Consider the following 71,637-nt stretch of genomic DNA (forward strand, 5'->3'; position numbering starts at 1 on the left):
GGGCTTTCCTAGGCGATCCGCACCGACCAAAGTTTCCTTTGTCAAACAAGGGACCACGTGGCTCTACGGCGGTCACCAGCCGCGACCCCGCCAGACCGCCGGGAGCCGACCCGGGGCGCGGCCGCCCCCCTGAGCCGCCCTGGGGAGCCCTGGAGACGGGGAGCGGCGGGAAAGCCCCAGAGCGCCCAGCACGCGAGAGAGGGGCGCGGACGGCGGGCGCCGGGGCGGGCGGGCCCGGGGAGGGGCGGGGCTCCGGGCGGGGGCGGGGCTCTGGGGCGGGGCGGGGCTCCCGGACGGGGCGGGGCTCCGGGGAGGGGCGGGGCTCCGGGCGGGGGCGGGGCTCTGGGGAGGGGCGGGGCTCCCGGACGGGGCGGGGCTCCGGGAGGGGGCGGGCCCGGGGGAGGGGCTCCGGGGGAGGGGCTCCAGGAGGGCGCGGTACCGGGGTGAGGGCCGCGGCGCTCCCGGGGGTGCCGGCGCGAAGGGCGAGACCCGGGGCCGTGGGGCGCGGGGTTCCCGGGACTAACGGGCGCGGGGGCGGGGCTGGGGGCGGAAGGGCGGCGCGCCCGGGGGCGTGGCGTGGCGGGGGCGTGGCGGGGGCGTGGCTCCGGGCTGCGGGGGCGGCGCGGCGCGGGGCGGGGCGCGGGCGGGCGGGGGCAGCGGCGGGCAGGCCGGGCATGGCGTCGATGGCGGCGGCTATCGCGGCCTCGCGCTCGGCGGTCATGAGCGGGAACCGGCCTCTGGACGACCGGGAGCGGAAGCGCTTCACCTACTTCTCGTCGCTGAGCCCCATGGCCAGGAAGATCATGCAGGACAAGGAGAAGATCCGCGAGAAGTACGGGCCCGAGTGGGCGCGGCTGCCGCCCGCGCAGCAGGACGAGATCATCGACCGGTGCCTGGTGGGGCCGGGCGCCCCCGCGCCGCGCGACCCCGGGGGCCCGGGGGACTCCGAGGAGCTGGCGCGCTTCCCCGGCCTGCGCGGGCCGACGGGCCAGAAGGTGGTGCGCTTCGGGGACGAGGTGGGTGCGGGCGCGGCCGGGCCCTCTGGGCTCCGGAGGGGCTGCGGAGGAGAAGGCGCGGGGCGGACGTGGGCTGGGGGACGTGCGTCCCGGGGCGGGGCGGGGGGGCGGGGGCCCCCGGAGGGACGGGACAGCCGCGGCGGGAGGCCTCTCAGGAGCCGGCACCGACAGCGCTCGGCGGGGCCGCGCGGGGCCGGGCAGTTCCCCGCAGCCGGAGGCGAGGCGAGGCGGGGCGGGGCGGGCCCCGGGAACTGCAGGGGATTTAGGCCAGCCAAGCCGAGTTCTGATCCACTCTGCCCCGTAGCTCTATGGCCATGGGTGACTTTTCTTTTTTCTTAAAGATTTTGTTTATTTATTCATGAGACGCAGAGAGAGAGGCAGACATCAGGCAGACGGAGAAGCGGGCTCCCCGCGGGGCGCCTGACGCGGGACTCGATCCCGGACCGCGGGGTCACGCCCTGAGCCCGGGCAGACGCTCCTCCGCGGAGCCCCCGGGCGTCCCGCGACTTGACCTCTCGGATCCTCAGTGTCTCGCCCCGCCCCGCCCCCGTCCTGCTGTAGACTGGCCCCCTGCCCGTCAGGGAAGGCACTCAGGAAATTACACATGTTAATAATGGTATTTGTGATGAGCTGCTTGGGGCGAGTGAAGTTGTCAAGGTCAAGAGAAGGGAGAGGCGCCTCCCCGGGTTAGGAGGCCAGACGTAAGAGGTTTCCCAGGTGAGCACGATGTGATGTGCTCACCTGGTGTGGAGGTGAGCACGGAGACCTGTTGTTCTATCAAAACACGAAGGGGTTTCAAGGGGCGCCATCAAGCCTTTGCTACATGTAAGGACATCCCTGGGTCTCTGGTCTAGACGCCGAGCCCACACTTCTAGAGGACAGAAAAGCTAGAGCTATACAAGAAAAAACTCTGGGATGCCCTCTTCTAAGTCACAAAGGACTGAGTGTTCACTGCTGCTCAGAAACTTGATCTTTTTCTTTCTGTTTTTTTGTTTCCCTAAAACCCATTTGGTGCCATTAGAATCTGGCCTTTCACACTAAACTTTTACCATGAAGGGCAAAGTGGAAAGGAGCAAGAAGTATAAAAATGAAGTATACCCATGAAACCCGCACTCTGAAGGCTGGGAGCCTGCAGGAGGGGAGCTGGAGCTTGGCGGATTTTTTTCCCAGGGCATTGTGGATTGTGAAAGGGATTCTAGTTAATTCTGGATTTTAAAGCTCATTTTCAGGCTTGGGTGTGTTGGGACATTTATCAATACAAAATGTTTGTGGTCGTAAACCCACTTAAATATAATGGGTGTGTGAAGGAGAGAAGTATGCTGCCAGCATTGCCTTATTCTGACAGAACTCAAAGAAAAGTCTCCACTCCATTGGACTTGAAACTCTGAAGGCTTTGCCAGGAAAAACAAGGGTGTGGTAAGCCGGAGGGATGAAAATATAGGTTCAGAATGTATTTTAGAGCCCAAACATTTTCAGTGTGAAAAAAATGCATATCTGTATAAAGACATTTGTAGTGTTTGTGCTCAGATTTGGGGATGAAAAAGCAAGCGGCCCCTCTTTGGAAAAGTCATGAGTAAGTAAATAGGAGAGGAAGTAAACCTGTAAGTACTTACAGATGTTGGAGAGTGACTGTCATTTTTCCTTAGCTTGTGTCCAGCTAAGAATATCCACATGCCTGCTCAGCATCAAAAAGCTCTTGCCATATAAGGGCTCAGTATCACTGATAAGGAAAGATGCGGCCAAGTGAATTTTGTACTCAAATTCCGTAACTGGGTGCCAGACTGAGCTGTTTCTGAATTTGTAAACCCCGTGTGATTTAAAAGCAAATGGAACTCCTCACTGTGGTAACGGCATGCCCTTCCAGGAGCCAACCCTCCCGTTTTTTGGAATCAAACTCGGTTTTACAAAACGGCCGAGAAGGTGCCCTGGAATGCCTCTGACCAACTTGAGCAGAGATGGTGGACAGCTAGGGGGCAGCTGAATTTCAGGAGAGGTACTTAGGAACATTGCCTGGGGTCTGTTTTTGCTTACAGTGGCCGTGTGCTTCAATGGCGCTAGGGAGGGTTGTTTTGTTTTGTTTTTTAAAGATTTTATTTATTCATGAGAGACACACAGAGAGAAGCAGAGACATAGGCAGAGGGAAAAGCAGGCTATCTGCGGATAGCCTGATGCAGGACTCGATCCCAGGACCTCGGGATCTCCACCTGAGCCAAAGGCAGATGCTCAACCACTGAGCCACCCAGGTGCCCCAGCACTAGGGAGTTTAAAACGCATTTCCCCAAACCTCCAAGAGGTTGGCACCAGCATAGTTGGTTGTGTCATGCCCAGGGCTGTTCATGGGGGATGGCTGGCTCCTGGACACAGGAGGCGATGGATAAGGGGAGGACTGGTCTACCCGGCTACACTGCTGGACAAAGAGGCCCAGATAGGTGACTCAGGTTTGTCCAAAAGCGCCCTAAACCAGATTGAGTAGGGCACCCTATCCCTTTCCACTTGATCTGGCTCCTGATGTCCCAGGTCCTCCATAGCCTTGTGGAAGAGAGAATGTTCCCCCCGGGGCCCTCCAGCTGCCCCCCCCCCCCCCCCCCCCCGCCCAGCAGCTATAGACAGACCTCCTCTGGCGGGTGCTTTGAGTGAATGGGCTCTCTCTAGAGCCACTGTCTGACTCTAGATGATGAGCAGGCACCAGCCTCTTTGTACTTCCAGGAAAGGCCACCCCGTATACTGGGTTCTGAGGGCCTTTCTTAACAGGAGGAGCCTGGGCTCTGTTGGCAGGCTTCGGTTTGAGTTTCGGCTCCCCCATCTCCTGGCTTTTTGACAGAGACTAAATCACAGGCCTCTCTGAGCTGCGGTTTTCTGGCCTCTGTGATGGGAATGGCATTAACGGGATGCTAGGAGAGGTCACGTCCACGAAAGGCCTGTTGTAGCCGCTTCAGGTCAAGAATGCCATTGACCCTTGCACGACACAGGTTTGAAGTGCATGGGTCCACTTATATGCAGATTTTTGGGGTGAAATACAGTACTGGAAATGTATTTTCCTTACGATTTTCTCTATAACATTTTCTCTTTTTCTCACTTTATTGTAAGAATACAGTAAATACACATACAAAATATGTGTTAATTGATTGCTTTTCTTATTGATAAGGCTTCTGGTTGACAGTAATCTCAGTAAATTTTTTGGGAAGTCAGAAGTTACGTGTGGATTTTCAAGTATGCAGGTGTCCCTAACCCCTGTGTCGTTTAGGTGTCAAGTGCGTTATTAGCTAGTCTATCCGTTTCCACTTGCAGAAATCATTATCATGAAATAAAGCCTTTTCTGCTGTTGCATGGAATAAATACATTTCTGCTGTTCTGCTGAGCCTGGAGTCAGCCCGTCAGAGTTGTCCACATGAGAAGGGACTCTGTCCTGGTGGGCTCTGGTGATGTGCCTTGGGGCTCGTGTTTGAAGCTTCACTTTGCTCTGTTCCCAGTGTGACCGTAATGGGGCCTGTTTCCGGATCAGCAGTCACATCAGCCTCCGATTGTGTCCCCTCCCCTTTCAGCTACCCTGAAGAACAAGGACATCATCCTCTCCCCCATCAATAGTAACATTTTTGTATCCCATGTTTTAAGTCAGATCGTGAAATACAGGCTCCAAGTATGACCAACCTCTAGTCATTCTTACATATCCAGGAAAAAAATAAGTAGAAAGCTGATTACATATTGGTGGTCATTGATCTTGGTGGCCCTGAGTACGGTCAGGGCTCGGTTCACACATCACCATTGCCTCCGTGGTGGGACTGCTCTGCCTAGGCCAGCATCATGGCATCTGTGTCATTTGTACCCTTGCTGTCTTCTATACAGCAAAAAAAGATCAGGGCTCAGATGCCCCCTCACTGGGATGACCAGCCTGGTACAGAGGGAGATTGGCTGCTTCTGTGCCTTGAAGCCATGAGGGGACCTGTCAGTTTCCAGATTTTTCCTTGGGAATCAATTCAGCAAATATTTCTCAAAGCCTATTCCATTGGAAACCAGAGGCATTCTAGCTTTAGAGCTGCTTAGGCTGTCCGTAATCTTCACCAGTTTCTTTAAAATCCCCCCCCACACACACATGAACATGTGATCTTATTAAAATTTAAACACAAGGTGACCAACCCCTCCTGCCCTCCGTCATGTCCCCAAGCAACTTGTGTGCAGAGAATTCAGACTAGCTGCTGGTGGACTACTACTCTGCTAGTGAAAGAAGAGGAGCACCTGGAGTCCCCAGACCTGGCTTCCATTCCTGGCCATGCCACCAGCAAGGTGCCACCTGCTTAGGGCGTAGGTCTCCCTCTGTGAACTGAGTGGCCCATGAGGTTCCTCTGGTATTTGGTAATGAACATGAAGGCATGTTTGCAAACAGATGCCCTCAGCAGGCTGACTTTCCTGCATTCTTCCTTGAGCAATAAAGTTTAGGGAATTTGGCTTACTCTGGGAGATGAGAGGTTTTCATTTTAGAAGGTTTTAGAGATCACTCAGTCTGCCTCTGCTGCTTCCTGTTATCAAATAGGAAAAAAAAAAAAAAAAACCCAGCCTCAAAACTGAATTTTTAGGGATGTGTTGCGGGCCATAAGCAGGTAACCCCAGAAATTTGGCGTGTTTACTTTTCATGGACCTAGTTGTCTCTCTTTCACCTCCTGTAGAGTAGGTGAAGCTGGCCAGGAAGGGGGTTGCCACGTGCCATATGCCAGCCCCCAGGGACCCTGATGATCTGGATTTTGCATGCCACAGAACACAGAGTTTTCAGGCCTTGGAGCCAGACAGCTCCGCCTCCTCTTCAACAGCTTTGCATGACCAGCTGCTGTGGGAAGGAAGTGTGTCTCCTCAGATGCCTGCATCACTCCCCCTCCTGCAGGGATCTAGGGGCTGGGCTGCCCCCATGCTCCTATCTGCCTTCACCTCCTCCTCTGGGGCCAAGCCTTGGCCTCCTTGACTCCCTGATACCCTCCGCATGGCTTGAGGTCAGAACTTCCTTCTGCAGGCCTCCAAGGGCCCCTGCCTTGGCCCAGCCCCACTGCCCCATCTGGCCCTTGCTCCCAGCTGGCTGAAGTGCCTTTCCCTGAAGTGATCTGAGGGGGCTACACCCAACATGGAGCTCAAACTCAATGGCTCTGATCCATGGAGTCACATGCTCTTCTGAATGAGCCAACCAGACACCCCTAGATGTTTGTTTTTTTAAAAATAAACTAAATTGCTGTAAGGTATGTAAGATGATGTATATGTATGTTACTGTTAAAAGATCCAGACAATGCAGAAGCAGCATTGTGAAGCAGTTGGTGGTATCTTTATAGAACTTTCCTCAAGTATTCAGTTTTTATCAGATTTGGGTTTGGTTGGATATATGATATCCTGACACAGGACCTGTCACATGTGAGGTCACCTCTTCCCCTTCTGTTTGAGCAGTTTGGCTTTTCCTTTTTTTGGATTTTGGCAAAAAAAAACAAAAAACCCCATAATGAGGGAATTTGAGAGTTACTTTCTCAGTCTTTTGGGTTTGTTTTTTTAAGGAAAGTGGTATGTATAATTATGATTCCCACCTTCTGTCTGGTAGAGCCATGCAGTTTTTAGAAAAGATGACTGGGTTCACGTGGCTTTTCATGTCCTTGCATCTGGGGTTCTATGCCCTGGCTCTGGACAGGAGTTGAGAAGGTGGTGGCCACGAGTCCAGATCTGTTTCCATGGGCCTCAAGGGGGAGGCTGTTGGGCCTCTCCCACAGGCTTCCCCTTCCTGACCGATGGTTCTTTGCCCAGAGAGCACCTGGCCTGCTACCCCATGTAGGGGAAGAAGGGTGTTGAACAGGTGAGCCCTGGTGGGTTAAGGCAGCCACACAGGCCGTCTCCCTAGCTCCTGTGGGAGGGTGACCCAGGGGCTGCCACAGAACGGAGTTTGGAAAAGAAATTTAATGATTTATTCACTGTCACACAGGGAGAGACAAGGCAGAGCTGAGAAGCATGTTGGCAATCTAGAACCCTTTCATTGACAGGAGTCCCTTTCACACTCATAAGCAAGAGATTCCCTTAATACTGGAGGAAAAAAAAATCCATTTTTCTGAAAGGCAAAGGAGGGCCTGGTCTGTTTAAACATCCCACTCATTTTCTGTTTTTTTTGTTGTTTTGTTTATTTTTTCCCGCAAAACTATCATCTGCCCCCCTGCTCCCATTACCATGATGGCACCGAGCTTTCGTTTCTGCCCTTGTCTTGGGGGCCAGGGCCCCTGAATTTGTATTCATGGTGGAAGCTGCTTGCTAGATCAGTCCTAGCTGCCTTTGTCTTGTTGGGCTGCAGTTTTGTCCTTGCATTTATGGAAACCCTCTTATCTCAGTGGAGTTAAATATATTACAAGTCAGGAGGAGAAGCATCGATTCCATAAATACATAAATAAAAGTCCCTAAAAAGAAGCAGTTGGTAAAAAAAGGGGGGGCATATCTTAATCGTTCTTCCTCCCCCACTTTTTAAAAAAGCAAACTTTGTTTTTTAGAGCAGTTTTAGGTTAACAGCAAAACAGAGCAGAAAGTACAGAGATTTCTTCTATACTCCCTGTCCCCAGACGGGCACAACCTCCCAGGCTCCGACACCCCTCGGGGCGGGGTATCTGCTACAGTGGATGAAGCCCCACGCTGCATGAGCCTCGCCCGGAGTCCGTGGGCTACATCAGGGTTCCCTCGTGGTGTGTGCATCCAGTGGGTCCAGACAAAGACGTATCCACCATCAGAGCATCGAGCGGAAGAGTTCACTGCCCTCAGAGCCCTCCATGCTCTGCCCCTCATCCCTCCCATCCCTCACCCCTGGCAGCCACCCATCTTTGTTTGTTTTTATTATTTTGTTTTTTATTTTTAAGATTTTATTTATTCATAGAGACACAGAGAGAGAGAGAGAGAGAGAGAGACAGGCAGAGACCCAGGCAGAGGGAGAAGCAGGCTCCATGCAGGGATCCTGATGTGGGACCCGATCCCGGGTCTCCAGGATCACACCCTGGGCCGAACGTGGCGCTAAGCTGCTGAGCCACCCGGGCTGCCCGGCCACCCATCTTTGTACTGTCTCCGGACTGGGCCTTTTCCGGGATGCCATACAGTTGGAGCCACAGAGTACGTAGCCTTTTCGGGTTGCCTTGTCAGGTAGCAATATGCGCTGGAGGCCCTTCCGTGTCTTTCCAGGGCCTGGAGCTCAGTTCTTGTTAGCGCTGAGTAACGTTCCATTGTCTGTGTGTACGGTAGTTCGGCCGTTCACCTGCTGAGGCCATCAGGGTTGCTTCCAGGTCTTGGTCACCGTGAGTGAAGCTGCTGTGAACATCAGCAGGTGTTTGGGAGGATGTAATGTTTGAACGTGTTTGATTAAATATCACAGTGTGGGCTTGTCTCACCTGTTTTAACCATGCGACCATCTCTCTGAGGTCCAGACTGGCACCAAGCAGCTCACTGGGAGGGGAGTTCCTTTCCTGTCTCCTTCCCAGGCTCTGCTGTCTCAGCCCGATTTCTCTGACCTCCAGTATTCACAGGTGAAATTTACCCTTGACTCAAGATGCCACCGTACCTGTCAACTAGAAACTCCTCTACTTTATGGGCTTCAGGAGCGCAGGGAGGATTTAGGGTTTGAGGGATCCCGGCACCGCTTGTGAATTGCTCAGATCTATCCATGGAACGCTCAGGGGTTGGGATTCCAACTTTTGTAAGCCCTGAAACTGAGCGAACCGGGCACCATATTCCGACATTCTGGGGCCGTTGTGATCCTAGCAGACAGGAGTGTTTACTGTTGGCGGTCGCACACCTACTGTAGCTCTGCAGCGCTGGCACCGGACGTGCAATGCAGTTGTTTTGTCTGTAATCTTTGAATGCCGGGGAAGAATAAAGAAATACATGTTTTTAAATGGGATTCTTCTTGCAGCCTGTTAGGAGACTGGGATTTGCCTCGGTGGATTATACTAAGGCACAGAGCCATGATCTTGCCCGCTCCAAAGTAGAGAGGGAGACAGCTGGCCCAGAAAACCTGGGGCTTGTGAGAGCTGCACGAACCCTGGGTTGCTTTAGTAGGAGTCACTGTTTGGGGATGATGAGAGCCACCTAGCAGTATTGATGGAGGGTACCCCTGCTAGTGGGGTGGACCCCCGAGCCCTGGAGGCCCACGGGCACCAGCAGCCTGCTGTGGCTGTGTGGCCACATGCTCACGATGGGCAGAGCTGCTGGCCCTCAATGGACTGGCTGCCTGAGAGTTACCTGTGGAGTTGTTAGCATTGTCAAATCACGCCAGGTGAGAGCTACGGATTCTGCCTATTATCATAGCACCCTAGGTGATGCCGATTCACAGCCAGGTCTGGGGACAGTGAACAGCTAGGGTAGGGGGCCCTCTCGAGAGAGCCTTGAGTCCGGTGTCCATGAATAGTGCCTGTGTGAAACCTGGGCCAGTGAGCACCCAGGAAGGGACCATTCCCATCAACTGCCTCAGACAGGTGTGCCACAGAGAGGGCATCCACGAGAAGGTGTGGTTTGTTCAGGCCCAGGTGGCAGACGGGCCCGCAGCCTTCAGGGAAGCCCAGAGGGTAGGCTCGACTTCCCACATGCTGCAGGGTCTCCGAAGTCAGCTCTTTCCATGTTCCAGGGAAGGTGCTACTTCCTGTCTGCTGGCTGCTAGTGGCCTGGCTTTGTGCAGTGGTGGCGGTGGGCAGGAAATGCTCAGAGGTCACCTCAGAAAGCCCATGCCTCTGGGTTGGCTTCCTTCATCGGGCAGATCTGTGAGCGACCTCAGGGACAGCCAGCGCAGGCCGTGCTGTCCACAGATGCTATCGGTCCCATCCTTGAGATGCAACAATACAAATTCACTGGCCTGGCCTTGGAAGTGGAAAAACAGTTATGAAGAGTAAGTGCTCAGTACTCTCTAATCCAGTTCATTAAGAGGGAAAGTTAATAATTGTAATATTTCCCCATGTTTGAAATCAACTTTAAGTCCAGAGTTTCTCATTTTAGAATAATTTTGGAATAGTTATGACTTATACAGAGGAATTGTACCCAATTATAGAGGAGTTGCTCATAACGAAGCAATTTTAAAAGCAAAATTACCAAAATCACTTTATTTATTTTTTATTTTTTATTTTTTTTACCAAAATCACTTTAAAGTTGAATTGCAGAATTTGCACTTCATGTCAAATATGGTGAATTTCAGTGTGTTCGATATCGGTGGCAGCCTTGAATGTATTAGTCACTGTTTAACATCTGGTTCCAGTGAGTGGGGGTGGGGTGGGGTCGGGGGGTGCAGCTCTGACGTGTAGCATTTGCTGATTGTTTGGGGCCCATGGAGGAGCAGAGCATGTTGCAAGTGGTTTTTTAGGTTCTCAGAAAAGCCCAGTAGTAAACCCCTACCTCCACAGGCAGCATCAGCCTTCAGAGTGGGACATTGCTACAGTGGATTAACCCTACGCTGACACATGGTTATTGTGTAAAGTCCAACGCACTGGGGCTTGCTCTTGCAGTACATTCTGTGGGTTTTGAGAAGAATGTTCATCACTACAGTATGGTGCAGAGTGTTTTCACTGCCTTAAAATCTTCTTTATTCTGCCCTCCCTTTAACTCTGGCAACCGCTGATCTTTGTACTGCCTATGATTTTGCCTTTTCCAGAATGTCGTACAGTTGGACTCATCCAGTGTTGCCTTTTCAGATTCCTTTATTGTGGGAATATCTACATAATAGAAAATGTACTGTTCTAACCATTCTTAAGTAGACGTTTAGTACATTCCCACTGCTCTGCAGCCATTACCACTGTCCATTTCTAGAACTTTTCCATCACCTCAGCCAGAAACTCTGAATGCATTAAACAATAATAACTTCCCATTCCTCCCTCCCCTGGTAAGCTCTATTCTGCTTCCCATCTCCATGAATTTGCCTGGTCTAGGTACCTCAAATAAGTGGAATCATGTAATATTTGCCCTTTAGTGACTGGCATAATCATTTAGCACAATGTCCTCAAGGATTGCTTGTAGCTGGTGTCAGAATTTCCTTCCTTTTGAAGGCTGAGTAGGATTCCATTGTATGGATTTGCCACCTTTTGTTTATTCATCTGTTGATGGACATCTGTGTTCTCTTCACATGTTGGCTACTACTAAAGCTGCAGCTAGCTCTGTGTACAAGTGTCTGTTCAAGTGCCTCCTTTCAGTTCTCTTGGCTGTATCTCTAGGAGTAGAATTTCTAGATCTAATGGTAACTCTGTGTTTAATTTTTGTGTATGTGTGTGTGTGTTTAATTTTTTTGAGGAACTGCTACACTGTTTTCCACAGTGGCTACACCATTTCACTTTCCCAGCAGTGGTGCATGAGGGCTCCAAGGGCTCTAGTTTCTCCACATCCCTGCCAACACTTGTGATTTTTCATCCTTGTGGGTATGGAGTATATTACTTTTGTTTATAAGACAGTATGTGTGTGTGTCTTGAAGACTTTATTTACTCATTTGGGTGGGGGGCGGGGCAAAGGGAGAGAGAGAGAGGGAATCTCAAGCAGATTCCATGCTCAGCACAGAGCCCGATGTGGGGCTCGATCTCACGACCCTGAGGACCCTGAGATCACGACCTGAGCTGAAACCAAGAGACTCAACCAACTTAGCCACCCAGGCGACCCTAATACAATGTGTTTTAATTGTGCTTATGTAACTTAATTTCTACCAATGGCTATATTTAACAGCAGGTTCAAAAAATTCCTGAACATTTCACGGACCACTTTCTGGAGTTGGTGCAGCCTCACTCCAGCACACTGCTAGCTGCAGCCAGTACAAATGTCTGGGGCCCACAGAGATCTTAAAAACACTCAGGCATCCATCTTTTACTGAATAGTAAAGCAAATGCTGGAGATTTTGTGTGAGTATGCATTCTGGTACTTTGAGCAGAGAAATAGCTATTCTTTTCTTTTCTTTTCTTTCCTTTTTTTAAGATTTTATTTACTCATTCATGAGAGACAGAGAGAGAGGCAGAGACATAGGCAGAGGGAGAAGCAGGCTCCCCGCAGGGAACCTGATGTGGGACTCAATCCCCAGGACTCCAGGATCATGACCTGAGCTGAAGGCAGGTGCTCAACCACTGAGCCACCCAGGTGTCCCTGTTTGTTTGTTTTTTAAAGATTTTATTTATTTATTCATGAGAGACACACACAGAGAGAGAGGCAGAGACACAGGTAGAGGGAGAAGCAGGCTCCATGCAGGGAGCCTGACATGGGACTCGATCCCGGGTCTCCAGGATCAGGCCCTGGACCAAAGATGGTGCTAAACCTCTGAGCCACCAGGCTGCCCCCCCCCCCCCCGCCCCTTTTTATTAAGCACCTTTCCTGTTAGGTGAACAATGTGTTGAGTGAACATTTTCCAGTAAGAGGGAGCCTGGGCCTCTCGGATGTCAGAGGAGAGAAGACTTGGTATATGTCCATCCTGCAGTCCTTGGAGCCACACGAGCCTGAGCAGAGCCTCCCACATGTTGTGTTGGCCTCTGATATTTCCAGGGACCGTATGTCCTATGGCTCTTGGTGGCATCCCCTCTGCTTTTTGTGCTGCTCTTTTGGGATCTAGTGACTTCTAGGCTTCTTTCTGTGCTAAGCTCCAGAGAAGAAATAATTTCTAGAGAGGTGCAGCATTGTCTGTGGCACAAACGTCCCTTATGGGGAGGAATTTGTGAGGACTCTTGGCCAAATTAGAACCCCACTCCATGACATCTCGTGGTCTAAGTGGCAGATGTGTTTTGATGCCTTGGTAGTTTCAGATCTTGAGCACCAGGGCAGCAGGTGGGGACCCTTCAAGCCACCCTACATACAGCATGTGTGAGCATCCAAACCATGTGCCTGGCTACATTTTGGTTGCCTGCTGGTCATCGTGGGAGAGAAGAAAGAGAACACCGTGTGTGCATGTACTGCCACCAGGCAATTCTGATGCCATTTTGCATCCAGCTGCCTGGAGAGCCTGTTCCCAATGCTGCAGTGTGCAACCACGGCTGACATCAGAGCTGCAATAACATTTTTGCTTGGCATGTTTATTTTTGTTAAGCGTTTTATTATTTTTTATGAGCTCAGAATTGCAGAAATCTAAGGAATTTGCCCCTTGACTGAGTTTCTTGCTGGAGCAAACAAAAAACTATTGACTTGACACCAAGTTGGGAGAAATCACAGTGTGACCCTCTCTCTGTCTGCGACCCCTTTGGAATGTCAGCTAATATGCAGGCTGCAACCACTGGTGAGTGCATGCTCCAGGCTCAATCTCTGGTCCTCTGAGTCTTACACTCATTTTCCTGGCAAAGCCAAAAGCCTTATTTTAATTTTTGCCGATTTCAGCTGTATATCTAATATATAAGGACAGATCATACCACACGATAAGGGGATCCAGCGCCAAGGTTCCTGTGACCACTGGGTCTGCCCCCTTGCCTCCCTTTGCCTCCTCACTCTCCTGACCCTTCCTCTGTCCACTGAGGTGGCCACTGGGCTGTCCCATGTCTGGGTAGAAGGAGCACAGAGGGACCTGGGTGGCTCAGTTGGTTAGCATCTGCCTTTGGTTCAGGTCATGAAACTAGTGTTGAGCACCCTGTGACAGGGTGCATTGAGCACCCTGTCAATGGGAGTACTTCTCCGCCTGCCCCTCCCCCTGCTTGTGCTGTCTCTCTCTCATAAAGAAATAAAATCTTTAAAAAAAAAGAGCACATTTGCCAATTGATTTCCCTTTACCTACCCCCCCCCCCCCGCCCCCAGACCCAGAGCCGGGACACCCGAGGCTGGGCTGCAGGCCTCCCTCCCAGCACAAGGGCTCATTTGCTCACATTCCTCCAGGCAGCCCACTTCCATTTTTGGAGGGACAGAGTTTGTAAGTTGAGGAGTAACTTGGGTTTAGCTGGAATTCCGATGGAGGGGCAGTGGCCCATGTTCCCTCTCATTGGTTGTGTTTCCCACCGCCAGGAACATCAGGGCTGAGGCTGAGGGAGGGGGGTTCAGAGGCTGAGGTGGGGACGGCATGGGCTACTGTGGACCCCATTTGCCTCACAGAGGAGGGTAGAGCCTCATCTACCTCTGGGGGCAGGGAGCACCTCTGCGGGGAGGATCTCACTTCCTGGGAGTGCTCTATGGAAGGAACATGTCAATTTAAAATCCCTTATCCCATGTTGTCTCTGCATCGCCCAGTATGTCCCAACTTTCAGTTCAGAGGAGATCCCTAGGAGAAGTGAGGCACGGATGAGAGACATTTGCTGGCACAGGGAGGTGGCTAGGGACCTGGAGGGCCAGCCAAGAGAAGGCAGTCTTTGCCATCACTTGTTTATTAGGCCAGGGAGCAGAACATAGCAAAGCCACGGCCAGATTCTTGGTTACTGCTCCAAAGGGCTCTTTCCGTCGTGTTCTGTTGGTGATGGTGAGAGTGTCACAGCTCTCACTCTTAAATGGGCACCTGCATTAAATTGGCATGTTCTTCATTGACCTTGGTGGGCAGTGCCTCTCAGGTCTCTGGGGGCCCGAGGGGATGGCGGGGGCTCAGCTGCGTTGGTACTGCCCAGAGGATTACTGCCTGATGTTCTGATCGTTGGTTACTTCATTTGATCATCACAACCACCCTGCAAGGGAAGCTTGATTCTCCTCTTACAGATCAGAGAAACAGGCTCAGAGGGCTGCGTCCTCTTCCCATCATGGCCTCGTGTGCAGTCACTGGTAGAGGCCTGAGCCTGTAAAGCCCCTTGCCCTTTCTGCTCACATCCCCATCATCAAGTCCCCAAGGGGCCTCCCAGACAGTCATTGAGCAACCTTTTGACTGGGATGCCCTGGGGTGTGCCTGGCCGCCTCCACTGGAAAGGTGAGGGCAAAGCCAAACTGAGGAGGTCAGCACATGCTATGCAGACGAGCCAAACATCAGGCTTGCTCCAAGCTGGGAGCTGGGATGAGTCCTAAGGTCTGTTTTCCCTGTGGCCTTGGGTGGATGTTTGCATGGTGTATGTTTGGGTTTGGGTTTCATATTTATTCTTGAATTTTTATTTTAGGACATAACTTGGCAAGATGAGCACTCAGCCCCTTTCTCCTGGGAAACGAGGGTAAGTTGGATTAAATTTAGATTTGTTTGTCCTTTTAAGAAAGAATTGTATAGTCCTCTGTTTTTCTTGTAGCACTGAATGGACTCAGAAGGCAGGGGCCCCGCTGCCTGGCTGCAGGTGATGCACTTCTGCTAGTGGAAGAAGACAGGAGGGGAGAGGGCTGGGATGGTTAGAATGGTGTCGGGCTGTGATGGAATTAAAGTGGTCGTCAGTACCAGCAGCCAGGGCCCCCCAGTGCCCTTTGACTAGGGTCCCAGCCGTCCTGGGAAAGAGGGTCAGCCCTGTTGGTGGTTTTCTCTGCTCTTCCTTTTGCCCCCCAGGACTCAGCACTTTGGGAGGGGCACTCTGCAAGACAGAGCTTGTGGAGGGAAGCTTTTGGGGTGTGGGATGGGGGGGCAGCTGCTTTTATTAAAATGAACTCAATAGGGCCAGGAAGTTGGGTAGGTGTGGGGGCAGGAGAGACCCCTGTGGCAGGGACAAGGCTGCAGATCCATCAAGATTGCCTGGAGGAGGAGTCAGCTCAAAGGTGCTGGAACCTGAGGGTGCAAGAAGAAAGGGAAAGACCTCTTTGCGCCCTATGGAGTTGAAGGGGCAGTGGGACCACATGGACAGGTGTTAGCGAATACAGCCCAACCTGGAACTCCTAGTCACTTATTTACTATCATTATTATTTTGGATGTTGATTATTTATTGCTATTTATTGCCAGAGTTGCCTAGCAGTGTCTAGCTTAACTGATTTTAATGCATTTCCCTGAGCCTCCCTAGTTGCCCCAGTAGAAGTGCATTAATAAGGAGCAAAAGGACCAAAAAACAAGTGTCTGTAACCCACAGGAAAGAAGGGAAAAGACCAGGATTCTAGGATTCTAGAACATTTAGTGCTGTGTTGGAGAGCTCTTCCTATAATAGGAGTAACAAAGACAGCAGTGTGCCTTAGTTCACCTTGAGGTCACACCAGGACTTTGAGGTGCCAAGACTTGCAGGCACTTGTCTTGGTTTTCTGCTAGGCTCACATCACTTGTCCCAGAAGAAGTGGGCATCCAGGGAGCATGCGGAGGGTTGAGTCAGAGTGGGGGCAAAGCAGTAAGGAGGTCTACAAGACACCTGAGAGGTCCTCATGTGGGGTCTGTGTCTTAAAAATCAAAGATCTGACAACGTTCTTATGGATGAGGACAGCACTTGGTGAGTGACTGTTGGTGCCAAGTGACCCGAGCTGTCCTGGGGATGGGAAAGAGCATGAAATGGTCCTCACAGGAGAGCTGGGAGATGGTTTTGAGAGTATGTGGTATTAATGCAGATGCACATGTTCATCTGGCGGGCACAGATTCCTTCCGCCTTCAGAGTACCTTCCCCTGGGGTCCTGAGCATTGTGCAGTAAAGATGCAAACACCTGCGTCACACACGTGTCCTTTTTTACCTAGATCTGTGCAGAGGGCAAACTGAGTGAAGCTGGGGTCTCCCTAGGGATCTGGATGCTGCTTGAAGGATATCAAGGAGCAGCCTGGAAATACAGGAGCCCCTAAAACCAGTGAGGAACCCTCGTCTAGTCACACTGGGAGGGAAGCTGTGGGTGGGTAGAGAGTACATGAGCACACTGGCAGTCAGCCAGGACCCTCGGTCTTCCTAGAGGGGCTCCTCAGTGAGGAACTGGGAAACCCTGCAGGTGATCCCTAGTGATAAGAAGCAAATAGACCCTCTGCCAGTTGGGAACGAACAGCCTGGGATTCAGTGTCCCAGAAAGCAGCATAGAGTATCCTGGACTGGGTCCTCTGTTTGATGATATCACAGTGATAAAGGCACGGAGGTCAAAAGAGTTATAACATCCTAAGCCCTAAATCCATCTTGTGCCCCATGGGAATATCTGCTCTATTAAGAATTTACCTTGTGAAATGTTCCTGAATCTGCTATTTGTGAGATGGGACATTCCATCTATTATTAACTTGTCGCAGATGACATTCTGGGACAAGGATGGGCAGTGGCAGGGGCGGGTGCAGAGATGAGGCTCAGCCACTTGGGGCCAGCCTGCGGCACAAGTGTCTCCAGAACAAGGACAGCAAATAGGATCAAGGATTACACCCATGCTGGCACCCATGCTGGCACTCTGCAGTTGCCAGCCACGTCTCTTAGGAATCCGGTCAGTTGAGAAGCCTCCAGAAGTTAATAGGTGTTGCCCACTTAGCCCAGACTCAGCTTACTGGCGGGCTCACTTGGGGTCCTCAGCTTTTAGTTTGATCTCTTGAGATTGGACTTAAATAGCTGAGTGTTAGAACCTTACAGAGGCAAATAGCAATCCAGAGAACAAAGAGGCTCGTCGCTACCCTGTCTTCACAAGTGAAGGTCGAGTTCTAGAAGGATCCACCACTCACCTCCCCAGCCCAATTCAGAGTGTTCCAGCTCTGTCACACTGCCTGAGGACTTCTAGACTGGTGAGAACCTCTTTGCAGAGCTGCGAACAGGAGGTGGCTTCAGGCAGGGCACGGCGGCTCCGATCTCCCGGTGCAGGATTTGGAGCTCAGATGTGGGTTCTTGCTCTCCCTCGTTTGACACCGCCTTCTCTCCATCAGTTATCTGTTGATGCATAACAAACCACCCCACAGCTTCATGGACCAAAGCAGATATTTCTTTGCCCATGATTCTGGGGCTTAGCAGCGTGGGCCGGGCTCAGCCGGCTGTTGTTCTGTTGGCCTTGACTGGGATGGCTCACCTGTCATCCGACAGCCGTCTCGTGGAAGCTGGCTGCTCCAGGATAACCTTCCTTCTGTGTCCAGCTGGTGCTGGCTGTCAGCTGGGCCCTGGGTTCCCAGTGAGCCAGCCTGGGCTTCTTCACGTGGTGGTGGAAGAGTCCCCCAGGGCCGAGCGCAGAAGCCTCCAGGGCCTCATGAGGCTCAGGCTGGCAAATCGCCCTGTGTCGCTTCTGCTTTGTTCTGCTCATATTGAGGCACAGTCCAGCCTGGATTCAAGGTGTGAGGAAATAGACCACAGCTCTTGGTGGCGAGTAGCCGAGAATTTGTAGCAGTTTGTTTATTTAAAAAAATGTTTAATTTGAGTGTAGTTGACATGTAGTCGTCTTTAAGCCAGGATTTTATGCCCTGGCAGCCGTGACACTGAGTCCTTTCATTCAATTGTTTATCCATTATCTATTTTAAATTAATTTTCATTTTTAATTTAAAAATACACATAACAAAAAACTGACCATCTCAGCCATTTCTCGGTGGACAGTTAATGGCATTGAGTACTCGGCATTGTGGGGCAGCTATCACCAGCCTCTATCCACAGAACTCTTTGTCCTGCAAAACTGAAACTCTGTCCCCTTTTAAACAGCTCTGCTTTCCTCCCCTAGCACCTGGCAGCCACCCTTCTACAGTCTGTCTCTGTGACATCATCCAGCGACTTGCAGAAATTCAGTGGACATTTATTATACATCCACTCCTTGTCAGACATTCTACTTAAGGCTCAGAGATGAGTAAACACTTCTGCACTTGAAAAATAGTCCAGAGAGTGAATGGCTTCATTTGGTGGCAAAACTCATGCGGGAGAAAAGCTTTAGCAGCATATTCCCTCTGTCATTTTTACCCATTCCCATGACACATATTTACACATGTGATACACGTACAAGCTCCTGCTTCCCTCCATGTATTCAGTTCAACAGACTTTTTTGTTCCTTCTCTTTTTCTTCCTTCCTTCCTTCCTTCCTTCCTTCTCCCTTTCCCTTTCCCTTTCCCTTTCCCTTTCCGGATTTATATATTTATTTTAGAGGGAAGAGAGCGCATGCACACAAGTGGAGGGAGGGGCATAGGTGGAAGCAGACTCCACTGAGCACGGAGTCCAAACGTGGGGCTCAATCCCACGACTCTGAGATCATGACCTGAGCTGAAATCAAGAGTTAGATGCTTAACCCGGTGAGCTACCCAGGTGCTCCCAGTTGATCAGATGTTTAATGAGTGCTGGCTAAGTACCCAGCTCTTTCTCTGCTCTGACTTCATAGCCCTTGATAGATCAGCTGAGGCCGGGGTAGGCCTGACCCAAGGTCACAATGCTTGGCAGAACTGAGAATGTCAGGGATTTGGGGGTTCTTGGCTGATTGTTCTGGGCTCCTTGCTTTAGGCCAGCCCATGGTGGTCCCACCTGCAGAGAATGAGCTGGCACTGTGCTTGGGACCTGGGGTCCCTGCCCCAGCACAATGCAGCTCTGATCAAGAGAGCCTGGTGCCCCCGTTTCTCTGCCTTCTCCCATCATGGAAGGGAGGCTCAGAGGGAGAACTGCCTTTCACTCCCTGTCCCCGCTAGGGGTGAGTGGCAGTCATCTTCCTCACTCATCTACCAGCTTGGTGGGTGAGCTGGTGGAGGGGGTGCCCCTGGGCCCCCACAGTGGATTCCTCTCTTATGCTACTGATATTTCAAGAGGAAAAAACTCAGCACTTGGAACGCTCCAGAGAGGGAGGCAGGGAGCAGAGAGGATTCTTGGCATTCCCCAGTGGGTCTGGGCTGGGGAATTTAGAGGAGATGCCTGCAGAGGCAGGTCAGGCCCTGGCGCTGGGTCACTGGGCTCTAGGGACACTCCCCCGCCACCATCACTGTGCTGCCCCTTTCCCTGCTCCCTCCTGGCTGTCTGGCTTTCTTCTGTCCATCTTGGCGTCTTGGTCCCCGTCCCACGGTGCACTGCCTGTTGGGAATGATAAGTCGGCTGGTGGGGATTGGTTCCTTGATTCCTTTCATATCAAAAGGTCTCTGAGGGCCAATATAGACCATTCCCAGAGTAGGGTGGCCTTCCAGCCCCTTCTAGCGCCTTCTTGGGAAGAATAGTAAGCACTTATGAGCCTTTGTGCTGAATATTTGAAAAATCAGTGAGTGATGTCATGGCCTCTATGTGCTGTGCCCTGAGTCAGATGCTTGCACACACATTGAATTCTTTCAGGCCTGGGAGGTCAGTGTCACTGTTCCTGCTGTGGGTCAGGATTTCGGCAGGGGCTCAGAGAGGATGGTGACCAGCCGGCAGCTCGAACTGATGGGGAGAGTTGGAGCTCGGGTCTGCCTGGCTTGCAGGTGGCTCCTGCCCCTGGGGGACAGAAGAACATTCCATCAGGATGTTCTGTGCATAGGGGAGGGCCTGGCTTCTAGCCAGTGGCTCTGTGTGGCTGTACCTCCTCACTGCCAGCAGGACTTTGAGGAGCACGGTAACATAGAGCCCCACTGTGCTGCCATCACAGCCTAACTCCTGTGCGGCTTGTGATCTCTTGGTCTTCCTCACCGAACCACCCCCCCCCCCCCCCCCCCGTCTCTGCCCAGCTGTCAGATCTCCCTCCTCCTTGCCCTCCGACTGCCTGTGCTGTCCCGTGCTCACCTTCCTGAGACCCAGAGTGGACCCTGTGACACCTTGACCTTTCCTGGGTCTCTGTGTATGGAGTAATGTGTCCCTTCCCTCAGCCCAGCGGCCTCAACCCTGTGCCTCTGACGCCTGGGGTCTTTCCTGCTCATATGTCCTATGCCCCTCAGCCCTGTCCCCCAGGCACTGTGCTCTCCTGCCCCAGCGGCCATGCTCTTTCCTGCCTCAGTGCCTTTGCTCAGCCCCCACCTCAACCATTTGTGAAGGTCCAACCTGTCCTCCATACCCGCTACAAGCTCAGGTTCTTATGATTCTCCCCATCATGGTGTTGAGTGGCTCCTGCACCCCCCCCATCTGTGCTGAGCACCTTTGGTGCCTTCTCTCATGTGAGCCTCACAACAACCCCATTTTACAGGCAAGGAAATCAAGGCATAAAGCGAGGGATGTGGACTAGACATCCAAGCCTGTGTGCATAACCTGCGTGGTAGCTCCTATGTTGCCTCTTAGATGAAGACATGGCATTCCTGTCGTCTGCATGAGAGGGTGAGCCGTTGGAGGGCAGAGGCTGTGATTTGTCCCCAAACCTTATAATCCCAGGACCTGGGACCCCTGTGCTCTCAGCACTTGTTGGTCCTCAGTTGGGTTTCCCCAGGTTCCTTCTGCCCGACATACGGACACCGTGGACCGGAGCAGGATTAATCCATGCATCTGGAAGTCCCCTTGCTCCCTAGGAAGAGTATAGGAGGATATTATCTAGTCCCTGGTCCGAGCCTGTGCCCTGAGATTTGGGGCAGGGAGTCTACCAGGATGGAAGGTCTTGCTTGGAGGGCCTGACATTCCCAGTGTCCAGTGGCCAAGTCATGCTGTGCCTTCCCTATCAGGCTGTCACTTACTAGTTTTGTGATTCCGAAAGTTTTTCATATCTTCCCCAACTCTTCCTTCTTTGAAGGAGGAGGTGGAGAGATTAGATGCTAAACGGTTTGTGGATTTATTCAGATTTGCTCCAGTAAACTATTATATTTCCTGACAACGTTTCTGCAGGCTTTGTCTTAACAATTTAGATCTGTCGGAGGCTGCCAAGCCAAACAGTTAGTTTTGGCTGCATGCACTCCCCTTTTACTGAAATATTACACATTCCTCTCCAGTGAGTGGGGTGTAAAAATAGATACTGGGCTCAGTTGTGGTCTTTCTGTTTTTAGAACGGACATGGCCAGCTGAGACCCAGTTCCCCACATGGGGTGACTGACGCCCAGTCCTGGCTTGGCTGGACAAAGCCCTCCCGCGCATCCTCCCTAGGGCTTCAGCTGGTGCCAGGGATGTTGGGGGTGGGCTGTCACCACGACTCCCCCATGTCCTGTCTCAAAGATTGCGTGCAACCGCAGAGTTGGGTCCTTCCCCCCAACCCCCGCCCCGACTTCCTGTCTGTACCCAGGGCAGGCAAGCAGGAGCTCTGACTCCTCAGCTGTGTCCTCCTGCGAGGCCCTTGCTGAGTGTTCCTTGGTGCTGGGGGACGGGATGGGCATCACCTCCCTTTCCAAGGGCACTCTCTCTTAGAAAAACAGCCCTTTTTTCCAGAAATAAGGAAATGGCACCTGGAATATCCTTGTCTTTCCACTTCGAGGTGCTCATCACAGGGTCTAGAGGGCACCTCCCCCCCCAACTATACCTGTCAGTTTCAACGAGGCAGGGCTGTCCCCATCCCGCTCACTGATTTGTTGCAGTGTCAGGCCCCATCTCTCAGAACCTCCAGTATGGCATGACCTTCGAAGGCATGGCAGGAGGTGAGGGGGACGGAGTCCCCACCAGTCCCAGAACTGCAGGCTCTGGGAGAGTCCACAGGACAGGACAGTGGCTCGGCTGTAGTACTTGTGGGGAGCCTTGCAGCCCAGACTCCAGGGCCGGACACTGGGCACTCAAAATAGGGGTCCCAGACTAGCATTCACTCTGGCTCTGCTCTCCTGGCAGAGACACTCCCTACATGTCTCAGCCGTGGACAACAGGTACCATACGCTATGCCCCTGGTGACCAGAGGGAGGTGTGGGAGGAGCCAGGGCCCAGAGGGGACCCCCTGGGAATATTGCTGGCACCCATGTAGAACTGAGAAGAGCAAAGAGCTTGTGTTCACCGAGCGCTTACTACACACCAGGCACTGGTCTCAGATGCGAACCCCGAGGGGCATCTGCTATCCTCCTCGGCAGTCTAGCAAGGCAAGAATGGTTATTTTTCCCTTTTTACCAAAAAAAAAAAGAAAAAAAGCCCAGGTTCAGGGTTAGGTAGCTGGTGGGTGTCTTTGCCTTCCCTGAGGCAGAGCAGGTTTGAGGGCAGGTGACTGGTTTGGTCCTGGTGGGTGGGCAGTGCCTGTAAGCATTGTGGTTGGACGGCTGTCAGCGGGGGAAGCACGGTGGGCAGAGCGGCCCTGGGAGCCCTGGTCTGGGAGAGTGGGGGTGGCCAGCCGTGGGGAAGCCAGTAGGGTGAAAGCACAGGAGAGAAAGGCAGTCACACCTTTGAAATGGCACGTGGAGCTGAGACGATGGGTGCCACTTGCATATGACCTGCGCGACTGCATGTCTTCGAAGATGAGCCCGAGGCACTTTTCACTGTCTTAGAGCTGCGTGAGTAGCCACCTTTGCAGATCACCCCCAGGGTAGGATAAGCGATCCCGGAAGGGGGCCCCCAGTCCTGGGAGGACCAGCCTTGTTCTCCCCCAGACCCTGCTCCACTCCAGTTGTGCTAGAGTTCCTGGAGTTTTGGAGCTGAGTGAGATGGATCTAGATGAGGCGGGAGGAGACCTGCTCCTTTGATCTTTCCCACCCTGCTCGTCCCCAACAGGTGTGTGTTTAAAATACACGTAATGAACATGTTTCCTCCGGGTTAAGACCCAGCACCGGCGCTGTTGATCAGGGAGGACTGTTTTTTAAGGAGAGCATAGTTCTATTTTCTTTGCAAAATTACAAACAGCGCACACCCAGGGAAAAAGGCTTTGAAGCAGATATGCTAAAAAAATTTTCTTCTGTACGTTGTTTTCCCCATTTTCACCCCCAAAGCCCCCAAACCAAGTAGCCTCTAATGTCAGCATAGCTATCTCTTGTAACCAGATGACACTGTCCCCTGAGGAATGCCACATGGCCTGCAATAACCCGAGGAGCCATGGGTACAGCCTCCGTTGTTTTACTCTGTTCAAGGTTGTTTCCAGCCAGTGCTGCTTGGGTGCCCTACAGTCTGGGAACCACTGTGACCCCCTCCTCTGCGCAGCATCCCTGGCTCAGTCCATGGCTGCCCTCCACATAGGCAAGTGCTCAGCCTAGCCTTCCAGAGGTTTCTGAGCAGAGATCCCACTGGAGAAATTGCTGATCCTAAAAAAGCCTGGGACTTGATGAAGTGCTCAGTTTTAAGTGCCTTCCTTACATTGCAATTTCCAGATCAAACTCAACTCTGTTCTAAGCCTTGGTCTCCACTTCCGAGGTATCTTTAGCAACTTGCTTATTTAAAGAAATCGTCATCTCTATGCCCACAGCCTCCCTGTATTCTGTTGTGGAATTTGGAAATATACAGAGTACTGAGAGTGGTTCATTCAGAAACAGTCCTTTAAAAATCAAATTAGATCATTAACGTGCTTACAAAAATCCTGCTATGGACAAGGCTTTCTGGTATTTATGTGAATGTCGTCCCTGGTGGCCACTGGCTTTTATACATGGCGTGATGCCCAGCACAGCTTTAGGCCTGGAATCGCTGGATCCAGGTGGAGATCCAGCTACACCTAATGGATTAGTGACCTAGGACAGTTTGCTCAATTGCTCCAAATCTCCATTTGCTCGTTTGTAGAGTGAAAAATTTTTTTAAAAACGCAGCCCAATGACAAGGAAAAGTGCGTGATGCGTTAGATGGACTCAGGACCCCACGGTTGGCAGATTCAGAGCTCTTATGTCTTCTCCTTGGGGTTCTCTTACAACAGTGAGCTTCGGGGCAGCCTGTGCTCGAGATTTGAACTTAGTTTCTCCTAGTCTCATCACCTTTTGTCTTTTGAGCCTTGAGGAGAGACCTCTGGCCATCAGGGTCCAGGCTTTAGGAGAAGTCAGACTGAGTACATGTGCTGCTGTCTGGGTTCAGAGCCTACAGTTTACACGGGAAAAGCAATGTTTTCATCCTTCCTTAACAAACATGTCTGTGCCCATTGGGGTGAGTCTGGGCAAGTGCTCTTTATAAAACCAAGTGAAGGGATATACGTTAAAGTCATAAAGAACCATGTTTTGTGTATTAAGTTAGCACAGTTTTTATTTATTTTTTAAAAGGTTTTATTTATTTATTCATGAGAGATGCACAGAGAGAGGCAGAGACAAAGGCAGAGGGAGAAGCAGGCTCCCTGTGGGGAGCCCGATGTGGGACTTGATCCTAGGACCCTGGGATCATGACCTGAGCCAAAGGCAGATGCTCAACCACTAGCCACCCAGGTGCCCCAACTTAGTTTTTAAATTATGCTGTTTCCTCACGGAATCAGTAACTGAGAATATACTCTGATATATCACTGCCGGCATTAGAACCTGGGGCAGCTCTGGAAAACAGATAAGCAAGTGTGCATCTAGAACCATAAAAGAGGAAAGGTTTAAACCTTTTGCATTTTGATATTTACTTCTGGGAAGGAATCTGAAGAAATTAGTGCCACACGAGGAAGAGCTGTATGCATGACGATGGTTGTGGCAGCCTTAATTAGAACAGTGCAAAGTAGAAGTAGCCAGTTGTCTATTAGAAAGACAATGGCTAAGGACCTGGTAGGGCAGCTCCATGATGAAATTCCTTGTGCCCGGGACAGATTATGGTTCTAAAGACCATGTAACACCATGGATGGTGCTTATGATTAAGTATAAAAAACAATATCCCAAGTTATTTATTTATTTATTTATTTATTTATTTATTTATTTTTAAAGGTTTTATTTATTTATTCATGAGAGAGAGGCAGAGACACAGGCAGAGGGAGAAGCAGGCTCCATGCAGGGAAATGGGACTCGATCCCAGGTTTCCAGGATCACGCCCTGGGCTGAAGGTGGCACTAAACCACTGAGCCACCCGGGCTGCCCTTTATTTTGTTTTTTAGAGAGAAAGAGAAAGGGGATGGGTGGGGCAGAGGGAGAGGGAGAGAAAGCATCTCAAGCAGGCTTCATGCCCAGCATGGAGCCCGATGTAGGGCTGGGTCTCATGACCCTCAGATCATGACCTGAGCTGAAATCAGGGGTTGGGTGCTCAACTGACTGTGCCACCCAGGTGCCCCAACAATACCCCAAATTACATGCATAACAGAATCACAACCTCCTAAAATGTGTGTATGAAAACAGTGATATAAAATACGAAAGTTAGCAGTTATGGGAGAAGGAAAGCTTATGAATGACTTCTTCTTTTCTAATTCCCAAACTCTCTGTATTGTAGTTTTATTATGTTTATTTTAAAAAGCTGAAGGGGATCTGAGGGAGAAGTAGGGAGGAAGACAGGAACATTCAAGATGGATCATAGGAATGGTTGTTGAGGCCACACATCGCTTACTGTGCAGAACCCGGGAGACTGCACCCTCCAGTGTGTTCTGCGTGAGCCAGGGCCTCGGTGTCCTTCTGTCTCATGATGTGTCCTCCCGCACAGCACAGCACTGGCCTTGTGAGAGGTTGCTGTGCTCAGCAGCCTTGAATCGAGGAGAGCATTTCTGGGACACTCAGGCACAGCATGGGCCCTGCGCTGGCCTTGGGGGTTTGTGGTTTCCAGTGGGCGACAGCATCCTGGCTTATGGGACTGGGAACAAGGTCAGAGATGCAGAGTACTGATGAGTGAGAGCATCTCCACCGAGGCCCCCTCTGCGGGACACACTGTATTGCTCAGCTTGTGCTGCCATAACAAATACCACAGGGAGGAGGGGATTTAAACAGCAGACGCTCATTTCTCACGGTTCTGGAGGCTGGAAGGTCCTAGTGCCTGTGTGACAGGGTTCTGGTGAGAACTCGCTTCCCGGCTTGCAGACAGCCGCCTCCTGTGTACCTGGATGGCGGGAGAGCTCATTGCTCTGGAGTCTCTTTTTAGAAGGACACTGATCCCATCGTGGGGGCCCCACTCTCATGACATGCTCACCTCACAAAGGCCCCACCTCCTCATACATCACTTCGGGAGTTAGGGCTTCCACTTAAGAATTTGAACATGTAGTCTCCAGCAGCTGTGAAGACAGTGTCAGGCAAGGGGGCAAGGGTCGGGTCCCCATGGCCGCCCTTAAGCCCACCCTTGACTTTCTTGCTTTAGTACAGGAAAGCAGGGTCTGGCTCTGTTGCTGTCTTGTCCACCACCCACCCCCATGGGTGGGGAGCGATGGGCCTGGGTGCTAGGGCTGGGTGCTGACCCTCACTGCTGTGAGGTGTGCTGAGCCTCACACCTTCTTCATCACCTTCCCGGGGTGGGTGGTCACTGCCAGACAGCCCCTCCTCTAGAAGGTGTTGGAATCCCTCTTGGGACAAGCAGGTACTCTGTTCACCAGGCAGAGAAGCCCGAGTCCTCAGTGAGTGGGAATCTCCGCGCTGCTGGTGGCATGCAGTGGGGCAGGGCCGGGGTGTCAGGGTTTCTGCTGTGGTAGGTGTGCACACGGCAGCCCTGGAGATAAGCCCTCAAGACAGAAACTTTCAGCAGCTGGGTTCAGGTGGTCGGGTGGGCGAGGTGTGGGGGGCACACCCATCGTGGTGGATTGTAAGGCTTACTCTTTCCTCCTCTCTGTCCCGGCTCTAGAGTCAGATGGAGTTCAGTGTCTGTTCCCTTTCCATCCAAGAGTCGGGCAGTGGCACGGCCAGCGAGCCGAGACAGCTGTCGAAAGCCTGCCAGGGCTCCCAGGCCCTCCGGCCCTCTCAGGGCAGCAAGTCCTCCAGCCTGGATGCCCTGGGTCCTGCCCGGAAGGAGGAGGAAGCTTCCTTCTGGAAGATTAATGCAGAGCGGTCCCGGGGAGAGGGGCCCGAGGCTGAGTTCCAGTCGCTGACCCCCAGCCAGATCAAGTCCATGGAGAAAGGTGAAAAGGTCCTGCCTGCCTGTTACCGGCAGGATCCCACCCTGAAGGACAGGGAGGCCAAGGGGGAAAGGCCCAGCAACCTTCGCCAGGAGCAGCGTGTCCTTCCTTGCACCAGCATCGAGCCCGAGAGGGCCCAGCCTGTCCCGGCCTGCACCAGCACCGTGAAAGAAGCCACCCCGTCCGAGCCCGGGGGGAAGCTGCCCTCTCCTGAGGACCGCCGGGAGGACCTGGAGGATGTAGAGGACGCGCTGTTCTCGGAACCCATGCCTACACAGGTGGGTGGCTCCTCCCTCCAGGAGTGACCCAGGGGGGCCTCCCACAGGATGGGTGGGCCACCAGTGCCCGTGCTTTCTTCTTCCCCTTCCCCTTCTTTCTCCTGCTCATTCCTTGGGACGATTTTGGGGATCAGGAGAGCTGGGTTATTAACTCAGCTCAGCGACTGATAAACATGCAGGGAGATGTGTTTCTTGGGTCTGTCTTGGTGCCATGACTTGTTTGTCTGTTACACGTAGATGTTGCAGATGCCCGCTGCCCTTCCCTGGGTGTGTGAGGGCAGGGCAGGGAGGGCCTGCAGCGGGGCAGTGAGCACAGGAGCTCCCAGGGAGAAGGCGGTCAGCGTGGGAGCGATTTGGATGCCCACCAGCTGAGATGTCTGTAAAGTCGGGTGGGGGTGTTGGGGAGGAAGAGACCAGCAGATGCCCCAAAGGGGACATGGAGGAAGCAGGCAGGACCCCTGAGCTTCCACCAAGAGTGGTCGTGCTTGTTCTCAGGGACCACAGGAGACTCTTGCTTCAAGGAGTGATTAGCAGCTACTCATTGCCAAATAGGACAGTGTTGTGTGTCCCGGGAGGAATCCTAAGAAAGGAGTTCTTTTGGGGGGAAAGCAAAAGAAGCATCTGAGAAGTTTGCGGGTGAGGAGGAATGTGTCATGAAGAAAGGGACAGACCAGAAGAGTGGGGTGAATGGCTTCGGAGTGCTTGCCAGTTTCTTTGTGGGAGCCTTGACCATTGTCTTTACCAGTTGGTCTGCATTGCTTAAGAGATTGAGACAGTGAAGAGCACAGTGTGTTTGGTTATGACTTTAAATGGCTTCAGTGTTGGAGGATTGCACAAATCAAACAAAAAATACAAACGCAACCCAAAGTCATTATATTTCACGACGCAGAATACTAACCACTATCTGATCATGGCCCAAAGTCGTTATATTTCAGAGGGAGGCCTTGGTTTTGAGATATTGCTTTGTGATGAACAAAGCAGTGGTTTGGTTATAGGCATGTCTGAACTGTTGCTGGGAGAACATCGTGGATTGCTTTTGCACCTGAGTGAGAACACAAACAAGGTCTGTGTCCCATCCATCTTGGAGATGACAGCGCTTCCTGGAGCACTGATGCTTCCTAACTTTCAGACACTTTCTGCATGCGTGGGAGTGTGTGCGGAGTCCTGAGACAGGGAGGGAAGTGGGGATGGGATGGAGCCACCTGCTCACAAATGAGGGGGGCCAGAGGGAGGAAGAGAGGAGTTTGTAGGATTTTGGAGCCTGGGGAAGTTACCTATTGACAAGGCAGGCGGTCGCACTTGAGGGACACCCCCCCCCCTTCCTGTGTGTGCCTTGTTGGTTTTCTCCACATTTCCAGCATCTGGACTCTATGGCTCTCCTTTTTTTTCCCTTCTTCTAACACATAGTTTTGAAAATGTTTGCTGTGGTTAAATACACATAACATAAAATAAGCTGTATTGAGTATACAGCCCTGTGGTATCAGATACGTTCACAGCGGTACGTACCACCACCAGCCAGCCACAGAAATCCTTCATCTTGAAAAATGAAACTCTGTCCCCATTAAACAACTCCCTGTTCCCTCCTCCCCCCAGCCCCTGGCAGCCACTGTTCTACTTGATATTTCTGTGAATTTGATACTCTTGGTACCTCCTCTAAGTGGAATCATACAGTTTCCATCATTCTGTGTCTGGCTTATCTCACTCAGTGTGGTGTCCTCAAGGTCCATCCACATTGTAGCCTGTGACAGAATTTCTTTCCTCTTTGAGGCTGAATAATATTCCACTGTATGGATTTACCACATTTCGTGTATCCATCATCTGTGGATGGCCACTGGGTGGCTTCTGCCTCTTGGCTACCGTGAACAAGGCTGCCATGGACACAGCTGTACAAACATCTGTTCGAGACCCTGTTTTCCGTTCTTTGGGATATATAGCTGGGAGAGGAACGGATGGATCACGTGGTGATTCTGTGTGGAACTTTTTGAGGAACCACCATATTGTTTCCACAGTGGCGGCGCCATTTTACATTCCCTCAACAGTGCGGGAGAGGGCCAGTTTCTCCACATCCCTGCCAACACTTGTTTTCTTTCTTCTTTCATCACAGCTGTCCTGATGGTGGGGAGATGGTACCAACAGGCCATCGTGGTCTCAGTTGGCATGTCTCCAGGGGTTAGTGATGTTGGCTGTCTTTTCGTGTTGCTTATCGGCCACTTGTATATCTTTTCTGGAGAAGTGTCTGTTCCGATCCCTTGTCCGGTTTTAACAGTTGAGTTTTGTGGTGTTGAGCTGTGGTCCTGTCTGGGTGTCTCCTGGAATGGGGTTCCAGGTGCTTCCACTCCTCTCTCAGCAGATGACCTCGTGAGTTGCCCTCCTGAAGAAGGGGAGCCCTGTGACAGGAGCTCCGTCTCCCCTCCATCAGCGGCACCTCAGCTTTCCGGCCTGTCCTCCTCGGTGTCCTCACCATCTTAAGCCAGCGTTTTCGGCACCTCCCTATCCTGCCTGCTATGGTACCCTGCCCGGTGGCTTTGCCCTCTCCTGTGTCTCTGACCTTCGCACCCAGCTGCTCCTTCTTCCAGATATGCCAGACTCTCCTCCGTGCCTCCCTAGTGATCTTTCTCTGGTACTTGGCACCTGGGTCTCCCTCTGAAGGAAGCTTTTATGTAAAATATGTGAGAGTCCTAATGGTAAAGCGACGCAGAAAAATGTGTGTACGGGGTGTGGGCAAAGACAACACATGGAATCCTCTGAAAGAACAGATTTCTGGGTGCAGAGCAGAGAGAGATACTAACCTCATTGAAGAAACAGGTAGGAAAGCAGAGAGAGGACAATTTGCCTGAGTTCTTTTGGGTTTTCACATTTTGGCACACTTTGTATCAGTGTCAGATGCAGCCAGACCGGCCTGAGACAAGCTTCAAGGGAACCGGCTTATTAGTTCATTGGTGCCATTGTCTCCATGGAAGCATTTTGCCATATGCCAGCTCCATGGAGGGCAGAGCAACAATGCGTCCTTGCCCATGAAGGCTGCACCCCGCCGAGTGGATATGCACGCTTGTGTTAAAGAGCATCCGAAAGACCATGGTTTGTTCTCTGATTCCACAATGACTACATTTCAACATGCCTGTCCATGCACAAATAGAAAAGATACATTTTTTTCCTTTTCTCTATAAGTTGCTTGACTTGCCTGGGGACAGAGGGAAGAAAGTGCTGGATCCTGGCAGAGTGTGGCTCACATTGAAATTTATTTCATTTTCTGGTTCCAAGCACTGAGGCAAAATGAGGTCGGGGAGCCTCTGACATGGAAGCAAGCTATTTCATTTGGGTCAATTTAAATGAGATGCTGTTTTTAGATTATGTATAACTAAAAAAAAAAAAAAAAAAACCAAAAAAAAAAAAAAAAACCAAGCCGTGTCTTACTTTGGTGTTTATGTCCCTTCTACAGGTCACCTCAAGTAATGTCGTCTTGAAGACAGGATTTGATTTTCTGGACAACTGGTAAAATGTATTAGACCAAATAATAATAATAAAACCAAGAACCCCTAAGTGTTTTCCAAAGTGGTGTGGTGGAGGAGGATAAAACAGGCAATATTTCCCTGTGTATTTTCCTGGTTCTGTACACTTTTCTTAATCATTTGGAAACTGGTATATATTGCCTTGTCCAGATTTCCAGTTTTTTCTCTTTTTGGTAAGGCCAGATATATATGCTATTTTCAATGATTTGATAACAGAAGTTTTGCATTTGGAATTTTTAAAGACTGTAGATCTTCTACATAAAGCTTCTGTTCCCAGTTCTACCAAATTTCCCCCCACTCAGAGCAAGAGTTTTCTCATTGTGTCACAAAAGTTGTAAAAGTAATTTCCGTCTCTTTCTCCTTTAGCCTCTCCCCTTTTTATTGATCAGGTGAACTCTGTTGGGGGGTTGTTGGTGATGTCCTCAGCAGTAGTGGCTCCAGCACTCTGGCTGGCTGTAACCATGGAAAGATGACACCACCACCTCCCCCGACCCCCCCAGTGCCCCTAGTTCCTACCCAGCGTTCCCAGCTGTCCAGGGCTTCCTGAAGCCACCCTTCTTGCCTTGTGTGCCACCCTCCACCCTCAACATTTCCAGGAAACAGACTGTTGGCACATAGCAGAAATGGTCCTAAGCTGCCCTGATAATGTATTCAAATTATTCATCATTGTTTAAGAAGAGTTGCATGTTTGAAAGTTTTATATTAACTTCTCATTATTTTGTATCTAGGTTTAGAGGTTGTAGGGCTACCACTTTTCTTGGGTGTGTACTTGTTTCTTTTTGGAAGTTCTTTGCTACCTAGTGGCCTGGTGGATGTTCCCTGTCCTGAGCATCTGCAGGAATAAGGGCAGATGGCAGGTGTCAGAAGACAGGACTCTCCTGATTAGTTGGGTTAGAACCTTCCAGCATGAGTCTGGCAGGGACAATGGACATCCTTCATCCTGAGGACTGATCAGACTCTCCTGATGGATCTCCCTCTGCATCCCTGGCCATCAGCAGAAGTGGAAGAGTCAAGTTTCTGTATCGCCCTGCAGCGTACCTTGGAGACCTTGGCAGTCGTTCCAAAGGCATCTCTTAGAGTGAGACTTTGCTACCCACTGCTGCTTGGTGGAGGCAGCTCTGAGGCCGCCGGGGGAGCAGGGTGGCCCGTGGCCCAGAGTGGGTGGGGCAGGGCGAGGAGGAGCGTGGGCCTCACCCCGGGAAGCCTGTGCCCTGACCAGTGGCTCTGAGCTGCGTGAGCCTGCCGGACGTGCCCGAGTGTGATCTACACATTGTCTCTCACTGTGTTCTCCTCACCCGAAGCCTTAATCCACCCCTAAGAGTCCTGCCAGTGAGCACCCAGTTTCAGTATCAAAGTGTGTCTTTTTAAAAATGCATTCCTGTTTTATACAACCTTCTTAAGTGATTTCAAGACTATCTTATCTGGCTCTGAGGTAAAGCACGTGGCAACTTTTTTTCCAGGAACATTTCTGCCAAAGCTGTGCCCTGGCCAACTTTTGGGTTGGTTTCTGCCAATCGCATTATGTCCCTAAGCCTCATTTGGTCTCTTAAGGTGGTGGGTTTGACCTTCCTGCTTTGGTGACTGGCTCTATTATGGCAAATATAGGTCCTTATTCTACCATTTAAAGATAGTTGAAACGTGCCAGGAAAAAAGGGGTTCTAGCCTGGTGGAGAGGGAAAGAGGGACCTAGGCTAGCTGGCCCAGCAGCTAGTGCTCGCCCCCAGGTCAGCCCCCGGGCCTCGGAGCTGGGCCGCGCTCCTTCAGAACCCAGGCTCGCAAACACAGTTCCTTAAAAGAGAGAGAGGGATGTACGGGTGTGAGTTTGTATTCGTTGGTGCTGATGTAGCAGGGAGGAATGAACTACATCCGGGAAGTTAGCCCAAGGTGATCTGTCTCCTCCTGGGAGATGATTCTCATTTCCTGCCAACCTTCTCATAAAGCCCAGTTTATTCCTTTCATGTTCTCCTGGGAGCTGAGGGGCCGCAGGGTTGGCTGGAAGCCTCTGCTCCCCTAGTGCCACCGGGAGTCCTCCACTCAGAGGTGCTTAGTCATCTCTTACCACAGCGTTTCAAGTTTCGTAATGGCCAGTCTCCTGAGATTAAATGTAACGTCAAAGCTTAGGGAATCCTAGAGTCTGTTGCTTTGCCCTGCTTTCAGAAGTAAGGGACTGCGAGAGGGAGAAGTGGAGGCCCAGAGGGCCATCCCCCACCCCGCACATCTCCTCACCCCGGGCAGTCTGCAGGGACGGTCCTGCCCCGCCCTCCTGGGGACCTATGTTCCGTGTGTCCACATAAGGACAGATTAAGCTCTTAGGTGTGCCACCCACCTCCCCCCCACCCCTGCCCATGTATCAGGGTGGAGTTTCTAGAAGCAGAAATTTATATTTATTATTTTAAAAATACACACTTTTCGACTGAAGCCTGTATTTGGTTTGGGTGCCCACCCCACACCCTCATCCTGTGCACTTGGAATTCAGCTCAAGGATTTAGTGTTTTGCTTTGGGTGACTGTTGTGCAAACTCTCCCCCAGGAAGTCAGAAACCAATTTCAGTTCTTTGACTTGGGGGTCCCTACCCCGCTCTCTGGGTTTGGGAGTGCTGCCCACATGGGGACTGCTGGGGCCTGTCACCCGGCCCTCGCCACATACGGCCCCCACGTGGATGTCAGAGCCACCTCCCTTTCTTTGCTCCTCCCTTTCTTTGATACACGTTTTCAAGAAAATGAAAGATTCTTACTGACAACTTGTAACTTGGTTGTATTTTATATTAATAGCCTTTAATAAAGCCATTTAAAATATGCTAGGTGTGTCTCTTTGGGGCCTCTACTGAAGTCTGGAAGCCAATCAGGATGATTGCTGTTGAGCACAGAGGAGGAGGATTTGTACTCCTTAAGCAGCGTGAAACCTCTTCTGGAAACCCACTGTGCACAGGCCTGACTCGTTCTCCCTGCAGGTTGGCAGGATGTGGTGACCGAGGTGCCCAGGCCCCTAGGAATCAGGGCGGGCTGGATCCTTGAGGGCTCCTGTCTAGCCAGCAGGTGACGTGGAACCCATGTCTTCTCAGAGACAAGCTTATCGAATCTAGTGACTAACTCAGAAGAGCAGATGGGATCTCCCTGAAAGCTCCCACCTTGAATCTGGTTGAAGTGGATTTTTTTGGGAAGAAATACAAGCTTAAGTATAGCCAGCAGTCCTATTCCAGCCATTCAGGTGCAGGTGGTAAATTACCGACTACTACAGATGGAAGGGAATTTTTATTTTTTATTTTATTTTTTTAAGATTATTTATTTATTTATTTATTCATGAGAGACACAGAGAGGCAGAGACACAGGCAGAGGGAGAAGCGGGCTCCATGCAGGGAGCCCGATGTGGGACTCGATCCCAGGACCCCCGATCACGCCCTGAGCAAATGCTCAACCACTGAGCCACCCAGGTGCCCCTGTAAGGGAATTTTTAGATTCAATTTTCTGTATTAAAAAAGCTTTTAAAACTAGTACTTCTCAGGAATATGGTGATTCAGGCTGACAGACTTCTAATCCTGACAGACTTACCATCCTGCCCACTGGGGCCTTGCTGCCTCGGGCACTGGGTTCCTGGGTGAGCAAGTGATTGCACTTGCTGACTTGTTGGTGTGCGGTGGTTGTGATGACGGTTCGGAGACCACAGGCATCTGGATTATTGTATCGATCCATTATGAGAGGAATCAGAATTGCTCCCAAGCTTATAGGTCTGACAGCTTACGGTAGCTCAATATGTGGTACAAATACATATATTTGTATTCATAAACTTTCTATGCAAGAAGAAGCCATCAACATAGAGGCAACATCTACCTGGGTGCATACTGCAGCCAGGAAGGAAGATGTTGAATCTGGGGCCTCAAGAACACCCTCTTGTGGGGTAGGGGAATATTCATAGTGCTTTTCTAGCATTTTCTTTGGTCTGAGCCTCTGCTCATATGTAGTTTTCTAATGAACTTATCAGCCTTCTGGGTGCCTTAATCCCAACAGGGAAACACCTTAGGAGGGTATCGTGATTCTGAATCCCCCCTGAAGTCAGGGGGAAAACAAGTGAGCAGGTCTGGATATAAGATCACCTTAAACAGCTAGAGCAGCAGCACCAACTAGAAACTTAAATAGAAAGATAGAAAAATAAATGGTATCTACAAGAAATGCACTTTAATACAAAGTCACAGATTAAAAGAAGCCAACTCCTAACGGCAATCAAAGAAAGAAGAAAAGTATCCAGGAATCAACATCAACAGGTATATAAAAACTTCTTCAAAGAAAACTACAAAAAGAAAATAGAAGATGTGAATAACCCTGGGTGGGATAATGTAATTTTATAAAATCATCTTATAAAGTTAGTGCAGTGTTAACAAAAATCACAATGGATATTTGGAAAAATTTGACAAATTTACACTAAACTGTAGATGGAAAAATAATAGTTCACTGAAATGTAAGGGGGTTTGCTCTACCAATTATCACTCAAAGATGTTAGAAGGCCATAGAAAGGCAATGTGGGTATTGATGTGGGGATAGTTGATTAGATGATTGAAACAGGGGGAGGGCCTCAGGGACAAAGCCATGAATACATGGGAACTCCATTTACAATCAGGGCGGGACCACAAGCTGGCAGGGGGGAGAGGGATTCACCTGTGGAGAGGCGGAAGCATGGGTTCCTACCCGATGCTACATAGAATATGAGCTTTTGATTCGAGACCAAATGATTAAATGTAAAAGCGTAAGGGTAACAGAGCGAAATATCTTGTGATCCAGAGCAAGGAAGGACTTCCTGAATAAAAGTTTTAAAAGTCCAAACCATAAAGCAAAATATTGATGAATCTGATACATGAAAATGTAAGATTTCTGTCAGTAAAGCACACCATGGAGAGAGTTAACAAGCTGAAAGGATGGGAGAAGATCACTGCTCAGTCAGTTCCAATAAAGTATCAAGAAGATCTGTAGCAAAAAAAAAAAAAAAAAAAAAAGATTTATAGCATTCCTGCAAATCAAGAGGCTAACGACCTCAACAGACAGTTAACATTAGAGAAAAATCTTTAAAAACTATCAAACATATGAGAAAAAAAAAATGGCTAATGCCAGTGTTGGCAGTATTGACAGAAATGAAATAGAGCAGTGGTTCTCAACTGGGGGTGATTTTGCCCCCCTGGGGGCAGTTTGTAGTGTAGGGAGATAATTTATTGATCATCACGACTAATGGAGAGTCTACTGTTGGCCTCTAGAGGGCAGAGGCCGGGGGTGCTGCCAAACATCCTATGTGCACAGGACAGCCCCCACAACAGAATAATTCAGTCAAAATGCCAGTAGTGCCAAAGTTGAGAAACCCTAGGTTAGGGAACCAGCAGAGCCATTGTGTCAAGGGTAATCTGGCATTATTTTGGCAAGTGTATGTATGCTGTGTGACCCCACAATTCCCCCTTGGGGTATAGTTCTCAAATTCTCACACAGGCACTTCAGGGAACATGCACAGGGCTCTTTCTTGCAGTGCTTTTCTGTGGAACTGGAGACAAGCTGGAGGTCTGTCATTGGGAAGATGGCTAGAAAAGATGTGACGTGGCCCTTAAAAGGAAATTAGGAGTGCCTGGGTGGCTCAGTCGGTTAAGCATCCAACTTGATTTTGGCTCAGGTCATGATCTCAGGGTTGTGAGATCAAGCCCCAAGTCCAACTTTGTGCTGGGTGTGGACCCTGCTTAAGATTCTTTCTCCCCCACTCCCTCTGCCCCTTCCCCCACCTCTTAAAAAAAAAAGCAGGGGGGCCTAGGTGGCTCAGTGGGTTAAGTGTCTGCCTTCAGCTCAGTTATGATCTCTGGGTCCTGGGATCCGGCCCCATGTGGGTTTCCCTACTCAGCAGGGAGTCTGCTGCTTCCTCCCTCTGCCTCTCCCTCTGCCCCTCCCTCTCTGCTTATGCATACACACTTTCTCTCAAATAAAATATTTTTAAAAAAACAACAAATTAAATGCACACATGGCGACATGGATGGAGCTAAGCAATATATTAGTGGGAGAAAGCAGGAAACTAAATGGAATACAGAATAAAACCATTTGTATAAATTTAAAAGATATGCATATAAAACAAGACATTCAACAATGGAATGGTTGCTATGGGAGGACAGGAGGTGGAAATAAGGGTGGCAGAAAGAAATACAACAGATCTGGAATGCACCAATGGTGAATGCATGCCAGTAGGCGCCTACTTACAAGGAATTTGATATTTCTCATAATCTAGATCTGGTCTGATCTCTCTCTCAGTTCAGACAGGAGACTCATTTGTTTAGCTGGTATGATTGGTCAGCACTGGTTAGAATATTTGTAGCTTGTCTCTGTTCGGTTGCAATTTGTGTGACTATAGATGCATAGCAGCCAACATCTATGAAGCCTCCTGGATCAATCCAGGTACTTCACTTCTGTAACAGCAGCTGGGGTGACTGAGCAGATTGGGAGGAGAGTGAAGGTAGGACTTAGTGATACGTGATGCCCTGTTGCTTGAGGGGACAGAGATCACAGGCTGTGTTACATTGGGAGGGCACTCTGCAGAGAAGGTGGTTTTATCAGTTGGCTGCCTTTACCACAGCCATCTGAAGTTTACCCAACTCAGGATTTGTTAGGCAGTAAAATCAGTAATAATGTGTAAGGATCTTTAGAAATTAAAATTTTCTAACTGCGTTACAGAAAGTGTGGAAAACATAGTCTACTGCCTTAACACAAAACAAGCATTTTGAAGCATTTATTGCCAGTCTTTTATTGTGAAAATGTACAGGGCCAAGTGGAAAGCATGTGTCACAGGGACAGTCCTGACTGGAAATGGGATCCAAATGCAAGGCTGGCAACCACCTGGGCTCTGGCAGTTGTCATTGTGCCATGTGCTCCATTTCCCTTCCTCCACCCCTTCATTTTGTCTCCCTCTACTGATTCATGCTGACACCTAGCCCTGGGGTTACAATAATATCTATATTTTTTCATAGTTCTTACTATGTTGCAGCCTGGTGCTAGGCACTGGGAATTCAGTAACACTGCTGCTTCACTCCTGGGGCTCACATTCTAGTGAAGGAGGCAGACTAAACATATGACCACACAAACAACTTTATAGCTGAAAATTGTCAAAAAGTAAATAAGATTTCTTTTTCTAACCATGATATGGTAATCCAGATTAGATGAAACACTCTTGTTATAAACAACCAGAAAATTGTAGAAAACATGAGGGATAATACAGTATAGATTTTGGGCAGCAGGCATTGCAGGACAGTGATCTCAAAAGGACGGAAACAAGTGAAATGAGCCTTATGATTGTCCTGGCTTTTTAACTTGAGGCATTTTCTAGACCATGTCGCAGGAAGTCTCACAATGCTGAAGAGAAAGAGTTTGAGGAGGAAAAGATGGCTGGAATTTGCAGGAGGGACTGTAAAGAAAAAAGTTTCAGAAATATGCCTCAATTCCCCCTCAGTATGTGAGAGACAACTTCTGGACTGTAGCACAGAGCGGGGAGATCCAAATGGAGCCTGGCAATCTCGCTGATGTGAAGCAAATGAAGCTGGGGAGGCCTGGGGGCTAGAATTGAAAGGGAAGAGTTCCAGAGAGGAGGATCTCCAGAGGTCTGCATAGGGATTCCCTTACATCTTTGGCTAAAGCCAACCCGTACATGTGTGGAGTGAAAGCTAGGCAAGAACAATCACCAGGGAAATAGTAGTTATTAATAAGATATATAATTCCCAGAGTTCACATAAGGCCAGGAATCATACAGGTTCCCTCCAGCCAAAGTGCAGGTCATGTTGAATGTGGGTCCCTCATCAGAGATCCTAGAAGAAGCATGCACTAGAGACAGGGCTAAATTAGCCTTGGAATTAAAGGGTACTCAAGATCAGCCCTGACAGAGTTCAAAAACAAGACATGAAAGGATCAAACCAATTCACAAATAACTTAGCTGGCCATCAGAATGTGTTCAACACTCTTTAGAGGAATGTTACCAAATCCAGCACTAAACATGAAATTCACAATGTTCAACAACCAATCAAAAATTACTAGACATACAAATGAGCTGTGACTCATTTGTGGGAAATGTGACTCATACCCCACAGGATTTTAAAACAACTATTATAAATATGATCTATATGCTCAAGAATGTAAAGGAAAGAAATGGAACTTCAAAATAAAACTTTCTGAAATGAAAATTTCATTGGAATAGAATAAAATTGGATGATACAGGGGCACCTGGGTGGCTCAGTGGTTGAGCATCTGCCTTTGGTTCAGGTCATGATCCCAGAGTTATGGGATCAAGTCCTGCATAAGGCTCCCATTCACACACACACACACACACATACACACACATGGCACACACACACAACATGCCACAAAGAGCTGAAAATCAGTAATAAAGAGGAAATTCTTAAAAACACGCAGAAGAAGAAGGAAAAAAGGACTTCTCATCCCCAAATATGCAGGCTTGAAGCAAACAGAACATTTTTAAAGTGCTGAAAATAAAATTAGAGCTATCAGCCTAGAATTTAATATGCAGCAAAAAAAAAAAATCCTTTAAAACTTAAGGCAAAATAAACATACACACCCAAACACACATACACACACAAGCTGAGAAAATTTGTCACTGGCTGGTCTGCATTACAAGAAATAATAAATGAAGTTCTTTAAGAAAGAGGAAAATTATACCAGACAGAAGCTTGCATCTGCACAAAGGAATGAAGAAGGCAGAAAATGGTAAATATAACCACCTCTTTTCAGACTTGAAAGTGTTTAGGAAGATAATTGTTTAAAGAAAAAATAACAACAATGTATTGTAGCGTCTATAACATAGAGAAGTAAAATGTACAACAATAATTGAAAGAATGGGAGGTAGAAATGGAAGCATACTACTGTAAAGATCTTACATTATACATAAAGTGATGTAATACTATTTATAGTCAGACTGATAAACATACAAATTAAACATACAAATTGTTTAGAACCTGCTAAAAATTAAAGGAAAGATGTATAGATAATAAGATAATTGTGGAAATGAAATGAATGCTAAAATTTATAAGAAAGCAGGAAGAGATGAAAAATAGAAACAAAGAACAAATGGGACAAATATAAAACAAATAGCAAGATGGTAGACTTATGAACAATTAAATTAATAATTATGTTGAATGCAAACAGCCTAAGAACTCCAATTAAAAAGCAAAAATTTTTAGACTGGATGAAAAGTACCAGCTAGATGGTATTTATAAGAAATGCACTTTAATACACAGACATAGGTTAAAAGTAAAAGGACAGTAAAAAAATATACCATGCAGTTACTAATCAAAAGAAAGTTAAAATTGATATATTTTTATCAGACAAATTAGATTTAGTACAATGAATATTGTTGGGTAAAAAGTACATTTTATAATCAAAAGGGGATCAATTAATCAACACATAGCAGTCTTTGTTATACGGCTAACGACAGAGCTCCAAAATACATGAAGCAAAGCTGAAAGAACTGAAAAGAGAGATAGATAAACTTATATAGTTTGAGATTACAACACTTCCAATAATTGATAGAACAAGTAGATGGAAAATCAGTGAGGATATAAAAATATATCACTACCATCAATTTGACACAATTGACATTTGTAGACCACTCTACCCAACAACCATGGAATACAATTTTTTTCAAGTGTATGTGAAAAATTCACCAAAATGCAATATGTACTAGACCATATAAGTCTCAGTAAAATTAGGAGAATTGAAATTATCCAGAGTATGGTCTCCGACTGAAATGCATTAAATTAGAGATTCAGAACTGAAAGATATCTGGAAAATCCTAACATATTTACGTATTAAACATTAGATTTTAAAATAACTCATGGGCCAAAGAAGAAATCACAAAGATAACTTAGAAAACGTTTTGAACAGAAAATACAGCATGTCAAAATTAGTGGTGTGCAACTAAGCAGTACTTAGAGGGAAAATTACAGCTTAAAATATGCTTATATTAAAAAAGAAGGATCTAAAAAGTTAATTAAGCTTTTACTATAAAACTAGAAGAATAACTTAAGCAAAGGAAAGAAATAATAATGAGGAGAAACCAATTAAATAGAAAATGGTCCAGCAATAGTAAAATAGTTGATATTTCAATAGCTGGATCTTTGCGAAAAATTATTAAAATTGATAAAGTGCTAGGTGAGCTAATTAAAAAAGAAAGACACCTCATTTACACACACAATAAAGCACAAACTAGTATTATCAGGAATGAAAAATGGTTATCACTACAGATCCTTCAGATATTAAAAGGACAATAAAAGATTGTTATATTAAAACAATCTTATGCCAAATCATATAAGTTAAATGGAATGGGATCACTTCACTGAAAGACACAATCTATTAAAAGTGACTCAACAGGAAATAGAAGCCCTGAATATGCCTTAAAAGAAATTGATGTCATAATTTGAAATCTTCCCCCCCCCCCTCAAATCTCCAGGTTTAGATGGTTTCACTGGTGAGTTCTATTAAAATACCAATAATACCAGTTTATCATATCAATATTGCAAAAGGAAAAAGAATCCTGGTCAACTTACATTATGAGACCAACATTACATGGTACCAAAATCAGAAAAAGACGTTACCAAAAAGAGAGAGAGAGAGAGAAAGCTGCAAATCAATATCCTTCATGAAAACAAATACAAAAATGCCTCATAAAATATTAGGAAATAAAATCCAGTAGTAACTTAAAATAATAATGCCTTATGGTCAAGTGGGGTTTATGCCAAGAATCTTGGGCAAGTGTGGTAGTTAATTTTGTGTCATCCTGACTAAGCTATAGATAGATACTCCTCAGTGATATAATCACTGTGAAGGTATGTTATAGATGTGGGTAATGTCTACAGTCAGTTGACTTTTTAAAAATTTTTATTTATTTATTCATGAGAGAGAGAGAGAGAGAGGCAGAGACACAGGAGGAGGGAGAAGCAGGCTCCACGCCAGGAGTCTGACGCGGAACTGGATCCTGGGACCCCAGGATCACGCCCTGGGCCAAAGGCAGGCGCCAAACTGCTGAGCCACCCAGGGATCCCCGTCAGTTGACTTTTAAGTAAAGGATAATATGGGTGGTCTTCATCTAATCAGTTGGAAGGCCTTAAGAGCAAAAACAGTTTTCCCAGAGAAGAAATTCAGGCTCAAGAGTGAAACACTCTGGGAGATGATGGGGTAAAGCTGCTGTGTGAAGGCTTGAGTTACCCTGACTGTCAACTATAGATGCTGGTGCTTTGGTATTGCAACATAACCAGTGGTGGCTGCAATCATCTGTCAACACTTCTCCAGCAAAATTCAAACCTTACCCACTTGGATCTGGGGCTGAATCACATAGGGATTACTGGACTGAAGTTTCTGTGTGAGGCTTTGAAGAACCCAGTGTGTAACCTCAAATGCCTATGGTTGTGGGGATGTGCCATCACTCCTTTCAGCTCTGAAATCCTCTCATCTGCCCTTGGCAGAAATCAGAGCCTGGTCACACTGGACCTGGGCCAGAATTCCTTGGGGTATAGTGGAATAAAGATGCTGTGTGATACCTTGAAACTTCACTGTTCCTCCCTCCGGACACGCAGGTTGAAGATAGATGAATCTGATCCTCGAATCCAGAAGCTGCTAAAAGAAATCCAAGAATATGACCCACAACTGACCATCGAGAGTGATGACCAAGATCCAACCAATAACCGGCCTTCTTCACATGACTTCATTTTCTGAATCCCCTGGACTTATTCCTTCCCAAGTAAAATCCAGGATCATCAACATGATGGTGAACTTCCTCTGAGCCCTCTCAGTGATGTTATGTGCTGGGCCAGATGTTACTGTATCCCTGGTTGTGCCTTCAGCTTCTAAGAAACATGCACAGGTGGTTTACTTACCCCTATTATGGACAGAATGCCTATATCTTGGGTCTATCAAGAGCAATAAAGGTGTGAATGCATTAAAAAAAATTGGCCCATTTTGTTAAATTACACTTATCATATAAATATTTTGCATTCAATAAATGATATTATTTGGCAAACTGGGTGAGCATCTGCCTTCAGCTCAGGTCATGATCCTGGGGTCCTGGAATCAAGTCTCGCACTGGGCTCCTTACTCAGCAGAGAGCCTACTTCTCCCTCTACTTGCCACTACCCCTGCTTGTGCTCTCTCTCTGTTTCTGTCTTTGACAAATAAATAAATAAATCTTAAAAAAAATTCCCAATTAGCCTTCTAATGTTCTTTGTAGCTGTTTTTTTTCAGTCTTTTCAGTATCCAGGAATAATATAGGATCATGAATTAAATATAATTGTCTTGGAAAATATGATTTTTAATGGCAGTAATATTTTACCATGTGAGTGTCCCTAATTTATTTAATCATTCTCCTACTGTGGGACATTTAGATTGTTTTCCATTGCAGCATAACCAGTGGTGGCTGGTTTTTTTGTTTTGTTTTGTTTTTTAAACAAGAAGTTTATTTAAACAACAAGACGCTTGACTTGAAGGGAAAACTATCTAGGATTCATTTCTTTTAGAGTAATTTATCCCTACATAAAGACAGATTGCCCTACATGTAACAGCTACGTACAAAAAGTTATAAAATTGTCCTTGGTTTTACAATGATAAATGAAAAACATTAAAATTCTCCAATCGAACAAGGTATGCAAGGATTTTTATGTTCTTTTTTTGTTAAACAGTGAGAGCAAAATAACTTACTGGAATAAAAAGATAAGAGCTGACTGAGCATGCCACTAATGGAGAGAGGGGGTATTTTCACAGAAGCAGTATTTTCCCCCATCCCATCTCCATTTGATGTGGATCAAAACATACCATTGGGACATTTATCTATCATCTATCTGTCTATCTATCATCTATCTATAGATATATAAAATCTTTCTATCTATATCTAATCTCTTATTGGTTCTATTTCTCTGGAGAACAATGACTGACAAACAAATTTTTTTAGCATTTTAAATTCAAAGTAATTTACCATGTTAACAAAATAAAGCCATTTGATAATTTCAATAGATGCAGAAAAAGTATTTGATAGAATTCAACATTCAATCATGATAGAAATTCTTAGCATACTAGAAATAAAAAGGAACCTCAACCTGTTAAAGGGCATCTATGAAAATCATACAGCTAACATATTTAAGGGAAAAGACTGAGTGCGTTTCCCCTAAGACTAGGGCTAAGCAAGGATATATGCCCTTACCACTTCCACTCAACATTATGTTGGCAGTCCTAGAGATAGAAGTAAATGGTATGAAACTGACAAAGGTAAAATTCTATTTATTTGCAGTTGACATGATCATATACATAGGATAGATATGTGGATGCCTAAGGAATCTACATAAAAACTACTTGAAAAAATATGCAAATTTAGAAATGTCACAGCAAAGAAGGTCAATATACAAAAACCAATTGTAGGGATGCCTAGGTGGCTCAGTGGTTGAGCATCTGTCATTGGCTCAGGGCATGATCTGGGGTTCCAGCATCGAGTTCCAACATCAGGCTCCCCACAGGGAGCCTGCTTCTCCCTCCACCTATGCCTCTGCCTTTCTCTCTGTGTCTCTCATGAATAAATAAATAAAATCTTTAGAAAAAAATTGTATTTCTATTATCATTTACAAGATTATAAAAAAAATGGAATGATAATTAAGTATGTGTACAATATATATGTTAAAAACTACAAAACATTGCTGAAATTTAAAAATATCTAAATAAAGAAATACACCATATTCATTCTTTGGAGATTCAATGTTGTTAAGATATAAATTATTTCCAGATTGATCTATATGTACAGATTTAGTGTCATGCAAATGAAATCCTAGCAGATTTTTAGGTTTTGTTTTTGGTTTTCTTTTTTGGTAGAAATTGACAAGCCAGTTCTAATATATATATGGAAATTCAAATGACCTAGAATAACCAAAACAATCTTGAGAAGAATAAAGTTGGAGGACTTGGGGCAGCCCTGATGGCTCAGTGCTTTAGTGCTGCCTTCAGCCTGGGGTGTGATCCTGGAGACCCGGGATTGAGTCCCACATCAGGCTCCCTGCATGGAGCCTGCTTCTCCCTCTGCCTGTGTCTCTGCCTCTCTTTCTCTCTCTCTCTCTCTCTCTCTCTCTGTCTCTCATGAATAAATAAATAAAATCTTTTTTAAAAAAGTTGGAGGACTTGGTCTGATTTCAAGACTTACTATAAATCCACAGTAATAAGATGGTACAATATGGAAAGCCCAAATATAACCCCAGACTTATAGTTGATTTTTTTGGGACAAACATGCCAAAATAATTTAATGAGGAGAGGACAGACTTTTCAACAGATGCTAGAAGAATATCTATTTGGGGAAAAAGTTCTCTTGACCCTTACCTCACATCATATACAAACATTAACTTCAAAAGGACCATAAATGCAAGCAGAAAAACTAAAACTATGTCTAGAAGAAAACATAGGAGGAAGCGGTAGTTGTATGTATTGGAAGAATCCACAAGAACCCACCACCATGTCATGGGAGAGCTGAACAAGCTGGCTAGGGGAGGGCTAGGAACCAGGCAGCTCAGTGAGCCTCTGCCATGAAGACTCTGGGATCTTCCTTCTAGGATGCAAGAGAAAGTACACAGCACCATCTGTGAAGTAGCCTGCCCCCATCCTCAAGAATTTATTTTATTTTTTTACAAATTTATTTTTTATTGGTGTTCAATTTGCCAACATACAGAATAACACCCAGTGCTCATCCCGTCAAGTGCCCACCACAGTGCCCGTCACCCAGTCCCCCGCCCAACTCCCCTTCCACCACCCCTAGTTCATTTCCCAGAGTTAGGAGTCTTTCATGTTCTGTCTCCCTTTCTGATATTTCCCCCAAAGATATAGATGCAATGAAATCCTGGGACACCTGCACCCCGATGTTTATAGCAGCAATGTCCGCAATAGCCAAACTGTGGAAGGAGCCTCGGTGTCCATCAAAAGATGAATGGATAAAGAAGATGTGGTCTATGTATACAATGGAATATTACTCAGCCATTAGAAACGACAAATACCCACCATTTGCTTCCATGTGGATGGAACTGGAGGGTATTATGCTGAGTGAAATAAGTCAATTGGAGAAGGACAAACATTATATGGTCTCATTCATTTGGGGAATATACAAAATAGTGAAAGGGAATAAAGGGGAAAGGAGGAAAAAATGAGTGGGAAATATCAGAAAGGGAGACAGAACATGAAAGACTCCTAAATAGGAAAAACAAGAAGGTAGAGAAACAAGATTCATGGCACCACAACAAAGCAAATGAATAAGTTTAGAATATGGGGCATTCTAGGGGTATCAGCTTTGGTCCTCTGTAAAGAGACTCCAAGATAGGATGAGATGTGTAAGAGATATCCTGGGGGAAACATCTGTGTGGGAAAATGGAAAGGGGCTGGTCTGGGAGAGCCACTGGATGACTGTGCAGTTCTAACCTCTGAAGAGCAAAGAGGGAAGCAAAGGAGTTGGGTCAGAAAAGTCTTAGGGTATGGTTAAACTCACAGTCATCTGCAAAGTCATTCCCTAGGATGTTGGCCAAAGTAGGCTTGGCTCCAACCACCTTCCAACCAATTAGCAAATTCTGGGGAGAGAGAAAAGAGAGATTATAATCCACATGGCCAGGGGACATAGCAATGTGCTCAGATTCGTGACCCACCCTGTTCCCAAGACAGCTGGTCCACTCCAGTCTGTGCAGCTTCTCAATTTGTGTCAACTATCAGCAGGAGAGTGTCAGGACAGATCACTCCAGCAGCTCTATGGAGAAGGGTGGGGTAAGGATGGAGTTGGATTGGAGGGACACCATTTAGGAAGCATTACAAAAGGTAACTCACAATTTAACGCTTGAATATTTTCCACTTACCTCAAAATAAATCGGTTTACTCACCTTGAGCTATAGTGCCTAATCAGGATGGAGTTTATTTTACTTAGCTCATATGAGTAATTTCCTTTAGTTTTACTTGTTAGTCATGCTTCCCTAGAACTTCATGAGCTCTTTCCGTAGGCAGACCCTGATCCCAGAAATCTCTCCAAAAGCCTGAAAAGGAACATGAGAAAAAAGAAAGTTTTAAGCTGATCCTAGCACATGATAATGGCAGCTGAACTTTTCCTAACTCCTGGAAGGCTAGTCCCAGCTGGATGGACTTGAATGGAAGGAAAGCTCTCAGTTGTTAAAGTGGGTGCATCAAGCAGGGGCTGGGCCCCAGGCAACAGACTGGCCTGGTTTGGATCCACTTGAAAGCAGGCTGAGGGATGCAATGGCCTATCAGGACCTTTTCTCCTTATATTTTAGTTAAATTGAATGTGAATAGGCTGGTTTGTTAGGCCAGACATTCTGAAGGAGTCTTTTTACATAGCCAATTTGATGAGAGACCTTTTGATTTTGAAGTAGCTATTTGGACAAAGCTGCATAAAAATGTTTGTAGTACTGTGAAAATCACCATTTATTGTTGATAAGAAGTGTGAGCAATTCCTGGGTCGTCGAGGGCCTTCCAGGGACCTCATTCCATCTCCCACTCCCAATCCTTACCCCTAAAGTGGTCATCTGCAGTGACCATAGAGCGAGGCCCATGAATTGGCTGAGGATAGGTATTAGTTTTCTGATGCTATATAAAAAATTACCATAAACAATGCTTTGAATGTGTTATCTTATAGTCTTATAGGTGAGAAGTCTAATAATATCTCACTGAGCTAAAATCTAGGTGTTATCAGGGCTTCGTTCCTTTCTGGAATCCATCCTTCCCTTTCCTGGGTTCTAAAGGCTGCCCCCCTTCTTGGCTCATGACCGCTTTCCTGCGTCTTCAAAGCTAGCAATGTTGCATTTCTCTGACTGTTCTTCTACATTTCCATCCCTCTGACTCTCCTCTTCTGCTTCCTTCTTCCACTTCTAAGGACCCTTTTGATTACATGAGACCCACTTGGAAATTCAGGATAGGTCTCCCTATCTCAAGGTCAGCAGATTAGCAGCCTTAATTCCATCTGCAAGTTTCCTTCCCTTTTTGCCATGTAACAGATTCCAGGGATTGCGGTGGGATATGTTGAGGGGAGCATTAGTCTGCCTACCACAGGACATGTTTTTAATTACCTGGTAAGATTACCAGAATGTCCCTGAGGAAGGGACATTTAAATCAGGAAAGTTGTTGGAAAACTACTGCAATGAATAGTTCAGGTAAGAAGTAATGATGGTATGGCCTAGATGGGCAGCAGTGGAGATGGGGAAAAACGGATTTCAGAGCCATTTGGGAGGCAGCTTGACAAAATGGGTCACCATTCTAGAGCAATGGAATCTATTATCATCCTGACAAAAGCCCAGATGAGACCCACAGTTTAGACTGGGAGGAGATAATGTATGGATTAAAGCCAACCTGATCCCCCACAGTCAAGGCAATAGGAGAAATAAAACCTTTTCGTCAGCAATAGGCTCTCCCTAAATCAAGCCTGGGTGTCACTGTTGGTTTAATCTTATATATTATTTACCTCTTAAACACACTTGATGTATTGTTTGTAAAGATGGCCTCTAGCAATTCCTTCCATCCCTGATCACAACCATCACCCCTCCCAGCAAGAGGTGGAGTCCCTTCCCTTTGAAATCTGGGCTGGCCCCAGACTTGCTTTGGTTAAAAGAATGTAGTGGAAGTTACACTGTGTGACTTCTAAGCCTCAATCTCCAGAAGTTGAACTGCCAACACTCATGCTCTCTTGTAATGCTTCCACCTCTGTATGGAGAGGTGGTCTGGCCTTCCGGTGGGTGGGCAGTTTTGGAAGAGGGCTGAGTCAGTTGACCAAGCCAACTGCCAGTTGTGTGAGCAAGGACATTGGGGCCAGCCAGTCTCCTGCTTGCTAACTGTCTTAGCTCAGGCTGACTGGGATGGCATGAACCACAGACTTTTATTTCTGAAGACTGGAGATCCAAGAACATGGTTGATTTCTGGTGAAGAGCACTCTCATCACAAGAAGAAAGAGGGCTGGCTCTCTTCCTCTTCTTACAAGAATACCACTCCATCATGGGGGCTCTTCGCTTATGACAATCCTACTGGGAATTAGGGATCCAACATATGAATTTGGGGATGATACAAATATGTGGCCATAACACCCACCGAGTGCAAACAGATGAAGAAGCCCGGCTGACAACACAGGGAACTGAGAGGAACCCTTCCCGCTGACCCCTGCCCAAACAACAATTCACAGTCAGGAGCAAATAAATGGTTGCTATTGTAAGCCCTAAACCTTGGTGTGGTTTGATGGAGAGCACGATAACTCCTATGTCTTTCCCACTGCTCCCCCCACCAAAAGTCTACAGAGCATTTCTGTTCTGAAAAGGGCAGAGTACCCAAGTACTAGCAAAATAACTAGAATAACTAGCAAAAAGCAGACAAAACCTTGCCTGGCCAGATGAACGCCTTGTGTGAGTGATAGAGGCACTCAATGATTATTTGCACTGTTTACTTCATTTAGTGATAATGAATGGATAGACGCACAGCCTGTCTTACCTTTGGAGGGCCTTGGCCATGCACAAGGCACTGTCCCTTGTTTCCATTCTCCCTCCGTTACTGAGATGACAGATGGCACCCATCCCAGAGGAGCCCTGGGACAAGAAGGAAGAATCCTGAGAGGGTGGCTGGGGCCTGATGAGAGAGCGCTGAGGACAAGAACCCAAGGGAGACTCTCCCATGATGGCCTGTGCCCATCCTCTGTGCTAAGGTGGTTAGTGGACCAGCAAGGGCACCCCACCCCCAGCACTGGGACCCCAGCCGAATATAGACATGAGAAAGCATTCTCACTGCTCCAAGGAAGTCTAGTTGGGGAGGCAAAGCGAGCTACCATTGAAAAGTGTTTACTGTTACTTTCTGACTCTAAGTCACTGTAAGTTTCTAACCTACACCCATCAGGACTGGAGATCTAGAGAAGAGTCACAGAAGGGAGAACAGGGGCATGGGGCAGGGGGAGGCTCCACAGAAGAAGCAGGATTTCACTTTCTATGCTACTTTGACCTGTTACCTCTCAGATGGAACTGCCTCGGGAGGCAAGCTTGCATGTTCCCCATGGCTATAGAGCGGTATGTATGTCTCATCGTTTGTGGTTGAAAGAGCAAGAGCTCTCTGATATATCTGAATTACTATAACAAAAATTAACATCTATTAAACATCTAGCATGTGCCAGCTGGCATACTTGATGTTTTATTTTCTGTCATTTAATGCTTACAAGCCTGTAAGGTTGGTATTGTTATTAATCCCATTTTATAGATCACAAAACCGAGGCTCAGATTGGTTAAGTAGCTTCTTCAAGGTCACACAGCTAGTGAGTGACCACGCCAGGATTCAAGCCCCTGTTCATCTGACTTCCAATCACTTGCATGACCATTTTGCCAAAGCCATACAACCCTTTGAACTCAAGGATGTAGTCATTTCCTAAAAGAGAAATCAATTTACTCTGAAACATCGTTACGCTTCCTCTTTTACAACATCAAATTCACTGAGCTGTGGTTCATAAAATTTTTATGTTCCTCTCTTCATAGAGCACAAAAGCTATAAAGAACTCATTTTCCTGAGCATCACACTGGCCCTTCTCTTCATATGCATATTTATTATAAAGTGGAAAAATTAACCCAGTCACTTCAACATCCACTTTATTTGTCTAATGTTGTTGATCTTCTTTCTTTTAAATAAAAGCTGTTGTTCCCTTGTCTACCACATGGCCCTGAGTGCCCATGATGGAGGCACACTGTGGCAGTGCCTGTCACAGGGAGAGGGGACCTGTATCTCCAGAATGCCATCTCTGGAAGGAGAAAACACCATCTCCTTTCCAGGACGAGCAGCCCAGCTCAGAAGGACAGTCACCAAAAGATGCAGCAAGCCTCAGGAGTGGGCTGGCCTGGATCCACCTTCATCCTGGCTTTCAGAACTTTATTTAATCATCTCCCCTCTCTGAGCTTCATTACCCTTCCCTCCAAATTGTGCATGAGCATGTTATAACATTTTTGAACTTTCTGGCACAGAATAGTCACTCAGTAATTGTTAGATGAATCCACACTCCTTCATAGCATGGTTTCAAGCCTGTAGGTGCTTTTAAATATGTCTCTCACAAAACATATTTATCTAAGACATTTAAAACTATTTTCCAAAGGTGTATAGTGCTTTAGACACTAAAAGCAAATGTGTTTATTTCAAAGCCTGGATTACACAGCCTAGGAAGCATGTCAGAAACGTGTGTTTCTTCAAACTTCAGGAATCTGATTATCTTAAAGGGTGCCACGGCCTGGCCTATATTTAGACTCCTAACTGTGAGAGCTCTCTGGGGCTGATGTGGTGGTCTAGTGGGAAGCTCATGGGCTTCTGAGGGAAGCAGGTCAATGTGTGCATGATCTGGACTAAATAGCTTTTCTTCTCTCCACCTCAGTTTCCTCCTCTATAAACTGAGTCCAAATTATTGTGTAACAAGGCTTTATACTTACTTTATACTAATACTTACAGGTAAGTATTAGCCCTCGGTGGGCATCAGCACTTGCCACCTGACCCTCAAGGTGCCAGAGGGGAGGTTGGATAGCTATGCAGTCAGATCTCTGAGTCATGACCACATCTGAGTGAGGTAGGGGGCTGGCCTCCATCAGAAGTTTGTAATCTGTGATATTTGAATTCTTGCACCTCCAAGAGAGGCCTCAGGATAACACCTTAAAGAGGCTTGGTGGGGAAAAAAAAAAAAGACGCTTGGTGGTTAGTCTGATTCCTTCAACTAGGGAGCTCTAATTTGATCTTTGTTACATTGAAGCTTTGCATCAGATCTTTGTTGTGGAAAAAAAAAATCAAGATTGGAGACCACTGCATGGTGTAAGTGTTTGGGTTGCTTTGGCTTCTCATTTTCCAACGCCTCTGAGTTGGCCTTGTGTAAACTTATGGCTGACCTGGATTAGACACAGCTCTACAGAAGGAACTTATCCTGCTGTTGGTTAGAGCTGAGCTGTGTCATAGATTAGGCAGGGACCGCATGCGGTTACTGAGCACTTGAAATAAGCCTGTGCTAGCTGAGGTGAGCTTGAAGTACAGGATATATACCAGATCTGGAAAGCTTTGTAAAAAAAACAAAAACAAAAACAATGTAAAATATTTCATTGGCAATCTTGTTCTATTGATTATATGCTGAAATAATATTTTGCATATATAAAGTTAACAAAATATAACATTTAAAATCACTTTCATCTATTTTTTTTTTACATTTTTAAATATAGTTATCCGAAAATAAAAAAATTGTCCAAAGAAAGCATATAGGCCAACAGGTACATGGAAAGGTGCTCAATATCACTAATTATCAGGGAAATGCAAATCAAAACCTCAATGAGATATCACCTTATGCCTGTTAGAATGGCTAAAAGCAAGAAGATAAGAAACAACAAGTGTTGGCAAGGAACTGGAGCAAGAAGAACCCTCATGCACTGTTGGTGGGAACGTAAATTGGTATAGCCTCTGTGAAAAATTGTATGGGGTTCTTCAAAAAATTAAAAAAGAACCATCATTGGATCCAGTAATTCCATTTCTGGGTATTTATCCAAAGGAAACAAAATCATGCTCTCAAAAAGATAACTGTACCCTCATGTTCATTGTAGTATTATTTACAATAAATAGCTGAGACATAGAAACAATCTAAGTGTCCCTTTGATGGATGAACAGATTAAGAAAATGTGGCATACATATACAGTGGGATATTATTCTGCCATGCAAAATGAGGAAACCTGCCATTTAGGACAACATGGATGAAACATGAAGAGATTATGCTAAGTGAAATAATTCAGATACGTAAAAGACAAATACTATATGATCTTGCTGATATGTAGAATCTAAAAAATACTGAACTGACAGATACAGAGAACAGATTGGTAATTGCCAGAATGGGGAGGGGGTGCGATTTGGGTGAAGGTGATCAAAAGATATAGACTTCTAGTTGTTTAAGGATTTTATTTTATTTTTTAAAGATTTTATTTATTTATTCATGAGAGACACAGAGACAGAGAGAAAGAGAGGCAGAGACACAGGCAGAGGGAGAAGCAGGCTCCATGCAAGGAGCCCAACGCAGGACTCGATCCCGGGACTCCAGGATCACGCCCTGGGCCAAAGGCAGGCGCTACACCGCTGAGCCACCCAGGATCCCCTGTAAGGATTTTAAAACTTACATCTGTGGCTTACATTATATTTCTACTGGGCAGCATAGTATAGAGCTTCCTCCCCTTCCAGAGTATCTTCCCTGTACCTTTTTCCATCTGCTTCATGTTGTAATAGCTCTTTGTTACGGTTGATGTGTCTTGGATGCCCATGAGTCACAGGGACAGAAAGCTGAGATTTCCTCCTACTTATGATCCCTGTGGCTTTGACAGTCTGTTTCCTTCTCTGTAAGATGGGGGTTGCTGGTAGCTACACATGTGCTCTTGGGAAGCTCAGACCGGACAATGTGCAGGACCCTCGAGTGTAAAGTGGGTGTCATCCTTATCATGAGGATGAGAAGGTCCAGTCCAGAGAAATGAAATGGTTTTTCCATGCTGGGCAGGAGACCTCTTCTCAGTGGGCCCATGCTCCTTCGTCTCTCCTGTGGCGAGTCCACCACCAACTTCAAGGTTATATATCCACTCCCTCCCAACCTGATGCTCCAGTGAGTTGTCAGATTAATTTGAGAAGAGAGGGCCTCTGCAAAGGGCAGGTTTGCCTTTTGGCCCATCACAACCTTTTGGGATTTCGAGCCAGGAAAATAAACAAAACTGACCTCAAAGTGTGGTACAAAATAGGCCCTGGGTCAAGCAGCTTGTTTATGTAGCAGGTTTTCTTGCAAACAACCAGTGGGTTTTGAATCTTTACCAGGCCATTTTTTACAATGACTCTTTCACCCCGCAAGGAAGATGGTATCCATCATTCTCTGTTTTCCTGTTGAACATAGAGGCTGAGTGTTCTGTCTCAAGGCATCCAACCAAAGAATAGCAGAGCCTAAAGCAGTATCCAAGGGTTGGCGGAGCAAAGAGGTGAGGCAAGAAGGACGGCTGTATGTGTGAGGCAGAGCAGCGGGCCAAGGGCAGCCTGTGAAGGAGGCAGCAAGCGCTGGCTGCTGCACGAAGTGGCCATGACATTCATACTCCAGGAATGAGTTGTCTCTTAAACACAAATGGGTTGGACACATTCTCCGTTTTGGAGAAGAGTCAGCAGTCCTTCTTCTGGGTGAGATGGCCTTGGGCCATGGTGCTACACTTAGCCTTCACCAATGTTTAATGGGAGTGCCAATGTCAGGGCCCAGGGGATCTCCCCGCCCCCGCCACCCGCTCCCAGATGGCCTTGCTGGAATCTTATGTGGCTTTGATTGTTGGATAGCAGGGTAGAGCAATCCAGGGAGGAGCCAGATCCTCTAAAATGCAACTTCAAAAGCATCCTTGAGTGCTCAGGGTTGGGTGGGGAAGAGTCTCACAGACTTCTATACAGCTAGCCGTATTCCTGTCCCTCTCCTGGCCACCATCTCCAAGACAATGCCCATCACCTCTAGAAGGCATGATGTCATTTTGCGACTTTGTTCCCACTTGCAGGCTGCTCTAGGTGGGCAGTTTTCTCTGCTTTCTCCTAAATGCCACCTTGCTGGGTAGGCTCCCTGCAGTGGGATTGGCTGCCTGCCCTGCCATTTTCCTGACTCCCAAGAGTGGGTGTCAGGTGCCTGCTCCTGGCCATGCTGGGTGCCCTGCAATGTACCAGCTCCCACCCTCCAGCCTCCTGCCCGCTCAGCTCTTCCCCTAGTGCATTACGTGCATGGAGGGTGCCAGAGCTGGGGGCCAGGGCCCTATTGGTCCCAACGTACTGGACCCACAGACTTTGGTTTCTGTCTTCAGGCTCTGGCACACTAGCTCTGTTCACCCCAAGCCTTGGGTCTCTTCTGGATTGGGGTCTACTTTGATCATGCCCTGAGGCAGACAGGGTGGTTCCTGGGCAGCAAGCAGAACAGTGATTGCTTGTGGAATCACTCAGCTTGCATACCCTGCCTCCCAAAACTAGCTGGGGTCCATGTAGGGTTCCTGGGGACAAGACGGTGCTCTGCAGGTCCTGCTTTCCAGACAGTTTCTCTGTTCTTCCTCTCATGGCCAGCACCCTGAGTTCCATGGAACCCTTGGCCATGCAGTGCCACCTAGGAGACTATGCTATTCCACGAACGGCCTGATTTCTAGAACCAGACCACCTCATGCCTTCACTTATTTCCCCTGTCAGGGGTGCAATTGCACAGTGCTTCCATGACCTACAACAATGAATTTGGGTTTCTAAGTGCTTTCTTATTAATAAATCACATGGGACGCGTTACTTAACTTTTCTGTCCTCCAGGTCCCTCGTGTATAATATGGGACCTGGAGGACACAAATATTATTTTAATAATAGGTCTGGGAGGACTGAGTGAAAATGTAAAGCCAGCAGGGCCCGGCACAGAGCAACTACTTAACACATGTTATTGTTATCAGTGAGCTTGCTGTGAAAGCAGCCTGAGAGCAAACTCCCTGAAACTTTCTTCCCCCTGCCATTTTGTAACATCTATATTCTATAGCTTAAATTATTGCTCAGTTTCACTGTATCAGGATTTTTCTTATGTAGCAAATGCAAACCCAAACCACAGGCAGCTGCTGAACGCATTCTGGTGCTCGGTTTGTGGGATGTCCCTTTCATCCCTCACACCTGATCTTCTTTGCTCAGCCACCTGCTGCCTCCCTGAGACACAGTTCTGATAGGTGACTCCTTCTCGAATTGTCTGGATTCAACTTTAGTAAACCTTGGCATGGGTAGGAGTCTCTGCTCTCTTTGTGGTCTTAATAATCATGTCATATCACAAAGTAAATTCCCCCTCCCACTACCAGTTAAAAGCATCCTTTACTGGTATGTCCCCTGGACTATAAGCTCCTTAGGGGTAGGAACTCTGTGGGCCATGCTGTGTCAGCATGTAGCTGGCATCTGTTGTGGCTGCCTCTCTGCTGGCAGGCTGCTCCAGCTGTTCACTTCCTCCTCTTGTTCGTCCATCAGTCCCCCAAATGGTGGCAGGCTGGCTGGCACAGTCTCTGAGGCAGAACAGAAAGAAACAGCAGCAGGAGCAGCCTGCACATCCATGACCCTGGGTGCAAAGGGGCTTTCCTAAGACAAGTGTGCACTCAGAAACGAGCTCAGTTTGAGCTGGATGTTAGTGCCAGAGAGCGAGTCACTGTCCCTAAGCAGGCCTTGGGATCTGTTGGAGCGATGGTCCACAGAAGGGAAGAACGATCTGACATAGGTGGTAAACTGTTTCCTCGTGACTTCCTTGGGCCCCTTATGGCTGGCCTGAGATGAGGCCTCACGGTGAGGCTTGCTGCACGCCAAGCCCTGTTCCTTCGTGGAGGCAGGGGTTCCTAGATGAGCCTGCTGGTGTCTGAGCCCCAGCCCTCGCTGACCTGCCTACCTAGGGGCTTGGGACCTCAAGCCATTATGCAAGCCGTAAAGGTGGGAGGGGTGGCGGGGCCTGATAGGAGCTCTTGAGACAGGTGTGGTTGAGGCCAAGGTTAGCATAGGGCCAGGGAAGCTCCAGGCCTCCATGGAAGGGTCGCTGGGCCTCCAAAGGCTCTGAAATCCATCAGGCTGATGGATGCAGTGAAAAAAGAAGGCTCTGGGTTGGGTTACTGAACACCAGTCCTCCTCTGCAAGTAATGTCATCACACCTCAATCTGAATCTATGTCTCAAGGAGACAGAGGGCTTTAACCTGCAGTCCACGGTGAGGCTTCAGAGAACCTGTGACTCTGAAACAATGTGCTCATTTTTGTGGGCCCGTGTATTCTTTTCAGATTCTCAAAGTGGTCCCTGACTCCGAAAAATAAGAACCACAATACAGTGTGATCACTGGGGTTCTTTCCATCATACACATTCTAGATTTCTGAATCACGGGTGCTCTGTCCTGTCCACAGGTTTCTAACATTGATAGGGGTATTGTCCGAATCTGGCCTCAGGAGACATAACTCTCAAGGGACTCTGGGGGGGTGTGATCTGAGAGGCCCTGGGGATGTGACTCTGAGGGGATCCAGGGGCATGACTCTGAGTGGACCAGGGGGGTGTGACTCTGAAGGGACCCAGGGGTATGACTTTGAGCAGACCCTGGGGTATGACTCTGAGGGGCCCGTGTGATGGATTTGACTCAGGGAGGAAGCTGGATGGGAGGGTCTGTTGGATTACACTTGTATTTCTTCCTTGTGTTGTGGAAGAAAATGCACTCTCCAAAGTGCTGTGCTCTTCCGGAGTAATTGGACACAGATGCTCCTGTTAGAGCCATTTCCTTTTGTTCCTTGGCCACAGGCTCTGGGCGTCTCCTTGGGCAGCAGCTGGGTGCAGCTCTCGTCTCCATCATCCTGTCTTCTGGATGTGATCTGGTGTGGCTCCTGCACCACATCAGGGGGTGGTGGCTGCCCAAAACCCCAGGGCCCTTTGCTGAAGAAGGAAATGCTGTCCGAGGTAGTTCACAGCCCCTAAGCTACCCTAGCTTCTAGATGCACAGAAGTAGTTTTGTCAATTTTCTCTACAAAACCCTATTTGTCCCTGCTGTCTTTAGGACATGGTAGAAATTCATAAACAGGGACAGTTTGGAGCCTGGGGGATTTAGCCTCACCAGCTGGATGAAGTGAACAACCAGCCTCTGCAGAGTCAGTCTTATTGGGTGGACTCTTGTCCCAACAGCTCCAGCCTTTTGGGGGTAAGATCCTCGGCCAGGCCTCAGTCCAGGTCAGCCATCAACATGTGGAGGCAAAAAAGAGAAATACTTGAACCCCCAAAAGCAAATGATCTGAACTGAGTTCCCCAGTCTTTCTGGGAGAAAAGGTCTCCACTTGCAGGCATCACCACAGGCTGTTTCTGGAAATCCAAGCCAAACCTGCCCACTGGCCACGAAGTTGCTGGCCGAGCCCTCCCCTGGACCTGCTGCCTTCGGATTCATGCTCTTGGGCAGCTCGTGTTTTGTATACATTTTGTTTTTCCCCGACACCTCTTAGCCCCCATTTAAAACAGGCCTGCCAGTTTGAATATCCTTTTGGCAGGAGAGGTGGAGAGTTTTATTTTTCCACCCAAAAGGCTCATGGTTAATACCCTGCCAGATGCTGGGCGGCCTCACCAGCCAGCCGGAACCTAGCTCTCCCGGAGGACGGAGGCAATATTTTCCCTGGACAAGATGAACAAGAAGGGCTTTTCCAGCGAAGCCCAGGCTCCGGAGCCCTGTGCCATAAACTACCCCCGCATCACCGACCCCGGCCTTTCCGCCTGCCAGGCCTCGGCCCGGCCCCAGCACCAGGGAACGAGGAGGAGCCAGGCATCGGAGGAGAAGTGGGATTGGGTCTGTGCTACCACATGGACATCATTAGGTCTTGGATTTTCTGGTCTCCCAGATCTTGCGAAAGATCTTGTAAAGATCTTGAAGAGATGAATTGCCGGTGTCCTGACGCCCGGGGTCACCTGACCCAGGGGAGTAATTGCCCCAGATCTTTATCCAGGGCCTACAGTGTGCCAGGACACTGTCTCCTGTGCCCTGGGCAGAGCCGACGGTGCCCATACCTGCTCCACAGTGCAGATGCCCCTCGGGTCACACCCTCCTTGTGCGGGGGCTCTGCCCCCTCACCCACACCTGCTCAGCTCTGCGTGGGACTTTCTTGTTGGCCTTCTTTCAACTTGCTGAATCCGCAGCTCCCTGCTGAATTTCCTGGCTTCCCCCCTTGACAGATTTACCCCCCACTTTAAATCCCTTGGCTGTAGGATCTTCTGCAAAGCCCCAGGCCTCAAATCTCCCCCACGGTCTCCTTGCTCCTGCCTCTGTGCTGCAGGGAAGAGCTGGATGGGTTCCTTGTCTCTCCCCATTATCTTAGGGAAGCCTCTTCTCCCTTCCTATGGCAGCCAGGTCCCTTCAGGGTCCTTCCTCAGTCCAGGGGACGAACCCAAGCTTCTCAAGAGTGGCTTTGGGTCCCTCCCAGGCAGGCGTGCTACCCCTGCCCCCGCCCTGAGCCCTGCCCCCACCGACTGCTGCCCCACCTTCCACTCCATGTACTTTTATCTCCTTATGATCCTGCTTGTGTGGCTTTGCATCCTTTTCCTTTTTTCACTCTTTTTTCGGTCATTCCTACCACCCCAAAATAAACCAAAACAATTATCCCTTTGTCTACTCAAATGGTGTATCAGTTATGTATGGCCACAAAAGGCTGTATGAAAACATCCCAATTCGAGGACTTAGAGCAATGGGCCTTCATTTAACTTATATCTGTGGGTTAGAGTTTTGGGAGTCTCAGCAGGCCGTTTTATCTTGGAGTCAAGATAAGTCAAGACTTATCTGCAGTCAAGGAGCATTGGGACATCAGGGTGACCTGGCCATGTGTCTCTCCTCTCTACCTCCAGGCTAGCCCAGAATGTTCTTTTGGTGGAAGCAGAGAATAAGCCCAAATGTGTGAGCCTTCTCAACCCTCCAGTTGTGTCCCATTGGGCAACACAAAACAAGTCCCATGATGGGTCCCAGAGCCTAAGGGGAGGCACTCCAAGTGCCAGGGTCAGGAGGGTAAAGCATGGGGCCGTGAGGCAACCAACCCTCTCCAGGCAGCACATTTTTCATGTGGCAAGGAGGGCATTGTTCTCTGTCTTACAGTGGTCCATGTCGGCCTTTCTCACTCGCCCTCAGGCTCCAGCCCCTGTGGGGGCAGGGACTGCAGTTTATTCACCATCATGTCGCCACTGCTTAGCCCAGGGCCGGCCCCCAGAGGTCCTCGCTGGTGGCTGACTGAATTGAATTTGTTCTCCCGTCTCAATCTCAGTCTCAAAGAGCTCATTATGCTCTGCTATTAAACAGATGTCCTCTCTCATCTGCAGTCAAATGCCTTCCCTTGTCCCTGCTGCCACTCTGAGTTCTCCACTGACTAATGTTATGTCTTCAGTCTTCATCGTCAAGTCTCTCAACTGTGCGTTCTGGGACCACCCTTCCTCCACAACCCTTGCCCACCCATGATTAGACTTTTGAAAGCCACTGGGCACCTTTTACCACATTCAAACTATTCATCAGCATCTCAAAGCCTCTCTCACTTGTTAGTAAGGAGTTGGTCCTCTCCTCTTCTAAAGGTTCTCCTTCTGGCAGCCTAGAACTGTGGACAGAGTCCGGCCTTTGGCCTCAGAGAGACCCATCTTGAATTCCAGCTTACTGCCTGCTGGGTCTGTGACTCTTGACCAGGAACGGTGCAGAGTCTGCTTTCCTGAGCCTCAACTGCTGGCTCACTCCCACTGTTCACCTGGGACCTTCAGCCAGACACTTTTGCTGAAGACTCAGAGGTTTTCTGTACTTCTAGAAGACTCTGGACCCCAAGAGGAGGGAAGGGTTGAGTTGAGGGTTGCATTTTTGTTCTGGAAATAATGGCGCGGAAAGTGGACTTTAGATTTAAACAGCCCAGGATTCAATTCATATCCCATTCTCCTCCACCGGACAAAACCTTGGGCCACAGGATACTTTATATTTCTCTCTGCTTATCTCCATCTCCATCTCTCTCTTTCTCTCTTTTAAAGTTTCTCCTTCCTTCTGTGTCTTAATGTTAGGCTCCTCTAAGGTTCTAGCCCCTTGGATGTTCTCTTTTTATGCTCATTATCTTGTGAAAGCTTGACTTTTCAATAGCTTATCTGAATTGGTACCTTCCAAATTCAAATGCCCAGCTCTAAAATCCTACTAATAATCCACTCCTTCATTTCCATTTCCTGTCAGAATGGCTTTACATTGATACTCTCTAGTGACCTCAAATCTCACGTGGAAACAGGCTCCCCATACCGATTTACCCATTTTTGTTAGATGCACCATTTCCCACACTTCCCGTGTCCACTTGTCTCTCACCAGCCATCTTGGCTTCCTCCTTCCTCTTCCATCGAGCTCCAGATGGACATGCCACTTCTGCTCTATAGGCTGTAGAAACACTAATAAGTAATCCCTTCTGGGTATGTTTTCTACCCTCTTCCAGCATTACGGTTTCTGGATTTATGGAGTGGGGAAGTGAGGTGCCCATTGGTTTTTATTCCTGTGGGCTATCTGGTCAGCAAGACTGTGGGCAGTGCCCAGAAAGTTGAGATGCAAGGGAGGTGGAATTCTCTACACTTCTCTCTTCCTCCTCGAGAGTGAAAGGTAGTCCCAACCCCACAGCCTTAGTGAATGCACGTAAGACGTGTTGGCCTCTGGCCTTTTGACATCTTCACATGTGTGAAGGAGGGTGGAAGTTTTTCCACTCCTGGCCGAGTTCTTTCCAAGAAAATGATCTCATTTATCTTGCTGAAAGGCTTATTTTTACAGCGCACATTTCATTTTCCATTATTTAATAGGCACATAATGTCCTGCAGCTTCCTTCTAAGTGATCTCATGCATGGGGATTATATGCATTGTTCCAATTCATATAGGCACCTCAATAAATCTCTACTTCTTTCAGCACTATGGTGATAAAAATACTTTGGGCGATGTGTGCTTGTGGTTTGGTTTGTTTGAGGAAAAGTTTTAGTCTGGAAAATAAATGCTGTTGACTTAGGAGCAGGGGCTGAGAGGTAGGACTGGGCAGCAGATGGTCAGGCACCCACACTCCAGCTGGAGGTTGACATGGGTGGGAGGGGTTGGGGGGGTACATGATGTCCAGGGAAAGTTATTTATGATGCTTGGCAAAGGTGGTAGGGCAGACTTTCTGGAGGCTCAGTGTAATAGGTGTAGAGACCACTGTAGTGGGGTTTGCAGCTGGGAGAGTGATGGGGCCCAACTCTGAATAAGACAGAGAAAGTGGGAACTTACAGGGAAGGAGCAGGGCAGGGAGGGGAGGCCAGTGAATGGAAAAGGAGGAGAAACATCAGGGTAAGGAAGGATTCTGGCTAACTTGACCCAACAGGGTTCTTGCTGAGGGCTGGATAGGCCGTCAGACATCACCTGGTGGGGACAGAGAAGCCCCAACCTGACGGAGCAGGATTCTTGCTAAAATTGGACGATGCGAAGATGAACAAAGATGTCCAAAATTTGAGGCCTAGTTGGGAAGAAGATTCTGAAGAAGCTGATTGAGTTTGGTCAAAGAGAGAATCTTCATCAAAAAGGAAAGTTTGACTCTACAGCTTTGCTATTTACATTTAAAAGGTGATGTTTGACAAAACTTTCAGAACCGAGGCCCAAGATCAGAGACAGATGCCTAAGACATCCTAGTAGGCCTTCGGTGGCTTGGATTTGGGGAAGAATACTGACATATTTTGGAAGGAGTGTAAAAAATTCAACCTCAGCAGTGTCTGGAAAAAAGCTCTACCCACTCTTGGTCTTGATTTCCAAAGGTTTTCAAACCTCGTGAAGTTCTTGTTCAAGTGCAGATAGCTGGCAGCTACAGCTGTGTTTAAACAACACGTGTCTGAGAGATGATGGCCCCTCAGTCTCAGAAATTACCTGGTGAGGAGCTTGTGTACCTTCATGAAGCAAGGGAGGTGAGACCTTTCCGGAGAATCCTGATCATGATGCCATGATAAGAAATCAAAGACTCTAGGAAATAGTGGTGACAATTGTTCAGGAAATGGATTTTGACTTTAAAAGCAATAGGAAAAAAAGCTGAAAGCAAGCTTTTATAAGTAGAAAAAATTATTAATTAATCAAATACTCTTGACTCAGTTTCTCAGACATTGGCCTTAAATCTTCCCAAGAAAGACTTTTCAAAATCCCCACCCCTACCCAAGTGTTCTTTTGCAGTCAGAGGGTTTTATTTTTTAAAAGATTTTATTTATTTATTTACTTAAGAGCATGTATGAATGTGGGGGAGGGACAGAGAGAGAGAGAGAGAATCTTAAGCAGACTCTGTACTGAGTGAGGAGCCCAAAATGGGGCTCAATCCCATGACTCCAAGGTCATAACCTGAGCTGAAATCAAGAGTCAGACTGACCCAGGTGCCCCAGTCTGAGTGGTTTTATTAAACCACTTTATGTTTTAGAGCAAGTTTAGGCTTAAAGAAACATTAAGCAAAAAGTACAGAGTTTCCATATATCCTATCTGCCTCCCCTAACTCCCCCCAACCTACCCACTTTCCCTATTATTAACATCTTTCATTATTGTGGTACATTTGTTATGGTTGGTGAACCAATGTTGATACATGATTATGAACTAAAGTCCGTAGTTTATATTAGGGTTCACTCTTGGTGTTGTACAATTCTGTAGGTAACTTCTGATGTTTGTGGCAAAAGGCAAGAATTAATTCAGAGAAAACTTCTCATACATAGAAAAATGTCTGAGGCCTGAGGTGATTGACTATTCATCTGAGTTACACATTCTCAAGAAAGATTTATTCTGTGCAGTTTAGGGGGTAAATTTGCATTGCATCCAGTATTCCTTATAATAGTTGTATTATAGAAAATTCTCTCAGGAAGAATTTCATCATCAGAATGAGCAGTTGTGTGCATACATACATATCTGATGGGGAATTGCAATTCAATTTTTGTATTTTTCACGGAAGACACCTTTAGCCATGTTACCTCCAGACAGCCCACATTCACGACACAAGTTGTATCTTTACTCAGAGTTGAAAGGTCCTGGTGTACACAACCACCATGCTCAGCAACTGTCACCATGCTTGAGCCAAGTGCCACTGGGGAGGGAAGGAGAGGAGGGAAGAAGGGAGGGTTTTGTTCTTCCTTTTCTGTTGCAGTTCTGGCTCAGTGGCAAAGGACTTCCATGCTCTCTCCCCATGTGGAGGTATGTTAGAGAGGGCTATTCTGCTCTCCCTGTATCCTGGGCTCTCTCTTTCCTGGAAGAGTGGCTAATAGGCTCACTTAGGGACCAATATTCACAAGCCAGTGTCTTCAGGGTCACTGGACTGAAAGTCATGGGCATTACCTCTGTACTTTCAGGGTAACCCATGTGCAAGGTGTGCCAGCCGCTAGGCTCTCATCTCTCTGCTGCACACACTCACCCTTTCAGATCCAGCTCTGTGATACTAAGGCTGGTTCTCTGCAAAATCCTTTTCTGCTTTGCCAGCTGCTCCCCATTGGGCCCTGCCAATAGGATATCTACACAGAGACTGCAAGGCGTGTGGAAGAGGGGACTCCCTGCTTCCTACTTGCTTCCTGTCCACTTACTGTTCTTGTGAGCTTCACCCCATAATGCTTCTCCACCCTGGAAGCAACACGCCATCCCCATTGCAGTACCTGAAGCCTGTTTGCAGTTTCCCCAACTCTCACAGAACCGGCCTAATGGCACCCTCTTCAAATGCCACACTATCCTCAGGCCTCATCCACTGCAATCCAGATTCTAGCAACCCTTCAGTGGATGTTGCCCACTGATTACTACAACTGGTTCTTCATTCACACTTTGGCTATTGCTCTTTGTGCATTGCTCCCACTGGTTGTAATCTAACAGAAGAGGAGAAGCGAGTGCAGCCAGACCCACCTAGTCCCACACTCATCTTTGTAGACAGTGTACTGGCAGGCTATGTTAGTGACTGGAAACCATTACATACTGTCAATAGGAAAGAGGCCCGAGAGAGATCAGAACACAGAAGGAAGGGAGAACCTTCTATTTCTGGTTTTGGCAATGTGGTACTGCTGGCAGTTGTAAGAGCAGCAAGAGTGGAGTAATGCTGGAGCAGAGGCTGCTCTGGACTTCTGGGAGGCTGGGGGAAGGCAGCACCTGTTTGACATTTCCAATCTTTGTGATATTTTTTTTAATGGTGCAACATCAGGGGAAGCCTCATGGACTCCTGTATATTTTGCGTGTGGAACAGACATGAATCTGGGGGTGAATTCACTAGAGGGTGAATCGTGTGAGGCCTAATGACAACCCCTCAAAGATGTTCATGTCCTAATCCCAGAAAACTGTGACTACGTTATATTACCTGATAAAAGGGATTTTGTAAATGTAATTAAGTTTACAGATCTTAAAATAGGCATTTAGTCCTAGGTTTTCTGGATAGTGTGGAATATAAACCTTAAGTTAAATGCTATTATGATCCCACCTAATAAAGCTTAAAAGCAAGACTCAGAAGGATCAAACTTATTTCAAATCACTTAGCTGTGTTCCTGAATAAAGCTTGAGAATATTGATAGGAATATAAAAATATCCAACAACCAAGGTAAAAGTCATAATGTTAAGCAGTCAATCAAAGTAAAAAATTGTCAGCAGTTTCTCTTACATCAACCGCCTAAGAGTCGCACTGTAAGAAGCAACAACCTCTCCTCTTCTCCGCCATCTGCCCAGCAGCCGCAAAGCAGCAATGATGTGTGAATGCATCTCCATCCACGTGGGTCAGGCAGGTGTCCAGATTGGCAATGTCTGCTGGGAGCTCTATTGCCGGGAACACGGCATTCAGCCCGATTGCCAGATGCCAAGTGACAAGACCACTGGGGGAGGAGCATGTGCCCAGGGCAGTGTTTGTAGACCTGGAGCCCACAGTCGTTGATGAAGTTCACACTGGCACCTACCTCTAGCTCTTCCACCCTGAGCAGCTCATCACAGGCAAGGAAGATGCTGCCAATAACTATGCCCGAGGGCACTACATCATTCATTGGCAAGGAGATCATTGACCTTGTCTTGGACCAAATTCAGAAACTGGCTGACCAGCGCATGGGTATTCAGGGCTTCTTGGTTTTCCACCGCTTTGGAGGGGGAACTGGTTCTGGGTTCACCTCCTTGCTGATAGAACATCTCTCTGTTGATTATGGCAAGAAGTCCAAGCTAGAGTTCTCCGTCTACCCTGTGCCCCCACCAGGTGTCCACAGCTGTAGTAGAGCCCTACAACTCATCCTCACCACCCACACCACCCTGGAGCACTCTGATTGTGCCTTCATGGTAGACAACGAGGCCATCTATGACATCTGTTGTAGAAACCTCGATATTGAACGCCCAACCTACACTAATCTAAATAGGTTGATAGGTCAAATTGTGTTCTCCATCACTGCTTCCCTCAGATTTGATGGAGCCCTGAATGGGGATATGACAGAGTTCCAGACCAACCTGGTGCTCTATCCCCACATCCACTTCCCTCTGGCCACATATGCCCCTGTCATCTCTGCTGAGAAAGCCTACCATGAACAGCTTTCTGTAGCAGAGATCACCAATGGATGATTTGAGCCAGCCAACCAGATGGTGAAATGTGACCCTCACCATGGTTAATACATGGCTTGCTGCCTGTTGTACCATGGCAACGTGGTTCCCAAAGATGTCAATGCTGCCATTGCCACCATCAAGACCAAGCATACCATCCAGTTTATGGACTGGTGCCCCACTGGCTTCAAAGTGGGCATTAACTACCAGCCTCCCACTGTGGTACCCAGTAGAGACCTGGCCAAAGTACAATGAGCTGTGTGTATGCTGAGCAACACCACAGCCATTGCTGAGGCCTGGGCTTGCCTGGACCACAAGTTTGACCTGATGTATGCCAAGCATGCCTTTGTTCACTGTTATGTGGGTGAGGGCATGGAGGAAGGAGAGTTTTCTGAGGCCCGTGAGGACATGGCTACCCTGGAAAAGGATTATGAGGAGGTTGGTGTGGATTCTGTTGAAGGGGAGAGTGAAGAAGAAGGAGAGGAATACTAAAGTTAAAAATGCCATGGGGTGCTGCTTTTACAGGGAAGCTTATTCTGTTTTGAACATTGAAAAGTTATGCTTTGATCAGTTAATTTGTACGTAGCAGTGTATACTCTCATATACAATTACTGACCTGTGCTTTAAAACACAGCGCTTTGTTACAGACCCAAGCTGTCCATTTCTCTGATGGGTTTGAATAAAGTATTCCCTGTCTTAAATGGAAAAAAAAAAAAGAAGCAAAGTAAAAAATTGTCAATCATGCAAAGAAGCAGGAAAGCACAATCCATAATGAGGGAAAGAAATCAATCAGTAGAAGCTGACCTGGAGCTGACACGGATAATAGAATTAGTAGACAAGCCATAAACACTGTTATAACTATATTCCATGTGCTCAGGAAGTTATAGGAAAGACTAAACGTGCTAAGTAGTTACATGGATGATGTCAAAAGACCCAAAATGAACTTCTAGAGATGAGAACCACAATGGGTTAGATGAAAGAAAACACATAGGACGGGATTAATAGCAGAGTAAACATTAAAGAAAAAAATCAGTAAATTTAAAGACATAACAAAAGAAACACAGAGAAAAAAGACTAATTTAAAAACTAGATTATATAAGCTATAGGATAACGTTAACCCTGAAGTGCTCAAAGCAGAATTCAAGAGTGGGGGGGACAAAAATATTTGAAAAAATAAAGATTGAACACTTTGCAAATCTGGTGAAAACAATGAACTCACAGACCCAAGAAGTTCAATGGACATTGAAATGCACAAAAAACACAAAGAAATTACAAAGGTACACTATAATCATATTGATTGCTACCAGTGACAAAGAAACAAATCTTAAAGGAAGCCAGAAAATATACAAAGAAACAAAAAATATAAAAATATTTTAAAATCACATACAAAGAAACAAAAATAGAGTTGTGAACAGTTTTCATACCAGAAATATTGAAAGACTCAAGTTACTAGAAGTGGAATAAAAGAGGGGATATTACAACCAATTTCACAGAAATGAAAAGGATTATAAAAGAATACAATATGTATGCCAATAAATTGGATAACCTGTATAAAATGAGCAAATTTTAAGAAATGCACAATGTATCAAAACTGACTCATGAAGAAATAGAAAATCTGAATAGAACTCTAACAAGTTAAGGAGACTAAATTTTTTTTTTTGTTTTTTTTTTTTAAGGAGACTGAATTTGTAATAAAAAACCTCCCAACAAAAAAATGCCCAGGAGTAGATGGCTTAATAGTGAATCTTACCAAACATTTAAAGAATTAGCATGAATCCTTCTCAAACTGTTCCAAAAAGTGGAGGAGAGGGAACCCTTCTTGACTCATTCTATGAAGCCAGTATTACTTTGATAAAAAGCCAAAGACACAAGAACGGAAAACTGCAGGCCAATATCCCTAATGAATAGTGATACATAAATCCTCAACAAAATACTTGCAAACCAAAGTCAGTGACATATTAAACTAATTATATATCATGACCAGGTGGAATTCACTCCTGGAGTGCAAAATGGTTCAACAAAACCAATTAATGCAATGGTTCAACAAAAACCAATTAATGCAATGTCCCACATTAATAGAATGGATTTTAAAAACCTACATGATAATCTCAAATGCAAGAAAAGCATTTGACAAAATTCAACATAGTTTAACGATACACTCAATAAACTAGGAATAGAATGAAACATCCTCAACATTATAAAGCCATGTATGAAAAACCTTTAGCTAACATAATATTCAATGGTGAACACTAAAAGCTTTTCATTAAAATCAGGAATAAGACAAGGATACATACTTTCACTAATTTTTATCAACAGAGTACTGCAAATCCTAGCCAGAGCAATTGGGCAAGAAAAAGTAATACAAAACATCCACATTGGAAAGGAAGAAGTAAAATGATCTCTTTTTACAGATAGCCTGATCTTATATGCAGAAAGCCTTAGATTCCATGAAAGCCTCTGTTAAACTAATGAATGAAATCATCAAAATTGTAGGCCACAACAAAAGTCAACACGTAAAAATATGTTGCATTTCTATAGACTAGCAATGAACAACCCCAAAAGGAAAAAACAAACCCACAATTACATTTATAATAAACACTAGGGACAAATTTAGCTAAGGTGGCAAAAGTCTTATACACTGAAAACTACAAAACATTGCTGAAAGAAATTATTATTATTATTACTATTATTATTTTTTTTTTTTGCTGAAAGAAATTAAAGAAGACATAAATGGAAAGATATTTGATGTTCATGGATTAGAAAGCATAATAATTAAGATGTCAATACTACCTAATCAATCCACAGTTACAATACAATTCCTTTTTTTTAAAGATTTTATTTATTTGTTCGAGAGAGAGAGAGAGGCAGAGATATAGGCAGAAGGAGAAGAAGGCTCCATGGAAGGAGCCTAATGTGGGACTCGATCCCGGGTCCCAGGATCATGCCCTGAGCCAAAGGCAGATGCTCAATCACTGAGCCACCCAGGCATCCCTCCAACACAATTCCTATTAAGATACCAATGACATTTTGGGGGGCAGAAATAGGAAAAAAAACCCATCCTAAAATTTATATGAAATTTCAAGGATGATAGTCAAAATGGTATCGAGAAAGAACAAAGTTGGAGGACTCACACTTCCTGATTTCAAACCATCTACAGAGCTACAATAATCAGTGTGTACCAGGCATAAGGACAGATGTGTAATGACCGATGATATGCAATAGAGAGTCCAAAAATAAACTGTCACATATACGGTCACTTGAGTTTTGGCAAGAATCCTAAGACCATTCAGAGGGGGATAGGACAATCTTTTCTGTAAACAGTGCTGGGAAAACTGGATATCCACAAGCAGAAGAATGGAGTTGGATCTTTACCTTACACCATATACAAAGTTTGACTTAAAATGGACTAAAGACTTAGACTTAATGGCTGTACCCATAAAACTTCCTAGTGGAAAATAGGGGGAAATCCTCATGACACTGGTTTTGGCTTGATTTCTTGGTTATGACACCAAAAGTTCAGGCAATAAAAGAAAAAAAAATACATAAATTAGACTTCATGAAAAGTTAAAACTTTTGTGCATCAAAGGATGCTGTCAGGAGAAAGAAAAGACAGGTCACAGAATGCTCATAGCAGCATTGTTTACAATAGCCAAAATAGGAGAGGTGCCTGGGTGGCTCAGTCGGTTAAGCATGAGTCTAGATTTCACCTCAGGTCATGATCTCAGGGTCATGAGATCAAGCCCCACACCAGGCTCTGTGCCCAGAGCCTGTTAAGATTTATAGATTTATAGAGCCTGTTCAGATTTTCTCTCTCCCTCTGCCCTTTCCCACCTTACTCCCTCTAGCACACACATGCACTCTCTCTCTCTCTCTCTCTCTAAAAAAAACAACAACCAAACAATAGCCAAAATATGGAATTCTTGGTCAAGAGATGCATGAGTAAACAAAATATGCTATATACATAACTATGGAACATTGAGTAAACAAAAAGGAAGGGAATTCTGACACATGCTACAACTTGATTGGACCTTGAAATCACAGTGCTAAGTGAAATAAGCCAGATGCAAAAGGACACAAATTGTATTATTCCACTTATTGGAGGTACCCTGAATAGGGAGAGTCAGAGAGAGAGAGTAGAATACAGGGCCCCAGGGGCTGAGCCTAGAGGGACAGGGGGTGCCTGTGGGTTTAATGACTACTGAAACGATGAAAGAGTTCTGGAAATGGATGGTGGTGATGGTTGTGCAACATTGAGAATGTACTGAATGCCACTGAAATGGCTAACATGGTAAAATTGCATGTCACATATATTTACTACAATAAAATAAGTTTAAAAATTATTTTTCTCTGGATGATGGTATTTGGGTGATTTTTTCCAACCTCATTAATATATAAATAGTGACCTCTGTCTCTCCCTTGTGTTTCCCATGGACTCCATCAGACTGGGGCCTTGGTGACCTATCCTGTTACTTTATCCTCTGACAGTGGAAGGCATTTGCCCAGATGTCTGAGAGTCATCAAGTCTGTAGAATCATCATGGGAAAAATCAGATACTTTATGGAGTAGTAAAACTTGCTTATTAAATGTTCACCTAATACCTCAGGGCACCTGGGTGGCTCAGTCAGTTGAGCATCCAACTCTTGGTTTCAGCTCAGGTTGTGATCTCAGAGTCCTGGGATCCAGCCCCACATCAGGCATATCACCGTCTTAGCACAAAGCTGACCTGAAGAGAAAGATCAAGAGAGTATAGAACCGTAGTACAATACCTAAGGATCCCATTGCCTGCCACCGAGGAAACATAGGCCCTGGTTTGACTCAGCCTAAGTGTAAACTCAGAGCCAGAATTCACATGAGGTAGAATTTCCCCTGGAAACTAATGAGAAACATGCTTCCATAAGTCTAGACAGAGATACATGGCTTTTGAACTGTGCTTGACCAGAGGACACAGGCAGAGTGAAGGGCGTAATTAAGTCTAGGGCAGGATGACCTGACACCATGGGATGTTTTTACAGACTTGAACTTGGTCAAGTCTAGATTTGGTTAGGTTAGATGAATAGTAACAAAGACAAGAAATGGAAGTATGCACGCTTGCAGGAAAGATGAAGAAACTGTTTACTAAAGAAATACTCAAAATTATTGGTGAGTGTGGAATCATTCTTTGTATTTTTTATCACCTAAACCCTTTGTAAAAATATATAAAATAACAAAATATATAGTGATTTAAGAAATATTGGGATGAGTTTCAGAAATATAGGGTTTATAATAGGCCTCGGAATTGTGCTGCAAGAGCCCTGTGCATTATTATTGTGTCTAATGCCCAGTGATATGATGACATCCATGGCCACATATCTCTGTGATTTGAACGAAAGAAAGTTCTGTTTCTGTAGACACAG

General features: G+C 47.0%; 1 protein-coding gene and 1 pseudogene across 1 annotated transcript; both read left to right on the plus strand.

The window, feature by feature from the left end:
* Positions 1-643: 643 nt before the first annotated feature.
* C4H1orf198 (chromosome 4 C1orf198 homolog) lies at positions 644-33,976 on the plus strand. The gene is made up of 4 exons (XM_072756003.1): positions 644-1,016; positions 15,005-15,055; positions 27,122-27,670; positions 31,110-33,976. The coding sequence occupies exons 1-4, from the start codon at positions 675-677 to the stop codon at positions 31,164-31,166; spliced, it is 999 nt and encodes a 332-aa protein (XP_072612104.1). The 5' UTR covers positions 644-674; the 3' UTR covers positions 31,167-33,976.
* Positions 33,977-65,417: 31,441 nt separating this feature from the next.
* Positions 65,418-66,743, plus strand: LOC112927421 (tubulin alpha-1A chain-like; annotated as a pseudogene).
* The last annotated feature ends 4,894 nt before the right edge of the window (positions 66,744-71,637 follow it).

Source organism: Vulpes vulpes, chromosome 4 (assembly GCF_048418805.1).
Source record: "Vulpes vulpes isolate BD-2025 chromosome 4, VulVul3, whole genome shotgun sequence".
Taxonomy (NCBI): Eukaryota; Metazoa; Chordata; class Mammalia; order Carnivora; family Canidae; genus Vulpes; species Vulpes vulpes.

Coding starts and splice junctions, on each gene's coding strand:
- C4H1orf198 (XM_072756003.1), top strand. CDS start 675: ATGGCGTCGATGGCGGCGGCTATCGCGGCCTCGCGCTCGGCGGTCATG. Junction 15,056..27,121: donor CTTTCTCCTGGGAAACGAGG/GTAAGTTGGATT, acceptor TCCCGGCTCTAG/AGTCAGATGGAGTTCAGTGT. Junction 27,671..31,109: donor CGGAACCCATGCCTACACAG/GTGGGTGGCTCC, acceptor TCCCTTCTACAG/GTCACCTCAAGTAATGTCGT.